At 36.9% G+C, this 71,611-nt stretch overlaps 1 protein-coding gene, 1 long non-coding RNA gene and 2 pseudogenes across 4 annotated transcripts; 1 reads left to right on the top strand and 3 right to left on the bottom strand.

The window, feature by feature from the left end:
- The first annotated feature begins 10,770 nt into the window (after positions 1 to 10,770).
- On the top strand, positions 10,771 to 12,007 carry LOC148847848 (uncharacterized). 2 transcript variants are annotated; one of them, XR_016101466.1, is made up of 3 exons: positions 11,057 to 11,258; positions 11,482 to 11,676; positions 11,772 to 12,007. It is a non-coding gene; the product is annotated as an uncharacterized LOC148847848 (long non-coding RNA). The 2 variants fall into 2 exon arrangements; XR_016101465.1 differs by having other exon boundaries at positions 10,771 to 11,676.
- Positions 12,008 to 31,932: 19,925 nt separating this feature from the next.
- On the bottom strand, positions 31,933 to 42,845 carry LOC148847847 (anthranilate synthase alpha subunit 1, chloroplastic-like; annotated as a pseudogene). The gene is made up of 11 exons (XR_016100283.1): positions 42,502 to 42,845; positions 42,190 to 42,371; positions 41,919 to 42,108; positions 38,343 to 38,494; positions 37,993 to 38,108; positions 37,646 to 37,892; positions 37,478 to 37,534; positions 36,488 to 36,640; positions 35,510 to 35,590; positions 33,846 to 33,932; positions 31,933 to 32,651 (listed from the first exon to the last, which is right to left on the bottom strand). The product of XR_016100283.1 is annotated as an anthranilate synthase alpha subunit 1, chloroplastic-like (transcript).
- A 6,961-nt stretch (positions 42,846 to 49,806) lies between these two features.
- On the bottom strand, positions 49,807 to 50,512 carry LOC148847846 (serine/threonine-protein kinase WAG2 pseudogene; annotated as a pseudogene).
- Positions 50,513 to 54,499: 3,987 nt separating this feature from the next.
- LOC148847845 (subtilisin-like protease SBT5.6) lies at positions 54,500 to 59,630 on the bottom strand. The gene is made up of 9 exons (XM_088951141.1): positions 59,059 to 59,630; positions 58,765 to 58,960; positions 58,493 to 58,666; positions 58,285 to 58,396; positions 56,483 to 57,047; positions 56,294 to 56,391; positions 55,835 to 56,192; positions 55,531 to 55,744; positions 54,500 to 55,154 (listed from the first exon to the last, which is right to left on the bottom strand). The coding sequence occupies exons 1-9, from the start codon at positions 59,128 to 59,130 to the stop codon at positions 54,622 to 54,624; spliced, it is 2,322 nt and encodes a 773-aa protein (XP_088807267.1). The 5' UTR covers positions 59,131 to 59,630; the 3' UTR covers positions 54,500 to 54,621.
- Between the last annotated feature and the right edge of the window lie 11,981 nt (positions 59,631 to 71,611).

Below are 71,611 nucleotides of genomic sequence, written 5' to 3'. Positions count from 1 at the left end.
TGGTTCTTTGGTATAGTATTAGAGGCAATATATATTTGATCAAATGGTCTAATGTTTAATCCTTGTTGCCTCCATTATAATTAATTAAATTTAAGAACAATGTATGATTGAGGCTGTATTTATCCACTTTTGAAGCGTGGTGAGCTTTTACATGAGGGGACATTTTATAGAATAACAAAAAAAATGTATTAAGAGACCTCAACTAACAACTTATATTTTTAGGTTGAATAGTTCCTTGAGAACCACAAAGTACAAGGCTTATTGGAACTTTTGTGGCTAGTGTACATTATATTCTTTTTATTCTATTACAAAACTTATAAATGACTGACACTTATTAGAGAATAAAACTTATTCAACAACTTCACTTTACAACTTAAGCTTTTAGGTTGAATGGTTGTTTGAGATAGTATCAAAGCCACTTTGACCAAATGGTCTAGTGTTTGATTCTTCTCATCCCATTATAATTAATTAAGTTTCAGCACAAGGTTTGAGTGGGCCTGTGCTGTCCATGCTTCAAGCCCAATGGGCTTTTGTGTGAGGGGGCATGTCAGAGAATAAAATCTATTCAAGGACTTCATTTAATTTCTTAAACTTCTAGGTTGAATGGTTTTTTGAGAACACTTCATACTAATTAATCTGGAGAACCATTCAATGAAATATTTTGTTTGAGTTTAGTTTTGTGTAGCATTAAAAACAATCCAATACTAGCTTGATGGTTTTATTTCTGGGCGTATTTTAAGAAAAGTTGAATACTGAATGCAAAGGAAATTAAAACACAATGAAATCGTTTCATTTGATCTGCCAGATGGGCTTTAAGATTTAGCTTGAAATGAATTCAAAGTTTCGATCCATTCCATATTTACATTTGAAATTGTTTAATAATCCTGGCTGCCAGCTACGGGGTCTTAATGATCCTGGGCTTCTTTGCTAACATAAATGTGGTAGTGGTATTACATGGATTCTAGCTGATACTTGAGAGCTTTGTGAAACAATGAAAGCATATACTTTTCATATCATCCCCCTTCCACCTAAAAAGGTAAATAAAAAAAATGACTTGTTCTTAGGATATAACAAAATATTTCATTATTTACCATTGTCATTGTTATTTAATTTAACCAAGTGCAGCTCTCTATAATCAACCTCTCATTTGATTAGTCACTCGATTCTTTTGATAGTTTATTAAACTATTTCTGATATCAAATAAGTAAATTTTATCAAATGTCCAGAAAGTTGTTAAGAATTTTAAACTAAACAGAGCGTAAGACACTACATAAGATAGCAAAGAAACTGTATTGCCCAGCATAGGTTATTAAGAATTTAGGCTGGCGCTGTGCTTGACCCAGCTATCAGTCTTGAACTACAAGGCCTGCCTAGCTAGCCATAACTTTGGGTTAGATTTGGAAGTTTTCATCACTGGCATATCCAAAAGTTTTCATGATGGTATTTTTCTTCACCACCCAACTGAACTCCTCAAAAAGAAGGCCCAACACATGGCCCACATTAAGTAGGTACGTAAGATAAGGTGGTGGCCCACGTAATCTACAATTAAATCCAAATCAAATCTCCCAATTAAGAAGGCCCAACACTTACCATGCGAGAGAGAGAGAGATCCTACTAACAAGGGTGTTGCACTTGTTAATGGTATCGACGCAGGCACCTAGACAGACTTCTTTAATTTGAAAGCCCGTTCCCTTTCATGGTGTTGATGATAGCTTCCACATCAACCTTTGCCAATCTTACCAGCTTGCCCCCATGGTGACTGTGAAGTTGAATGCAAGCAACTGTCTAGTGTCTACCATAGAAAGAGTGGAGTGCATCATATCTATCCCTTATTAATTGAGAGCGCTCAGCTAGCTAGCTTGTAGCTACATCAATCCTAAAGCCAAAACCTCTAGCTAGTGACTATATGATGGAATCAATGGAAACTTGATCAGGATAGTCTGTGGAAGAGTTTAAGCCTCTTCTTCTTGGCCTCCTCTTATAGCTTAATTCGACTTTAGACATGGTTTGATCTGCAACTTGGGTCACTTGACTACCTATTAATCGAGTTAGGCTTATCTAGGCTTTTTTCCACTAGCTTGGCCTCCGACGTATAAACCATGCATGACCCGAACATGTAAGTTGGCCAAGTTATTAATTAAAGGTAGCCTTCTCCTTGGAGGACAACTTCTAGGCCGTACGTTCAGTTTGAAATCAGAATTGGAATGACCTATTCCCTTCACTTGTTTGGTTCAGTTTGAAATCAGAATCAGAATGGATGGAATGGATTTTCATTCCTAGGGGAGGGGGAGGAAATGGCCATTTCCTCATATGGGGAATGTCATTCCACTAGGAATGAAAATAGGGTTTCAATTCCACCCAACCAAACAGTTACAATCGGATTCCGATTCTAAACCCCTATTCCTGCAACCAAACAGATCCTAAAATTGAAAGGAATTTTGTGGAGATGACCTATAGAAACAATACATACCAAGTATCTAAAAGAGTTTAAGACTAATTGGACTGAGAGTACCCTATGGGCTATGGAAAGACAATAGCCAAACCACCGAATCATCTAGAGGGAACTTGAAGCTGGTCATGAGGTTATCCTCGTAAATGCAGAGCTTACTTACACTTTGAGAGTCTAAGTATGTGTTTGGTAGAGCTTTTGTTTACTAACTAAACATTTGTACTTGATTTGTCTTCAGGTACAATAAACGCCACATCAACAGAACAATGAATAAATGCTTAACTGTTGGGGGAAATGTTAAAATGAATATTCCCCCAATGATACACGTGCATATAAATCAAGGCAAGCTTTTGTGAGTATCTATGCGTACAGATCACCATGATGATTAAATGTTGATTTGGTGATGACATTACAATGTTTTGATAAGCATCTATCTCGAAACAACCAAGGAACAAAACACACACTACTCTAATTGAGCATGTCACATATATCTCATGGATTATGAGCATGTCTCAAGGAGCATTGATTGGTTCTTTTCTTACTTGAGCCAAATGTAAGGCAACCCTATGATAAGAGGAAGGACCTTGAGCCCAGACCTTGGTTTCCTGAAAGCTTAACCTCTACAACGTCAACTTCATCTACCTTGAGCTTGTTGACTTAGGCTGTGTTTGGTGCATCTTTTCGAGCAGTTTTTTGGCTGTTTACAAGTCGGGAAGACCGATTTTCGATCCATTTCTGTTTGGCACGCGGAAGATCTAGCCGCCAAAAGACAAAACGCCAAAATTTTGGGCTGATTTTGGAAAGCTCCAAATGAAGCTTCTTGCGTCTTTTTTATTTTATTCTCATGCAGAAAGACACACGAAAAGACGTGCATCTGCCAAACGTGTTTTGGGCTGTTTAGATCTTCATGCAAAAGCTCAATGTGTCTTTTGACTGTTAGAACTACTAGAAGATCTTCCCAAAAAGATGCGTCAAACGGGCTCTTAAACAAGCGCTTGTCATCTCGATAGTTGAACCAAGTTAGTAGTCACCTCATTCTCCGAAGTGAGTTCAAGAGATGCAGCCTTAATCTGCATCCCAATAAGGAGTGGACACATGGCTGAGTTGAGGAGTAGACGTGTGATCGATGGGCTTCAACCCAGGAAACTACATGTGGTCAACTAACCAACCATATGGAAGTGATATGTGTAGACGAGGAAACACATGACTTGAGTCGACGTAACGGCTTGGGCTCTCTACCCCTTAGCTCTGGAACATATGGATCCTTTTGGATCAAATGGTCTATTCCATGATGTCCAAATAATAAAAATTAAAAAAAGATAAAATGCAAAAAAATACTGAGAATAAATTAAGAAATTTTGTAGAAAACTTAGGGCACATTTTTAGTATTATATATTCATCATATTAGAAAAGAATGATAAATTATAAATATATTAATTAATGATGGAATTGGAAATACAATTTAAAACCAACAAAAAATGAAACCACTATCCTATTCTCTCTCGTTAAGTTCCATTTAACTCTCATTATCTCATTAAATCCTATATTTAAGGTATGTTTGCTTCTCATCATTAAATTATATTAATTAATTTTTCAGCCTTAGTTCTAATAATACAAAAATTAATATTTTGAAAAGTTACTTGAAAATAAAACCATTTTAATTTCTTCTCTCATAGTGGTGGATAAACAATTCAACCATTTGGATCAAATGGGACAATCAATGATATTATAATTAAATAAAAATTTTAAAAATAAATAAAATATAAAAATCTAGAAAATAAAAAGAATTGGACATATCTCTAATATTATACATTCATCATACTCATTGAAAATAACTATGATATATAAGAAGTACTTTTATTAATGAGGGAATAGGGAATATATAATCCCAATACTAGAGTTCATTTTTGACACAAACTTTAATATCAATTTTGATTGTAAACATACCTTGAAATTTGTGTTTGATGTCATTTTCAATGCATAAATGCATTTTTATGGAACACTTGCAAAACTGAACCAAAGTAGATATATGATGTAGAATGCAGTGAAGGAGCATTCCCACTATTCCCAAACAGAGCCTCACAAACACAGCTATCGTCAAACAAACAAAACCAAGTCAAAACTGAAACAATAATAAACCAGAACTTACGGTCAGCCCATTTGCACTCCCATGCATTTACAGCAATGTAAATTTCATTTTGCTACAACCAAACAAGCCCAAGACAACCTTCCTCCTAGTTTCATCTTCTCTGATATTGAATGAATTGAAACCACATATCATTCAATTTTCCAAGCTTACAGTTGGGGAAGATGGGGTCACTGTAACTTTGGAGGAGAAGCTCTGAGGCGCGTCTAAAGACACTATCTTTAGAAAGTTATTTGCCCCCACTCAGTTTTACTAATTTTGCTGTTGAGTTACAGGCAAATACGTTCTCAGGATACAACAGAGCCTTGGGCGAGAATCTGCAACCAGCAAAGTTGAAGAGTCTCCAAAGAAACCTTCTGTGAGACTGTAGCAGACCGGACAGAGAGAGAGAGAGATAATGAATTTCGAAATTGTGTGTTTTGGAGTCTGATTCATGCTCCTTAAATAATTTGTGAAGAGGTATAAGGAAAAGGTAGGTGCTGGTTTAGAGAAGGCACCTTGAACAGTCACAATTTCAACGATTGTGACTGTTTAAAAAGTTGTTAACAGTTGGTGACTGTTAACTTTGAATTGTGCATCTCGATCACACCCGATCGAATCGTGACCATTGATCTCATCAACGGTGATCAACGGTGATCAACGCACCAAAATCAGAGCCACCCATCTCGAGCCACGCGAAGTGCAAGCAAAGTGCACCTCATTGCGCCACACACACGCGTGCGCACGCGTTGCGCGGTATCGAATCCCCATACTCTCCTCTACTAATTCCAAGGAGTGTAAATCAGCTCCTATTGAAATACTGAAAACAAACATTGTAATTATCCAATGTGGGACAAGTTCAAAATTGGGTTTTTTTTTTTTATAAGAGAAAAACTGATTTTCCAACCAAGTGTGTTGGTGCAATTTCTCATGTAATTGACCAATCAAACCCATTGGATTTAATCTCTTATGAGATTAAAATCCAACAATCCCCCACATTGATTGATCAATTACATAGTTCTCTCTCAATCAAAATTACTATGACACAGTTATGCATACAAAAGGTGTTTATCAACTTAAACCTCTTGTTAGTATAGTTATCTCAGAGCTTTGTCAAAGTTATTGGTGGTAAGACCTTAAACCAACTACTCTCAAGACAGACCGGATACACCTATACACATAAAAATGTTCAGTCTCTGCAAGAGTTTCAAATTTTTCTTAGCACTGTTATGGCCATGTGCTTCTTTCCTGGTTTCATGAACAATCCTGAGAGCAAACCCAAACCCTCATGAGAAGCGGCACCACTTCTATGTTCACATAGGTGAAGTTCCATTATGTGCTCCGTTATTTGACACATTTCAGAACTTCATTAAGAGTTTATCTCAACCTCTCATCATAATGGACAACCTCTCAATGTCAATGCTAACAGTCACATTGTTGTAACTTGTTGTTACCCATTAAATCCAATACTGATGGCTTTTCAGTTCAGGTTGGGTTACCATTACAGGTGACTAAGTAAATGATTTTAATCCCATCTCTTTGATTGTCATTCTTACCAATTCTCTGGATAAACCCTTGGCAAGAGGATCAGTCAAGTTTTTACTTGACCTCACATAGGTTATAGTGATGACTCCATCTTGAATCGGTTGCCTAACAAATTCATGCCTCAGACTTATATGTCTGGACTTACCATTGTAAGTACCACTATAGGCCCTTGACAGAGTTGCCTCACTATCACAGTAAATGGAAATTGGAGGCACAGGACTAGGCCAAAGTTTTATATCCAATAATAAATTCCTAATCCATTCAGTTTCTTTTCTAGCAGCCGCTAAGGATATGAATCCGGATTCCATGGTCGAGTGAGATATACAAGTTTGTCTCTTGGATGTCCAAGAGATCGCACCCCCACCAAGGACAAAAATCCATCCAGATGGGGACTTGTTATCTCCATTACCGGTAATCCAACTTGCATCAGTGTACCCTTCTAGTACAACTGGATAATCACAATAAAACAAGCCAAGTTCCAAGGTTCTCTTGAGATACCCAAGAACTTTCGCAATTGCCTTCCAGTGCTCTGCACCGGGATTACTTGTAAACCAACTGAGTTTATTTACTGCAAATGCAATATCAGGTCTGGTACAAAGCATAGCATACATCAAGCTCCCTACTGCACTAGCATACTCAAGTCGTGCAATTGCTCTACCAGTGTTTTCTACTAGCTTTATACTAGAATCATATGGCGTGCTATATTCTTTAAAACCTAAATGCTTAAATTTCTTAAGTATTTTCTCAATATAATGTGATTGGCTTAGTGCATAGCCCCTACTATGCGTTTTAACTTTTATTCTCAAGATGGTATCTACTTCTCATAAATCTTTCATATTGAAAATAGAGGATAAGTAGTTTTTAGTTTCATTTATGCCAACCATATTTGTACCCACAATAAGCATATCAACCACATAAAGATACAATTACTCCATAATTTTCGGTGAACTTTGAGTAGATGCATCTATCAGCACTATTATATTTAAAACCAAAAGCTAGAATGCAAGAATCAAATTTCTCATGCCACTGTTTAGGTGCTTGTTTTAATCCATATATTGATTTAACCAGTTTATAAACTTTTTTCTTATTTCTAGGAAGAACAAATCCTTTTAGTTGTTCCATGTAAACCTCTTCATTTAAATCACCATTTAAGAAAACAGTTTTAACATTCATTTGGTGAACAAATAAGTGATAAATGGATGCTAATGCTATAAGTGTTCTAATAGAAGTTGTTCTAGCCACTGGTGCATAGGTGTCAAAGTAATCAATCCCTTCATTTTGACTAAATCCTTTGGCTACCAATCTAGTCTTAAAAGTTTGCACAGTTCCATCAGTATTGTATTTTCATCTAAACACTCATTTACATTTTATTGGTTTTGATCCTGGAGGCAGATCTACTAGTACCATGTGTTATTTGACATTATTGATTCCATTTCATCATTTATAGTTTTTTTTTTCCAAAAGGTAGCATCTCTAGAGGTCATGGCCTCACTATAGGTTTTTGGATCATTTTCAATGTTTAGGACAATGGGTATTTTATTTAAAATCTTCTCTTTATCAGCCTCAACCAAAAATACAATTGATTGAGTAGAAATAAAATCTGAACCTAAGTGTTTCTCTGTTCTTTGTCTTTGACTTCTTCTAAGTCCTATTGTAGGTGTTATAGTTGTATCATTTCTTCTTTCAGTCTTATTATTATCAACATGTATTGAGATCTGAGTTTCTTTGTCATTTTCTATGGATTCATTTTCTGCAGGTTCAGAACAATTTATTTTCAAAGAATTCAACATCTCTAGTTTCAATTATTATGTTGGACTCTATGTCTAGAAGCTTATAGGCATTGCTATGTTCTGCATATCCAACAAACATAATTTTCTTAGCTTTGAGTCCTAATTTGGTTTTTTTAGGATCTGGAAATCTACAATATGCTAAGCACCCCCACACTTTTAGATATGCTAAATTAGGTTTTCTTCATGTCCATAATTCATATGGGCATTTGTTATTAACTCTAGAAACAATTCTGTTATGTAAATGGCAGGCTGTTAGGAGTGCTTCCCCCCACAAGTTTTAGGGTGCATTAGCTTTTAACAACATGAAGTTTATCATTTTTATAAGTGTTCTATTTTCCTTAAAGTATTCAGCACCCCTATCACTTCTACGGATTTTATTTTTTTTTTCTAGTTGATTTTCAACTTCAGTCTTATATAGTTTAAACATGTCAAATGCTTCATCCTTAGTTCTCATAAGATAGACATAGGTGTACATAAAAAAGTCATCTATAAATGTTATGAAGTATCTCTTGCCTCCTCTAGTTAATACACCATTGAGTTCACAGATGTCAGAATGGATTAGTTCTAGAAGTTGAGAATTTCTCTCAACACAAGGGAAATGTTTCTTAGCCATTTTAGATTTTACACATATTTCACATTTTTAGTTGATTCATTACTGTAAGCAATTATACATAGTTTGCTCATGTTCTTTATGGATTTAAAATTCAAGTGTGCTATTCTATCATGCCATAAAGAGAAAGAATCAACAATATAAGCATTAACTTTTCCTTCATTAATACTTAATTTGAACATACCATTACAATTATATCCCTTTCCAACAAACATCCCATTCTTGGATATGATTAGTTTGTCGGATTCAAAGACAACTTTGAATCCCCTCTTACAAACAAGATTTACTGAGACCAAGATCTTTCTAATGTCAGGAACATGGTGAACATTTAGGAGAGTCAGTGTCTTTCCAGAGGTGAAGTTCAACTCTACGCTGCCTCTTCCAACAACTTTGGCACATGTTTCGTTTCCCATCTGTACCTCCTGACCATCAGTCACTTCTTCATATGTCTTGAATAAGGACTTGTCCTTACAAACATGGACTGTGGCGTTTGAATCAAACCACCATCCAGAAGATGATTCTGCCATGTTAACTTCAGTAATCATGGCCATGAGATTGTCTTCTACCATGTTTGCAGACTTGGTTCCGCCTTTCCGATGTCAGTAGACTCGGGCATAATGCCCTTCTTTCCACAAACATAGCAGGATCCTTTCTTATTGTTGCTCTTTTTGAAGTTCTCATCCTATTCTTTAGTTGTAATGCAGGGTTAGTCTTCTTCGATCCGTTTTTCACAAAATTTACCTTAGAGTTCAGCATACCGGTCAGGGTCTTATCCCAACTGTCTCTAATTCGAGACTCTTCTTCAATATGAAGGTGTTGCTGAATTTGCTCCAAGGTAGGTTCTTCAGCCTTGTGCAGAAGCTTCTTCCTATAATCCTTCCAAGAGGGTGGAAGTTTGGCAATGATTGCTCCCACTCAGAAAGATTCAGGAATGATGATGTTAAGGGATCGAATTTTATTGACTATCACCTGTAGTTAATGAACTTACTCCAGTATAGGTTTATGGTCGTTCATGGTGAAGTCAAAGTATTCTGCAATAAGATACTTATTCGTATCTGCTTCTTGCACATTGTATTTAAATTCCAGGGCCTTCTAGATTTCTTTTGGAGATGTAAGTTCCTTGTAGAAGTTGTAGAGCTGGTCTGATAAGGCATTCAGTATGTGTCCTTGGCACAGAAGTGAGCCATCTTCCCGTTTTGCTCTTTCCTTCTTTAGTTTCTCAGAGTCTTTGTTAGTGGGTTTAGGAAGTGATTGCAGATTCGGATTCAACAAATAGTATAGTTTCAGTATGGTCAGAAAGAAGATCATTTTGTCTTGCCATCGGCTGAAATTTGCTCCATCGAACTGGTCTAGTCGAACAAGATCTTGGTTCATCATCTTGATCGAAGTCATGCTTGCTTCTACCTCCATTGCATAATAACGTTCTAAAATTGTTGGGAAAGATGAAGTCACTGGAGAAGCTCTGAGGCGCGTCTGAAGACACTATCTTTAGTACGTTATTTGTCCCCACTCAGTTTTACTGAGTTTGCCGTTGGGTTACAGGAAAATTCGTTCCCAAGATACAATAGAGCCTTGGGCGAGAATCTGCAACCAGTTGGTGACTGTTAACTTTGAATTGTGCCTCTTGATCACACCCGATCGAATCGCGACCGTTGATCTCATCAATGGTTATCAACGATCATCAACGCACCAAAATCAAAGCTGCTCATCGCGAGCCACGCGAAGTGCGAGCAAAGTGCGCCTCTAAAGCGCCTCATTGCGCCACACACATGCGTGCGCGCATGTTGCGCAATATCGAATCCCCATACTCCTCTCTACTAATTCTAAGGAGTATAAATAAGCTCCTATTGAAATACTAAAAACAAACAATGTAATTATCCAATGTGGGACAAGTTCAAAATTGGATTTTTTTTTTTTGTAAGAGAAAAATTGATTTTCCAACCAAGTGTACATGTGCAATTTCTCATGTAATTGACCAAATAAACCCATTAAATTTAATCTCTTTTATGAGATTAAAATCCAACACTTACTCCCAATCAAGCAAAACCAAGGCAGGTCTTAAATTGCATATATAATCCAGGCACTACTTTCGGGTTTGAGTTAATTATGAGAAGTTCAGCATTGCGTTACCCAGGTCTCCAAATTCAAGCTGGGTTTATAATCCATATATATATGTATATATATATATATATATTACAATTAAAACTTCCGAACCGGACGGAATGCAATGCCCAATCAAGGGTGCCCCTTCAAAATCTCAGACAATTAATTTCAATGTACGTATTAGTATATTTTGAACCAGAGATGGTGGTAAGCGAGAGAAAGAGATAGATTGAAAAAATGGGAATTTTCCTTTTTAAATTGGGATTTTTTTCCATCTGGCCGGCGTCATGATTCGATGAACCCTGTCAATCGAAGTATGGAGTTTCGAACTTGTTTCAAATCACGACCCTTGAGGGTCCTGCCTTTGCCGGTGCAAACAGAGAAGGCCATCTTCCCTTCAAGTCTCCGAGCTACCAACAAGTGGGGCGGCACCATCTCGCCATTGCCGTCTTCATCGGAATCTTGAAAATGTAACCAAGAACGACCGGTGGCCGTAGTCTCCGGTATAGTGACCGGAACGGAGCTGCTCGTTTTCATCACCTTCTTCCTCCATGGTTGCCTGGAATGATCAGAACTGTCTTCGTAATCGTGGTCGATGGAGCTCTGAGCATCGTCTCCTCGGCGGTGGTGGTGGTGGTCGGACCAGAACACTTCGGACTCCTGGAATTCTTCTTCCATTTTCTTGTAGGCTTGTTAGGTTGGACGGAGGATAGGAAGTTGGAAGTCGGGGAGGAGGGGTTGGTGGGGTTTTTATAGTGGGGAGAGAGCAGCTTTTTCTGTTGATTGATTGAACGACTTGGGTTGTGTATCGTGGAATCTTAATATATCGTACTGAGTAATTTTCATTGTTTGTTGTCAGATGGCGTCACCATGAAAGGCGTTGAGTGCGGTTCTCGGCTCTTTCTTCTTCTCTCTCTCTCCATGAACATCTTCCTCCATTTCTTGAAACTCACGGCTTTCCATGAGATATAAATTACGGCAGATTGGTGGCCCCAGTTTGACATTTTCCTGGGATAGGACCCATGTGGGGATCTAGTGAGAGTCGGCAATTGTGGTATATTGGTCCTCGGATCAAATGCTTTGTTTGGACACTGTAAGTGCATGTCTGTAACATAATGGAGGGGAGTTCTGACGTTTGCTTTTTTACAGGGTTTGAAGTTTCATCTTCACTTTCGTTGCCAATTCTTTCAGTGAGAAAAAGATGAACAAAAAGCGAATAAAAAAGCAGAACAGAGACCCCTTTTATATTATTTGTTCTGTTGTTGCGGCCCGGGGCCCCGGTAACCTGACATCCGTTGACTACTTTTTAAGTCATTTCCACACTTTCAGTTGTTGCATTCTCCGATTTAAACATTTACAATCTAAATATGAAACCATAATTATTATTATTATTGTTGTCGTCATTATCGTTATTGTTTTTAATGAAAAATAGAAGGCAAAAGAATAGTTCACTCTGAACTCTGCATGAAATCTTAATCATCTTTCTACTGTATTTATCACATTCTGAAGCAACTATTTTATTTCCCCTTTTTTTTGGATCTTCTTTTGTTCCTCAATTTTCAAGTGAGTGATCAGTAAATTAATACAATGGGTTTTGTTGAAATCAAACCAAAGCTTCTTCACAAAAGGGGCCTTTACCCCCTTTCGCAAAGCTCTAGCCTAAGAGCAGCTACTTATGGGACAAAAAATGCCATAGTTTAATTGTAAGGTCCAGATCCAACCCACTCTTCACCCTAACAAGACCCTAAATGTCCGGAACAAAAATTGGATAATGGCCCTTTTGACTTCTTGGAAATTTTAACTCTACTGTGGTGCCTAAATATAGCAAGGAATAAAAGATCTGAATAAGGTTTCAATAATTTGGAATGTCTAACTAATTTGGTCGAATAAAACAGGGAGAATTTTCGGTTAGTACCTTATTTAGTATCACTTTGGTCCCCAGATTTTAAAATACGACAATTCAATATCTGAACTTTTAAATGTAACAATCCAGTACCTGACATTCAGCAACAGTTAACCTATCGTTAAGTGACATTTTAAAATGACACAAATGCCCTTCAAGTGTCATCTAATTTTCTTTATCAACTATCCAAATATTGACAAAAAATTAATAGCCCCAAATCCTTGCTTCTTCTATTCAAGAAAGTTGGGGTTACACTTGATTGGGCATTCTGATGACTCCAACTTTATTGAATAGAAGAAGCAAGGATTTGGGACTATTAATGTTTTTGTTAATGTTTGGATAATTGATAAAAAAAAATTAGATGGTACTCAAATGGCATTTGTGTCTTTTTAAAATGTCACTTAACGATTGATTAACAACTAGTTAACGGCAAGTATTGGATTATCACGTTTTAAAAGTTTGGATACTGAATTGTCACATCTTAAAGTTTGGAGATCAAAGTGACACTAGACCCAAAATATAGGGTACTAATCGGGAATTTTCCCAAAACATAATAAGTGTGCTATTTTTTTTCATTTTACTTCATGGTGCTACACAACAGGGATATTCGAATAACTCGTCCCTATACTTATAACCCCCCGACCCAGATGAAGGCGATCGAGAATCGATCCAAATTTTCACTAGAATCACCTAAAAGCCTTACCAACTGAGCTTAGCAGTAGCACCTTCATAACTTCATAATAGTGCTATTCATGTATGTAGGTTAAGCTACTCTCAAGTGTGCTCAATAATTTGCTCAAGTGTGCCATACAATGCAACTAATTTACCATAGAATTTTCTTAACAATTAATGGTCTCTTTTCTTTTGTCATGGGACATTAATTAATTAAATAAAGCAATAAATATATCATAATTAATCAACTATCTATTGTACTGGAAGTCTCATATAAAAACTACATTTTCAAATTAAATCATGCAAGTCATCATCGATCTTCTGTAACAAGAGTTCTCATGTGAAATGACACGGTTCTTTTCAGTCAGACGTATATGCCAAGTGGGTCAGATTAAGGTCTTAATGAAAGGAAAAACCCAAATTAAAGAATATATACTTTAAAGAAAATGCAATTTGGAGTATATAGTTAAAGATAACCTTACTGTCTTATCAAAGAAGTTTCAAATGTCCATTTAATTATGAAGATATAAACCCTAATCAAGGCACAGTGAAAGGAGAGCAATAAAGAAAAAAAAAAGTTTGAGTCCACCTCTTGATTTATCAAGGCACAGTGAAGGGGCAGCTCTTAATTGATTGATGCAGTTGAATCAAGAGTTTCCTCATCAATCAGTAAAAATAAGTAAGGAATTAAATGACCCCTTTATATTCATTTTCTTTCTATCACAAGTTGTCTCTAGAAATCCTACAAAAAAAAGTTTCTAAAAAAATTAATTCATACTTAGTAAACAAGCACATATATATATATATATATATATATATATATATATATATATATATATATATATATATATATATATATATATATATATATATATATATATATATATATAGAATTAATGACAACAAATTCCTTGATGAATAGCTTATTTCTGACTAATTAATACAAAAGGAATTGATTAAACTAAGTGCAAACCCTAGATCAATGTAGAGAATATAATTAAACTTGAGTTTTATCAAAATCGAAAGCTGTCTTACTTTTCCTTTAGATTTTCACAAGATGGTCTATTCCTCCATATGCCTAATCAAATTTGAAGTTTAGGTGCAGGAAGTTAACTCTTAATTGCAGGAAGTTAACTCTTAATCAAATTTCACAAGATGGTCTATCACTACATGTCTAACTATAAGCAGATCTCATCATCACAAGTAAAAAAATTCATCGATGGTCAAGTGAGCTTAATTAGGTGGGGCACATATTGGCTGTTTTGTGGCCAAATGGAATCCAAGGTGCATGGAAAAGGCTCTGCCTAACTAGTCCAGAGCAAAAGCTCCCCTCCTCCTAAGCCCTAACTCTTCTTTTACTCTCCGAACCTCCTCTTTCACGGTTGAACTGTAAATTAATCAGGCACCATTGACCCGCGGAACCGGGAAAGCATCAGCAAAGTTGAATTGCTTTTCCGGGAGGCCCGGAACTAGCCCTTCCAATCCTTAATAAGATAGGAGCAAGCGAGCTAAACGGACAAAACCTAAAAAGCCGAGACGTTGAATTGCTTACGAGAAGCAAGAAGAAATTAAAGCTGCCAAGCATGCATATCAAAGCTGTGTCTCCAGTACTATTTCTATCCTACAGGCTACATCTCATCATGCTCCGCGTCAACTGTGTCCTCTCTCATCAAATAAACCAAGGAGCCAACAAGCAACAATGCCCATTACATCAAGGTTGTTCTGGTTTTGTATTCCCGTAAATATTAAGGCCCCTTTTGGTGTGTCTTTTTCACTGTTTGTAAATTGGGTACATCACGCCGTGGTCTTTTATCGTTTAGTTTATAATAGATCTAGCTGCCAAAAGTTGGTACATAGAAAAAATGCGAGAAATTTATTGTAGGGTGATTTCGGGAAACTCAAATGGAGTTTTCTTGTCTTTTTGGCTTTATTTGTATGCACAAAAATGCACAGAAAGCCAAATTAACTTCGGACCGTTAAGATCTTCATACAAAAACTCAATACATCTTTTGACTGTCATGACTATCACTAGATCTGCCCAAAAAAAACTTGCCAAATGGCCCCTAACTATCTTAAGCAAAAAGCTTTCAAAACGAAATGAAATATGTCACATGCATGTAAGGCTCCATTTGGGATGGTTTTTGCCTTAAGGTTGATCAGGTTGAGCACCCATGCATGTTTCAGATGATTAATAAGCTACCTTGGAATAACTTCATATATTATATACAACAGTAGGGGTGTCCACGGTTTGGTTAACCAAACCATGGCACCTTTTTATAAATCGAACTGGTGGTACCGGTTAATCGGCCTGCTGGTTTCGGTTTTTGACCGGTTTGGTTCTTTGGTTTTTTGGTTTTTATATTTATAATATATATTATATAAATATAGGTATAATATTATATTATAAATAATAAATGATATATAATATATTATAAATATTTGAAAAATATATAATATATATAATATATTTATAAATAAATCATTATAATTATATATTTTATATATAATGAATATATATTTATATATAATACATAGAAAATATGTGACATATATTAAAAATATATATAAAATATACATAAAAATATATATACCGATCAGTTCAGTTAACCGTCAGTTTTTCTTTTTGTAAATTAACCAAAAATTGAAACCGAACCTATCAATTCTATTAACTGCATTTTACGAATCGATTTTCTCAATTCAGTTCAGTTTTTTCGATTTTTCATGAACATCCCTATACAGCAGCGTTTTTCACATTTGGAATGCCAATAAAGATTGGCGGCTAAATTTCTAGGTTTTCACCAAACACAGCTTAATTCTACAATTGGAATATCAGAAGCCGCGTCCTGAAAGAAGTCCATGTCAACCGGCCAATATAAGAAACTTGCATGCGTCCCCCCTTTTGAAGTGGTACTCTCTCTGCGTTGATTGTTGGGTCCTGGATCCACCACCAATCTGTGGTTTGATGAGTCCGCATGATTTCTCTATTGTATTTATCGCTTCTTTCCTTTTTTTTTTTCTATTTTTATTATATATACTTTACCTCTTTCCGGAAGGGGACTAGTTTCGAATAAAATGAGTGAGACAGTCTTAAGATATGTGCCTGCAGTGAGACATTATATTTTTACTTTTAACCTTTAATTTTTTAACTCAAGATAAAATTCCAAATAATTTTCTCGAGCAGAAATCTATACTACTATAAAAAGTACGAATAGGGTTTAAGATTTCTGGAATTTTTTAGACTTAAATACCCATTTTTGAAATAGGTCCCTATTTATTATGAGGACAGAAAAAGTAATGTAAATACTATTATTCATTGCATTCAATTCCCTCTCATAAAATTTCATTTAAGTATTAACTTCCATTCACCCTCATTTAACCATACATTTAAGGCATTTTTATTTCTTTTAATTACTAAGGGTTTGCTTGATTTGTAGGAATAGGGGTCTGGAATCAGAATTGGAATGGGCTATTCCGATTTCAACTGTTTGGTTGGGCGGAATCGGAATCCCATTCCCATTCCTGCTTGAATGCTGATGTAACCATTTTCGGCCACGTACGAATGTTTTGTGATGTAAAATCTTTTGGCTAAGTACCTCGTTATTTGACCCGGTGGTGACGTGCCTTAGTGATGAGCTACTTGGTGGTGAACTGCCTGGTGGCGAACTGCTTGTGGAGAACTGCCTAGGGGCGAACTGCCTGGTGGCGAATTGCCTGGTGGCGAGCTGCTCGATGGCGAACTGCCTGGCGGAGAGCTACCTGGTGGCGAACTCCCTACTAGGCAGCCGATGACTTAGAGAATGGTGGAGCTCCTTGGTGCAGCGCAATCCGGCTGCCCTCAGCATGAGGTGGTCTTCTTTCCTTTGTAGGCAGTGGGAGCTGAGGGACCTACGAGAACTCCATATTTTCCTCCTTTTTGTAGGTGGCGGGAGCTGAGGGACTTGTGAGAACTCCATCTTTTCCTCCTCTTTGTAGGCGGTGGGAGCTGAGGGACCTGCGAGAACTGAATTAGAGGTCCCGAGGGTATTTTCTCGGCGGGGGCTCTCCGACACTTAAGTTAGCACTCTGATTGTAGAGAGCTTTGAAGATAATATTGGAGAAACAAGAGAGCTAGAGAGTGGGGATTACTTCCCTTTTTTCATCCCCCTCCCCTTTGGGGGGTGAGGTCTTTATATACCGGAGTCCTCGTGGGTTAGGTGGGTGAAAAGCCTCCAAACGGTAAGACTCGTCACATCCCGTCAAAACCGGGGTACGATGGTGAACTCCTCGAGGTCGTTAGGCTGGCGCTTGTGTCAGGCGGCCAGGTCAGCGCCTGGGTCGGGTTGTCAGGGTGGCGCATGCGTCAGTCGGCGGGTTGGTGTCTGGGCCAGGTTGTTAGGTCGGCGCCTGTGTCAGTCGGCGGGTCAGTGTCTAGGCCAAGTCGTTAGGTCGGCGGGTCAGTGTCTAGGCCAGGTCGTCAGGTAGGAGATCTTCCTGCGATACACCAAACTACTCATGTACCGAACTTCTCTACAAGTGGCGATATGTCTGGTGGCAAATTGCTTGGGGGCGAACTCCCTATGGCGAGCTGCTTGTGGCGAGCTCTGCCGAACTGCTTGTGGCGAGCTTTGCCGAGCTGCCTGGCTCTTTGGCGAGCTCCCTGGTGAGCTACCGAGCTCGTGGGTTATGTATGCTGCCGAGTTTATCGGTGGGCGTCTTATGGGTGGCTTGGACGGATCATGTGCTAGGCTGATCCAGGTCGGCTAGGTTGCGCAGGTCGCGCACAGGTCGCGCCAGGCCGGCTAGACCGGTGCCCGGGTGGGTCACCAACTTCGTAAGTTGTTGGCTGGGTGTTTGCCTAGTTGTCATGAGGTGCCACGTGTCACAAATCCTCTAAAGGGCCAAATCTGCCCTCATCAATAGCCCCCCACACCCGAGCTGAGAGTAACTCAACGAAGGGAGTAGATTTCTTTTGGCCCGTAAGTCGACGAGCTAGTAAGTGCTGATCCAATTCCTAGTGTGGCCCGTAGGATATGGGAGTGACTCGTAGTCTACTCTTCTTTGACTTTTGCCCATGCCGGAGAGGCGACCGGGTCTTAAGCAGTAATGTGGCCCGTAGGCTTTGGGAGTTACTCGTAGTCTACTCTTTTTTGACTTTGCCCGTGCTGGAGAGGCGACCGGGTCTCAAGTAGTAATGTGGCCCGTAGGCTTTGGGAGTGACTCGTAGTCTAGACTTTTTTGACTTTTCCCGTGCCGGAGAGGCGACCGGGTCTCAAGTAGTAATGTGGCCCATAGGCTTGGCCTGTGAGGTGTCAAGCTTCATAATGCCAGTCACCCACTCCTACAAGAAGCTGCTAGGAGCTCGACCTTCAGGGGCAGCACTACTAACTTTAGGTTGCGAGCTCACACGGGAGCCTTGGAAGGCTCGACTGGTAAGGGCGCCTATGTAGTCTGTTGGTCGCCAACTCCTGCGGAAGCCACGAAGAGCTCATCTTTGTAGGGGGGACCTTGCAGAGAGGACTGATGTGGCATTATCTGAATCGAAAGTAAGGTTGGTAGAGCTACTTAGTCCGTTAGCTCCCTGCATAGTCTTTGAGTTCATAAAAAATGTAAACTATAAAGCGATAGCTTCAATTTCTAAAAAGCGAGGACTTAGCTTTGGTAAGATGAGAACTTAACTTTTGTAGGATGAGAACTTAGCTTTTGTAGGATGAGAATTAGCTTTTTGTAGCGTTATCCCACAGACGACGCCAATTGATGTAATTGTTTTCGGCCACGTACCAATGTTTTGTGATGTAAAATTTTTTGGCTAAGTACCTCGTTATTTGACCCGGTGGTGACGTGCCTTAGTGATGAGCTACTTGGTGGTGAACTGCCTGGTGGCGAATTGCTTGGTGGAGAACTGCCTAGGGGCGAACTGTCTGGTGGCGAACTACTTGGTGGCGAGCTCCCTGGTGGCGAACTGTTTGGTGGCGAGCTCCTTGGTGGCAAACTGCCTGGTGGCGAACTGCTCGGTGGCGAACTGCCTGGCGGAGAGCTACTTGGTGGCGAACTCCCTACTAGGCGGCCGATGACTTAGAGAATGGTGGAGCTCCCTGGTGCAGCGCAATCTGGCTGCCCTTAGCATGAGGTGGTATTCTTTCCTTTGTAGGCAATGGGAGCTGAGGGACCTGCGAGAACTCTATCTTTTCCTCCTCTTTGTAGGTGGCGGGAGCTGAGGGACCTGTGAGAATTCCATCTTTTCCTCCTCTTTGTAGGCGGTGGGAGCTGAGGGATCTGTGAGAACTGAATCAGAGTTCCCGGGGGTATTTTCCCGGCGGGGGCTCTCCTACGCTTAAGTTAGCACTCTGATTGTAGAGAGCTTTGAAGATAATATTGGAGAAACGAGAGAGCTAGAGAGCAGGGATTACTTCCCTTTTTACATCCCCCTCCCCTTTGGGGGGTGAGGTCTTTATATACCGGAGTCCTCGCGGGTTAGGTGGGTGAAAAACCTCCAAACGGTAAGACTTGTCACATCCCGTCAGAACCGGGGTACGGTGGTGAACTCCTCGAGGTCGTCAGGCTGGCGCTTGTGTCAGGCGGCCAGGTCGGCGCCTGGGCCGGGTTGTCAAGGCGGCGCCTGCGTCAGTCGGCGGGTCGGTGTCTGGGCCAGGTTGTTAGGTCAGCGCCTGTGCCAGTCGACGGGTCAGTGTCTAGGCCAGGTCATCAGGTCGACGCCTGTGTTAGTCGGCGGGTCAGTGTCTAGGCCAGGTCGTCAGGCAGGAGATCTTCCTGAGATATGCCAAACTACTCCTATACCGAACTTCTCTACAAGTGGTGAGCTGCCTATAGCGAGTTGTCTTGTGGCGAACTGCTTGGGGGCGAACTCCCTGTGGCGAGCTGCTTGTGGCGAGCTGCTTATGGCGAGCTGGCTGTGGCGAGCTCTGCCGAACTGCTTGTGGCGATCTCTGCCGAGCTGCCTGGCTCTTTGGCGAGCTCCCTGGTGAGCTACCGAGCTTGTGGGTCACCAACTTCGTAAGTTGTTGGCTGGGTGTTTGCCTAGTTGTCACGAGGTGCCACGTGTCACAATTCCACTGGAGGGCCAAATCTGCCCTCATCAAATGCCATTCTCCCATTTGAGGGAATCGCCATTCCATGCCCCTCCCTTGGGAATGGAATCCCATTCTTTCTGATTTTAATTCCCATTGACATTCTTGTCTGAACCAAATGGATTATGGGAATGGACCATTCCGATTCTGATTCCAATTACGAACCAAATAGACCCTAAATTTCCCTAGCTAAATCCATACATACATATTTCTAATAACATAAAAACTTGTACTTTTAAAATTGACTTGGAAAAGCAATATTTTTATGTGGTGTTAAGAAATTAAACAATTGTGGGTCAAATAGGCCAACCCATGTTGCCTTTTTGCCATAATTAAATAAAAAAAATTAAAACTTGATCAAATGCAAAAAATATAGAGATTAAAGAAAAATTTGGGGACATCTTTAATATCACATATTCGTCATATTAGACAAGAATAAGTATGATAGATAAGGAATAGTTTAATTAGTGATGGAAATGGAATATAAAATTTAAAACCCAATGGAAATAAAATTATTTTCCTATTCTCTATCTAAGGTATATATTTAAGATATATTTTTCTCATCATTAAATTCTATTAATTAAATCCAGAACATTGATTTTAATAATATAAAAATAAAAATTTTGAAAAATAATTTAAAAATAAAACCATTGTCTTCTCTCCCAATGGTGGGTAAGCAATTCAACCATTTGGGTCAAATGGGTTAACCAATAATGTCATAATCAAATAATAAAAATCAAAATAAATAATATATAAAAATACAAAAAAAATGAATTGAGCATATCTGTAATATTATATATTCATTATACTAAATAAAATAAAGTATTAAATGTAAGAATTATTTTTATTAACGATGAATAATAAATATTTAAAAAAGATAGAACACAAAAAACGAAAACTATACAATTTTGTCGAAAACATTGAGGGACATTTTTAATGTTATATATTAACCATATTAAATACAAAATTGTTAAACTAAAAATTATTTTTATTTATGACAAAAGTGGAATAAAAAATGAATAATAATAGTAGCAGTGGTAGTAGTAGTAATGGTGATTATAATAATTGTCATTGTAATTTAAAATTCCAACGTACTTTAAAGCACGCCCACATTTACTAGTGTTCTTTAAAATAGTGAATTTATCATTATTTTCGAACATAAATAAAATTAAAAAATATTATTTAATTTCCAATAACTTAGACACTTGTGACTAATCGTAGTGATTGGATCAACTTAAAACATGGTCCAATATTTCTTAAAACTGAACCAGGGCTGAATTGGAAGTGCTGTTAATTAAAGACTTTAATCATCTTTAACAATATTGTTAAAGCGTTGATGTTCTTCATAAATATTGCACCTCAATTAGATACTTAAGTTGATGACTAAGATGGCATAATGTGCACATATTTAATCATCATCTGAACTATGAAAAGTGTAATGTAATTTTTTTTTTTTCTAGTTGCCTTTAATCTTAGTAAATAATTAGCTCTACTGGCTCAAAAATTTCTGATAACAAGAAAGAAAATAGTCAAAGTGACATCATCATATATTTAGGTGGACAGTGATGACCGTCCTCCTTACGCTAAAGTTAATTAAAAGAAACTACTATGATCATATGATGAGAACCCAGCAGCTACCATGTTTATCGCTCATCATAAGTTCGATACTAGGGGAAACAACTTCAAAATTCCTTAGCTTTCCTTTCTGATTTAGAGGCAATAGGCGATAACGGGCAAGATAGATTATTCAACAAAGTCTTCTTATTATTAAATAATTAGTATTCAACAAAGTATATGGTATTTTTACAATCTTATATTTGTGTTCTTTTCAAATTTTTGCAATCGGAATCATAATAATCTATTTGGTAATGAGATTCCATTCACAAGAGCTATATAAGGGGGAGGGAGTGGCCATTCGCTCATACCAGGGAATAACATTCCACCAGAAACGAAAATAGGATTCCAATTTCATCCAAACAAATAGTTAAAATCGAAATAGTCCATTTTGATTCAAATTCCAGTGAACCAAACGGGCCTCTTTTGCAAACTTATATGAGCCAATTTTTTTTGACACAAATGCCACTGTCAGTGACAAGCACGTAAGTTTGTGTCTGTGCGTGTGTTACATTTTGAGATAAAAACACTGATAATATAATATTAACCGAAGAATTCCAAAAGACAGGAATACTTTGTTTAAAGATGAATGATTGACATGCATGGTAAGTGCGCACAAATTGCTTGATGGTGATGCCTTCATCTTTTTAAACGACAAAGGAATTTCTCTGTTAGTGGATTGGTATCGAATTTTAGGTGAATGATGGTTTGATGGAAAGACTTATAAGTTTGAGAAAACAAGAAACAAGGGATGTCAGTGGGTTGGTTTAAGTAGTACACCACACCGAGTAGAACTGTAAATGGGTCGGGTCTGCTTTTGAACAGGGTGGATGAATACTGAACCGATTATTAATTGGTTTTATAGACGGACCCGGAGCTGAATCCATTATCAATTAAGATAATCAGGTCTGATCTGGTTCCATCCGATTATAATTGACATTTATAATTATTTATGATAATATATAAAAACTTAATAAATTTATGATAATATAATCTTAATGAAAATGACAGTAAAATAGTAAAATAATTATATATCGCTAAAACATGTATTTTTAACCAAAATTATCTTATATATTGTACGCCTACGAAATTCACTCTTCAAATCTATATATATGACAACATGGTCTATATCAGCATGCCTCTCCTTGCTCCATTACCCCCACCCTGCATTTTCCTTGACAATCTCTCTTCTCCCCTTCTCACCACTCCCATTAAGCCATATCACCATTCCCAACCCAATTATCTAAAAATATTCCTAGGATTTCTCTCCTAAGGTATTTCCTTTAAGCCATTAGGAATGTATCATGTTACTCCATTCCCCAATCAATTCATGATCACTTTGTGGTTTTCTGGCAAAAGCAATTCATGGTTAGTTCCATTCGCAGTTCTCCGGTGAATGCCGTTTTGGAAAGCAGTTATAACATCTGGTATCGGTTGTAATGTTTGGGGCTCTATCCTCTTCTACGGATCTACCCCAACCATATTATTACTGGCTCTTTGCAATCACTTTTGGGAACCTCTCCTGCCTTTTCTCTCACCTTTTGTGGTGGATTGGAGTTGTGCTTTTCTACTTCTGTTGGTGATTTTTCACATTTGTTGGATTGCATAAGTTCATTTGTTCTCCTATATCCATTTATATATTTTGTTCTTCTTGAGAAATTGTATTTGGGTTTTGATTGGCCTTGTTGGCAATTCTATGTACTTGTATCAATTTCTTGAATGAATGAAATATGATTTTAGCCTTCCAAAAAAAAATCTCTCCCCAATCTATATCCACTCTCACATTTAAAACATTCATATTAATTAATAAACAGTTAAATACGATTAATATTTAATCCAACCCATATTCAATGAGTATTAAATAGTGTTATTACCAAAAATTAAATATTCTTATTAGTACATTTAGTAAATTATCAAAAATTAATAAGTATTGTTTAACTCATCATTACTTTTTAAAGTATTTTGGACAAATACTGTTATATTCATGTTAATTAACAACATTTTATCGAAATTGAAAATTCTTTAATTAATTTATATAAAATTGAGAATTGTATTTAACAATTATCAAAAAGTATAAAATTTTAGTTATTGCTATTATTATAGTTAATAATCAAATGCAGATGGGGGGGTTAAAATATTATAATATTGGAAAATAAAAGATAAATTAGTGTACCTTTGTTAGTAAACTTCCTAATAAAAACCAATATTTAATAATAATTTAAAATAATTTTCTATAAATCTCCATAATTACACAAATGTAATAAAATTTTTCAAAAGTTTACATAAAACTACATTTTTCGTAAAATAACATTTCATAAATTAAAAGATATAAAATTTTTGAAAGCTTACTTAAAATGTGTTAAATAATTATAGAAAATTATTGGAATGCTTTGAAAAATTTATTACATTTGATATATTTTGGAAAAGTATTGAAAAATTACGTAATTTTTATTGTAAATTGTTGAAGATTATAAAAGATAAATGAGTATGAGAAAGGGAAAATTGTAATTTGAACCAATAATTACACAAATTATTAAGATAAATTAATATAATATTGGAAAAAAGGAAATTATTGATTAGTTTATATTAGAAAATATAAGATAAATTAGTGTAATTTTGTAAGTAAGCCATTTTAAAAGAAAATAAATTATTTAGTAACAATTAAAAATAAATTTGAATAAATTTTCAAAATTAAACAAATGTAATAAATTTTCCAAATTACACAAATGTAATAAATTTTTGAAAATTTTCATAAAATTGCATTTTTGAAAATTAACGAAAAGTTAGTGTACTTTTAGAAATTTACAATGTGCTTGGTATTCAGTATATCCTTTTGATCAATTTTGTCATCAAATTGAATATTAGGTTGATGGGGAGTGGGTGCCTTGCATTAAAGCCGCCCAACACTAGGGATGGGGTAGGAAAAATTTGAGGATTCCCCATCCTTGATAAGGAGTGTGTGCGTTGCCCTGAATTCACCCGACATTGAGGACGAGGTGGAGAAATTTGAGGATTCCCTGTCACTAATAGGGAGTGGGTGTCTTGCCTTGAACCCGCTTGACATTGGGGACGGGGCGAGGATGGGGTATAGTGTCTTGACTATAGGGTGGGGTGTCCCGCCCTGTTACCATTCCTATATAATTGTTAATTGTTAGTGAAATTAATAAAAATGTTAGCTTTTGTGTTTATTTTTATTTATTTAAAGTCAAACGAAATTTCATTTAAAAATAATGAAAATAATAACAGTTATTAAAATTACTACAAATGATTAATAAATTAAATTTATTAAAAAAATATTTGTTCATATTAAATTAAAAATAATTATTTTTTGTAAATCAACATTAAATGAAAATACAATTATTAAAATTTTAAATATGGGAAAATTCTCAATCAATACCCTATACTTTGGCTTAAGTGACAATTTGGTCCCCAAACTTTAAAATGCGACAATCTGGTACCCAAACTTTCATAATGTGACAATCCAGTACCTAGTCTTTTAAAATGTGATAATCCAATACCTGTCGTAGCCAGTCCGTTAATCATCCATTAAGTGACATTTGAAAAGTCAAAAAATGCCCTTCAAAGGCCATCTAATTCTCTTTATCAACCATCCAAACATTGATAATAAAATGAACACTCCCAAATTCTAGATTCTTTATTCAAAAAAGTTGGTGATCGTTTAGAAGAATTTAAAATTTGGGATTGATCATTTTATTGTCAATGTTTGGATGGTTGATAAAGGGAATTAGATGGCATTCTTAGGGCATTTTTGACTTTTCAAATGTCACTTAACGGCTGATTAACATACTAGTTAACGACAAGTATTGGATTGTCACATTTTGAAAGTTCGGGTACTGGATTGTCACATTTTGCAAGTTCGAGTACTAAATTGTTGAATTTTAAAGTTTGGGGACCAAATTGTCACTAGAGCCAAAATACAGGTACTGACTGATCCAAAAATTTCCCTTTAAATATTAACAATAACTTTGAATACTTTTAGTTAATTAAAAGTAAATTTTGGTTATTAACTTATCGATTCATTAATAATAAATAAAATTATTCAATATTTGAGATTTTCCACGGTCCCCACTAGTGCAAAAGTGTTCAAGAAAACGAAGAGATACTTCTATATAAGAGGTGGTTCGACCAATTATTAATTAGGACGCAAAACACAACCAAACAGAACTGACTATCAATTCGGTTCAGATAGGCTGACGCATTAATTAATAGCTCTATGCACCGACCCGGCCCTATTGGGATCTGGGGCTGGGATAATCGATGGTCCATGCGGAACCCAACCTGTCGAATGATTTTACAGCATTGAAATCTTGGTACGTAAATAAAAGATTTCAATGCTACTGGGTCGGCTTTGGTTCGACAATCCTTGTATTTTTTAGTCGGGTTGAAGTTGAATCAGTTCGGACCCAGGGTGGGCCATGCCCGACCTGTTGATATCCGAATTCCTCCTTGCGTGGAAAACGAATTAATGCAGTCTTGTGAAGAGAACAGACATGGTCAATCGTTTGCTTGGATTAGTCATCATCTAGCCCATTGGAATTCTATTTCTATCCACTGGAACGCTTCTTCAAGCCATATATAGCGTGATTTGAGGTGTTGGCAAAGTCAAAAGACCAACCCCCCAACAAGACAAAGTTGCTCAAGCGGTTAGCGGCCCATCTGATCAACAATTTAAAGCAAAAAAAAAAAAACCTTGATTGCGTGCTTTCAGTCTCTCAAGTCCAGTTGGAGATTATTGACGTTGGCGCTTTCTTCTTCTTCTTCTTCTATATTCAACACTCAACAAGCTGTTAGAGTTGATTCTTTCTCTGGGTCTAAAACCCATAACTGTAAAATTTAGTTATATAACATGCATCTATCGCTTTCTGGAGTTGTTTTGTGTTCATGCACCACAAAGAACAAACATTAATGGAAACTCTTGTGGCTAGTCTTTTGTTAGTTGTTTTTATTCTATTATAAAACTTATGTGGTCTTACATCACTTGACAAGCACTTTACTCTAATCTGGAGAATTAAGATTGCGTCAATGGTCTGCAACTCCCTCCCAGATGTTATTCAATGAAATCTTTCATTTTTTGTTTTGTGTAGCATTCCAAGCAACCCAATCCTATCGAAGAAAAAATAATTTAAAATCCAAAAGTGATCTCATTCCAATATTTTTCTAACTGGGGATGGCTCCTGTTCATATATAGATATGCAAAGGAAATTAAAATACAACGAAATGTTTCATTTGATATGCCAGATATATATAGGCTGTAAGATTCAACGTGACTTTCTTTAATTTCTTTTCTTTTTTTGCTAAAGATCCAACTTTGAAGTCCAAGTATCCACTCCATGTTTGCATTTGAAACGGGGTTTAATTCATTGCCACTCAGCTTTGCATTTAGTGCAATATCTATCGAGAGATAAAATATTGTTTCTTGTATATGGGGAATGGCTTAATTAGAAAGGGAGTCGATGTTCCTGACAGCTAGTTATGACATATGAGGGCCTAATCCAGGGTTTCTTTGCCATATCAATGTGGTATTACATGGATTAGCTGATACTTCAGAGATTTGTGAAGGTTAAGTTGTTATTAAATATAACAAAATATTTCATTTTTTTGTCATTTCCATTGTTATTTGACCAAATACAGCTCTTTATATATAAAAACCATCTTTAGGAATGATGGTGATCATGGGTCAGGTTATATATACATATGGTCAGGTCAGGCCTGCAACCTGGTGTGGGCTTATGCTCATGTATGTTAAGAGTAATTTTGTCATAAAAAATATTTAATAAGATTGATTGACCATTGGTAATATAAGGTCAAGGGGAAACTAGAACCTTGGAAGAACAACACCCCATACTTGGGGAGAAAACTAACTCTCTTTAAGTCGTTAATTGATAATATAGCCCAATACAATATTAGCATGTTCGATATCCCAAAGGAGCAAACAAAAGAAAGGGATAAATTACAGAGAAAATTTTTATGGGGTACGAAAAAGGAACAACAAATGGGAGAATGTGTATATGGACATGAATCAATGAGGCCTTGGAGTTAGAAATTTAACACTAGCTAATAGAGCGAACCTAATGAAACTTGGTTGGAAAATTATGAATGAATCAGAAAATTTGTGGGTCCATGTAGTGACCAAGAAATAGCTAAAACAATCTGACCTCTTAGAACATTCTGCCCTATAGAGCAGTTCTTGAGAATGGAAAAAAAAATCATGAAAGAAAAGGAAAACATCAGCAGGAGAGTCAGATGGACAATAGGCAATGGAGCCCACTGTAATAACCTCTGGAGAGACAATTGGGTAGGGGATACACCCCTTAAAACCGTAGTGAATGACAGAGACTGGATCAGGAAAATCTCGCCCTCAAGGTGAAGGAAGTCATCGACGTGGATACAAGAAGGTGGGATCTTGGCAAACTCAATAACCTTGTCCCCACCCACCTAATAGAAAAAAATTAAAGTCATTTATCTTCCCACCAGAGAAGAAGATAAGAGAGTGTGGGGTCATGGCACAGGTGTGGAAATTAATGGTTAAATCTGGCATATATTTATCTAAGGGGGGCGTTCTTTTTTTTTTTCGATTTTGAGAAGGAAAGAGTTGATTATCCCATTAATCAAGAAATCTATGTTTTTTTTTTTTTTTTCAGATTTATGTAGGGACTAGGGAGAGTTTATTTTTTTGGGTATCACTTACTTAGGTAATTGATACCCATATCATAAGTGGGTAAATAAATTTTCCACCTGAGGGGAAAGTTGACAATACTTGAATGGAACAAAAATGCCTCTTTTAATGATATATTTTTATGGTTAAAATGGTCATTATCTTATTTACGTAGGAAATAAAAAAACATGAATAAATGCACTTACCCAGATAAGCCTTTCTTGAAAAGCACTTACCTAGATAAATGCATTTATCCATGTAAATAACTTACCGAAAAGCAAATGGGCCTTAAGGATAAACGTCAGTTTCGACACTGAAATCCTAAGGGCCATAAAAATTTCCAGGAAAGTTCACTGCCCAGTAAAATTAAAAATTTTCTTATGGCTTCTGTTCACTGAATAAATTACCTTTCAGGAAATATCTATGTGAAAGAGGTTTGAACATTGGGTCGGGTTGCCCATATCGTGGGGAAACAGAAGACATAGATCATATTGCTCCTAAGACGCCATTTCGCCAAGCAAATTTGGAATTTGGTTGATACTCGAAACTGGCTAGGCTTGATTGACTCGCATGAGAGTGTACTTGAATGGTGGGTACATTTAGAGAACAGAGAAATCCACAAAAGAAATTCTTGGGTCAGAGAAAGAGTTGCGAATTTATTCTGGTATATATAGAAAGCAAGAAATGAAAAGATCCAAAACAATAAAGAATCATCTCTCTAAGAAGTTGTTTCAAGAGCTTGGAACTATGTAAAAGAATATTTTGAAGCAAACCCGATTTACTATCAAGCCTCAGGATTGGTAAGTAGGATCATATGGGTAATATGGAATCCAGCGGAAATGAACACCATAAAAATCAATTTTGATGCTTCAACCTTGCAAAATGAGACTGTGTCAAGAAACCACCTGGGTGGCTACTAGGTGAAGTGTTTAGTACCAAGATGGGCAAAATTGGAGGAACCACAGTCTCTGTAGCTGAATTGTAGGCCGCTTTGGAGGCCCATGCGCGAAGCAGGCACGTTCGAGATAGGCTCTCCCCTCAATATTAACCGTGTGACTGCAAGTTACTTATTTTTGTGGACACCGCCGGCTGGCTCATAATCTCCATCCTTGTTTTTCGTTTTTGTTTTTCCTTTTCCAGTTGTATTAAAAAAAGAGAGTCGTGGTTAGTTTAAGAGAAATGCCAAAAAAGTGAAGATGAGTTTTAGACAATATCCCTTTTATTAAATGTCTAAAATCATTTTAATTTAAAGAATGGTAGGTGCAGACTAGAGAAAAGAAAGGAAACCGTTTTCTTAAAGCCCATCGGCTTATAAGAGGTTTTTACATTATAAATATAGTACTAAAGAGTAAAGATATACAATAATAAAACTATAACAAATTGTTGAATCTAACAGAGTTCTTTTACTGAGGTTATTAATTAGGGCCCCATTTGGTGCGTTTTTTCATGCGGTCTTTCGGCTGTTTACAAGCCGGGCAGATTGTGCTGTAGTCTTTTTCTGTTTGATTCATAACAGATTTAGCCACCAACAGCCAATATGCCAAAAAGACGTGAAAAGCTCATTTGGGGCTGATTTTGAGAAGTTCCAAATGAAGTTTTTCACATCTTTCTCTTTATTCTCATGCAGAAATATACAGAAAGATGCATGAAAAGACGTGCAATAGCCAAACTAGTTTTGGGTTACTCAGATCTTTATGCAAAAGCATAATGTATCTTTTGACTATCAGAGCTACCTGAAGATATTCTCAAAAAGACTTGCCAAACGGCTCCAAAGTAAAAATATATGACAGAGAAAGCTGTGCTTTGATCTAATATAATAAGTGGGCTGTGATTAATTTAACCGGCCTAGTTACAGTAGTTTTAAACCAGTTTCAAGAGTTAGGTTGGAACAGGCTATGGATGTCACTGTTGAAACCCCAAACTAGCTCCAACCCGACCCGACTAAAGTGGGTGGGGGGGTGATTTGAACCAACTCAATCCAGTCTGTGCCTTGATCTGCCTGGTCTAGCCGAGACATCAGGCGGATCAGACTAGGTAGACTATTTTTTCCACCACCCCAGACAATAGATAGATGTGGTAAATTCCCAGAGGGCTCCCTCATCTAATGATTTTTTAGAAATTCAGATCTACCATTAGCCCATTGAATTTCTTTTTTGGAGATTCTTGAATTCAAAGCATTGAGCACATCCTCACGATAATAACTTGTAGCACCTAAGCAAAGATTCATCACAATCAGTTGGCATTTGCGGTTTCGTCAATCATCCATATATTGTGCTGAATGACTGAAAAGCCATGGAACAATGTTTTTGATCCAAACAACTAAAGAAACAAGATTCTGTCAATAAGTTGAGAAACTGGTTTGTTCATTAGCCTAGCTCACATTAGCTGAGTCAAAGCCAAATTTTCAAACCTATGATGTCAAGGAGGTTGTGAGCTCCTTAATGGCTAAATATTGTTCCAGGTGGCCAACTGGTTGGTAGTTGGTATATCTGTAGCTTCGCGGCAGTGGAGACGCAGATCTATTCCCATTGCCACAGGCACAGGGGGGTTGGGAGATGGGTTACCCCATCCCCAATTCTCCATGGTGGAAGGTTGGCCAAAGGGAGTCAAAAAATAGATGCCCCATATTGAATGTATCGTATTCTTATCCAAGGCCATGGAAAACCATGTATACACCAATACAGAAGGGATATAGGGGTTTCCGAAGTTTGGGAAGGCTACCCTTTATCCCTCACAGTCTGTTGAAATAAAAAAAAAATAAAAAAAAAAAACAAAAGAAAAAGTTGACCCAACGTTGCCCCAGATCCAGGCACAAAGCACCCTCGCCACCTCAAACCCAATCCAAAGAAATGAAAACATTACAAAAGATTTTGTAATAAGAACCAAACACGAGCAGCAGCAGCAGCCGCCGCCACTAAACAAACAAACCAAACAAGAGGAATTAGCCAATACACAAAGAAGGAAAACCCATGTTAGTCTTCCCACAATAAATTGGAAAGGTTACTACATAATCTTGATTTATTTATTTATTTATTTTTTGGTATTACATTATACACATTAGAGTCAAGTCTAGGACAGAGCACTGTGAGGATCAAATCCGAATTCTCATTTGAGAGGTGGAATCAAACCCATGGATATACAGACTCTCTGTGGTATCTGCTCTGCCCCATCTGGTTCTTTTTTACGACACAAAAGGGTAAGGACAGAGCAGGGTGCATATGAGATCAACTGGACAAATGGAGAGGTTGCAGCTCTGCCGGTTTGATTATGAAAAGTAGAAAGAGGGCCTTTCCATAATGGCTTCAATTCAATCTGGGCTTATAACCTACATATTACACTTTAAACTTCCAAAATTGAATATATGCAATGCCCAATCAAGAGTGTTCCTTCAATCTCAGACAATCTCAATGTTCAATTTATTAGTATATTTTGAAATTTTTAATAATCATGATACAATTTGTTCTATTGTGTTCTCTGTAACTTCCTATTATAGATTTTAAACAATGGAATGCATATACAGTATTAAGCATAGCTTCTTCAATAAAGTTATAAAACTCAAAACACCCCGCATAGATGTAAAATCATTTTTGAAGTGTGTGAATCTTGATATGTCCATATATTTGTACCCATTGGCATCCTATATTTGAACAAGTTCCCATATCCCAAACTTGTTGGGTGAGACAGATTCCAACTCCAAGAGAAATGACACGTACCCGCAGTTGAACCCAGGTAACATAAGAAAGCAACTCCACATGCATATAAAAATATGGTGCCAATTATTTCTCAATGAATGTTGACTCTGCAAGATCAATTGCACGGGCAAGAGCAGCAGCTTTGTTCTCGCGTTCCCTTTGCTCATCACCTGGGTCACTGTCAGCCACAATTCCTGCTCCAGCTTGAAGGTGAGCCACCCATTCTCGTCGTTTGTTGACATCCTTATATGAGTATATGGTGTCATAACGAGTCCCAGTGGGGAAAACCATGGTTCTAAGTGCCAAGGCTATGTCCATATCACCATAAAAAGAAATGCACCCAAACCCGCCACTATATGGCCCCCGCCTTGTGACCTCTAGTTGATCAATCAACTCCATTGCTTTAACCTGTTTTACATGAGATCATACAATGAGAACACACATAACAGAAGACCATAATATAGTAACAGAAACAATTTATAACGTTCCAGCTTCAGCTTAGGTACTGGATTTTAGGTATCAAAGAGAATTAAGTAGAGGAATATTTACTACCACAGTAGACATAGCCAACTAGCAGAATCAATAAAAATTCTCACACAACATGCTTTAGAACAACCATACAACAAACCACATACACAAGAATTGGGGCTCGACCTTTACTTGAGGTAAAGGAATTCATATTTCCATGATGAGCATAACTGATTAGAATGGTCAATAAAGAATTAGTATTTATACAATCACCAATTACTGGTTTTCCGAGGGCAATGCTGAAATTACAACTGGAGGCACCCACAAGCAGCAAAGAACACAATCTTCTATAGAAACATAATATAAAATAATCAAATAAAATCTTTTCTGGAAAAGCTTCATAACTCTTTATCTGAGAGTGGAAAAAACATCAAAAGAATATAACAGATCAAGTAAAAAGCAGAAAGATGATATGATCATTGGATTATATCGTTTTATTCTTTTCATCAAATTTTCTGGTTGGTATCATTTTGATTGAGACTGAACAAATAGGGGCTTCAACATCCCCTACAAGTTGGCAAAGGTAACAGACAAGCATGAAAAATTCACCTTCTATCTAGTTTTAATTGTATTAATTGTTCTTTTATCAAAGCAAGCACATGCGAGACTGGCCAAACCCTATAGACTTGGGGCCTGTTTGGGAGGGCTTCAGATTTGATTGAGCTGCTTTCACTAAGCTGCTTTGAAGAAGCTAGTAAAACAAGTTTCACCAGAAAGCCATATTTTGGATGAATGATATATTTGGGCTTTGCAGGTTTTTCACCAATCATTGCTTTAGACTGTCCGTGTGGGTCCCATCTCACAAAAGCCAAAAGCTGGTACTCGAAAGATCTCCCAAACAAGCACTTAGTTTCTGTTTGTTAATGGCTGAAGTGGCTGAACAAAATGATCTATTGCTTTTTTCTAGTGTGCTAAATTGTTAAATAAAATAACCACAAAATAAGGAGGTTAAATAAAATAACCACAAATCAATCCAACTTTATCTTCAGCCATTAAAGAGATCACAGTTGTTGATTAGAACCAAAAAACTTGGATAAACATTAGTAACCACAAAATAAGGAGGTTACTGAAAACCTTTGGTGCACCACTAACTGTTCCAACAGGCAATGCAGCACGCAAAGCATCCCGGCAAGTAAGATCATTGAGTAGTTCGCCTGTAACCTACAAAGGACCAAGGGATTTCCATTAAATTCTAAAACAGATCTTTACTTACAAAGAAGCTCCTATGGAATTCAACTCTTTGAAGAGAATAGGTTGTCTAAATTCTAAAAGCAAGGGAACCAATGTCATCCATAACATGTATGTCATGTATTATATCCATGAGCAAATACCATCAGAGATTGATCCAAAAAATAATGCAAATACCATCAGAGATGAGATTTTTAAAAGCAAAAGAACCAATATAAGTCCATAGATTTCCAAACAATTGAGACACAAGGTGGGGTGCAGCTTTTCAGAAATGATAAATAAAGAATTTGATATATAAGAATATGCAAATATAGATTCTGTATCACAAGGAAAACATTTAAACCTACATAATGGCATAATGCAACAATCCATGACCACATTTCACAGAAACAAAAAGGCATTGATAAATCAGTATCTTTAAAGCACCATAACTTACATACATGCAAGACAGACAAGTCCATGAAGGTATAAATAAGTTTGAAATCAAAGTTTAAAGTTTCAAAATAACCACAAAATAAATCATAGAGAGGGAGGAGGATCAATAGGGGGTGAAACCACTGCTTTAGGCAAGAAAGAAGGGGAAGAGAGAGGAGGAAAGGCCGAAACCTTTGTTTCAGACTTTCAGTGAACACCTATTCAAGTGAAGAAAGAAAAAAAGGAAGTTATATATACCTCAAGCCCATAAAATTTTCTATGTATTTGTTTGTCTCCTAATTGCATAACTCAAAATAGCTAATGTGATGTTAGATCTTTAGCATTCCTAATCCTAGAAGGTTGGGCTTCAAGTATTCAATAGGTTTTTCTTTTTAATGTTTCTTTTAAAAGTTCATAGATCATTACTACTGCACAAGCAACAATAAATGGTTATACCGAAGTTAATACTCTCATACTGGTGCAAAACACATAAGAATATACAAAAAAGAAGCAAATATTGCTAGAGAATAAAAACCTATTCAGGGACCTCACCTAACAGCTTAAGCTTTTAGGTTGAACAGTTTCTTGAGATGGAATCAAAGCCTGTTTGACTAAGTGGTCTGGTGTTCAATCCTCACATCCCATTATAATTAACTAAATTTCAGCACTACAGGTGGGCCTGTGCTTGTCCACAATTCAGTCCCAACAGGATTTCATATGAAGGGGCATGTTAGAGAATAAAAAACTATTCAGGGACCTCACCTAACAGCTTTTAGGTTGAATAGTTCATTGAGATGGTATCAGAAACTGTCCAATCTAAAAGCTTAAGCTGTTAGGTGAAGTCCTTGAATAGGTTTTCGTTCTCTAACAAATATAAAGGCATGCACCTAGGTTGCCTGCCTCAATCCATGTACTTGCCTTTAAAAAGTGGCATACCTTGAGTTCAAGCTAGGCGCATGCCCTAAAATGCATCCTACCTGTGTGCCTAGGTGTGCCTTTAAACCACTAGATGAGACAAAAAATAAAAAATAAAAAAGTAGCTTGCACATCAAGTTTTTTTATGGTATGTTTGGCTAGTCTTTTTCTGTTCAAGTTATAAACTCCACCCAAATCCAGAACTGCAAGAAGATTCTTACCGTAGAGCTGATATGCATTACATGAGAGTATCTTTCTATATTCATAAGCTTCTCTACCTTCACAGAGCCAGATTTGGAGACCTGCAGCAATAGTATCTTATACATTAAAGTGTGTCTTAATAATATACAACTCATGGTCAAAAGGCATGCAAATTTTGAGAATTAAAAGTGGAAGGAACATGGCGCTTGCATAATTCCTGACATGGCCAAAACACCAGAAATAAATATGCCTCAAAGAATTGAATCCGTAAAAAATAAATGTAACATGTAAAAATTTCAACTCACGATGAAAGGATCCAGCATATTAGATGCAAATATTAAGTTGTGAGATCCATGTTAGTAATAGAATACAAGTTCCCGGTGCTTGCATTGCTGCTGCCAAAACCTAGTCCATAACCTTAAGTTACTTAGACCTATTTCCTTCACACACCTCATTTTCCTATTACACTTACTCGTGTGCTAGGTTGATGGTAAGAACATAACCATGCCAATCATATTTCGTCAGTGGTTTACTGATTTTGTCTGTTCATAGACTTTCCTTTAAGTGATCATACTTTAAACAGGATTTATACAGCCAATCCCACAAAGTTGGATTAAGGCCTGGATGATGATGATGATGATGATGATGATAATATATATATATATATATGAAAGCAGATTTTTCACAATCTAACCCTTAATTGGATTGGAGACTGGGAAGTGACTCCTTACAAATTTAAAAAATGGACAAGAAAAAAGAATAGAAAGTCTAGGTTGAAAGGACCCAATTTTTTGAAGCAATCTTCCTCAATCACAAAACCAAGGGCACACTACTAGGTGAGAATCAACAGGTCTCAAAATAAGGCCCAAAGTCTACCCACATAAAATCACAAGGAAATGCATCTAATGTTTGGAATGAAAGAATTATATAGAAAGTTGAACATCTAACACTGTACAAATAAATTTTCAGGTAGATGATAAACATTAGAAAAAAGAAACCTTTCCAACATCATTTCGTCCTAAATCAACTAACATAATGTGCTCTGCACATTGCTTTTCATCATTCAGAAGCTGCTTTTCTAACATGTCATCCTCCTTGTCTATTTTTCCTCTTCTAATAGTCCCAGCAAGTGGTCTGTTAATAATCTTCCCCTGACAATATGAGCAAAATAGAGTAACTAGTTGGTAAAACATGAGGAAGAGCTCAACACTTTAAACATGGAAAGCCTATACACAAAATATTATCATTCTAAACAAGATCAAAAGAGGAACATGTATATGAACATCATGACATCTAAAACCAATGTTAGATGTCAAAATCTTGGGCGCTGTTTGGATACACTTCCACTTTTGTACTTTCAAAAATATCAAAGTATAAAGTACATTAAATACTTTTACTTTGGTATTTTTGCTTTGAAAACCGTTTGGGTAAAAAATTTTGAAAAGTATGCTTTTCAAAACAAAGTACCATTTCTGTTTGGCAAAAGCATGTCTTTTTGTACTTCCAGTGACGGTTTCCAGTGGTTTCAGGGTCTAAGACCGGTGATGGTAGTCCAAGTCTAGCAGTGGCGAGCAGAGGTAGGGTCGAGAGTTTTATCAAAGGGTGGTCACGTGTGACCACCTGTTCGCACAAAAACGGAAGCGCCAAAAGCACGAAGTATAAAAAGCTAACTTCGTGCTTTTGGGGTTTTTCATACTTTCAAAAGTATGAAAACAAAAAGTATAAAGTACACAATACAAATGCTATGTCATGTTTTCCGTACTTTTATACTTTCAAAAGTACGAAAGTACTTTATAGAAGTCTATCCAAACAGGGCCTTATTTTAACAAAATGTCAAAAATATGATTTAACTTCCAAGAGAATAAATCACTTCTATAGAACTAAATGTAAATAATAAATTTTAAAAATCTGTAAATAATGTAATCATTTATAAGGAGAAAACTTCTAAGCTATTCAGGTAATGACTCAGCCAAGCCATATCAGTTTACCTTCTTCACAAGGGTGAGAATTTCAGGGCTTGAAGCGACCAGAATGCATCCTCTAGCCTAAGTTTGATAGCAATGTAAAAACAAAATCAGTTACAAATGTAATAGGACAGCTCATATAAACCAACTTTAAGTGAAATTATGTAAAGCTACAAAGAAGAATAGATGCACCTGTAAATAAGTCATATACGGACTTGGATTCACAATTCCCAATGCTCTGTATATTTCAAATGGGTCTGCAAATGTTCGGCGTTCAAACCGTTGACTTAAAACAATCTGAAATATATTGCCTGCTAGGATATGTTCTTTAGCCTTCATTACTGCATTCTTTTATGCTTCACGTGTCATGTTTGATTTTTTCAATGAAGAACCAAAGTGCCGAGTATATAATTTTACAGACCCTGCTGATAGCCTTGGGCTAATAATACATAACGAGAAATAGGAAGAATAATACATAACAAGTAAGAGCTAGTAAGGAGTATAACAAGGAGGCAAGATAAAACGGAAACTTTACTCACAGAACAATATTGTGCACTTTAGACACTAAAACTTCCAAGCGGTTCTTTCCATCAGCATAAGCCTCATCAATTGAAGAATACTGATCCAGCCGAACCCAGTGAATCACATAAGCTCTCTGAGGGCAAAAGAAACACCCAAGAAACCCTCAATGCTCAATCAAGTTAGTAGTTAGAAACCTCCAAATAACTCAAAATGAAATCTACAACTAAAACATTAATAATGTATGAAGAACATTATGGATGATCATAAATTTAATTGGCATAGTTAACAACGGAAGCATGGAAAATGACAAACTTAAACTTTGTTCTTGTTCAAAAGAGGGAATTGATTGTTGTTATAGAAAAAGTGCCTTCTCTACATGATAAAAAACTATGACATCATCATAGAGGCCTAGATGAACATCTGCTAGGTTTCTGTCATCCTCAGGAGCACTTGAAAAAGGAAGTTTTTTCTTCTCAACATACCTTACAGTATCATATGAGAAGTAACCAACCCAACCACCTGTTCATATGGCATAAGCTATAATTATGTTTTTTCTTTATAATTATAATTCAACTGAAATGAGTAAAGAAACAGAATTGCTTTCAATCAATCGGTAATCCAACTATTACCAAAAAAACTGCTATTACGACATGGAAAACTTTTTCATGATACTATAACATTAAAAATAGTCATTTCTAAATCAGTAGAATACTTCAGATGATAAACAATTCCTGTAAACTTGACTGTTGTTTAGTGGCTCCAGTGAATAAACTACATAAATAAAATAAGATGACCTTTATAATCCTGAACCCATAGTTTTCAAGGTTCTAGGCGATTCTGGGCGACATTGGGGCGCCTAGTCGCTTAGGTGGGTGCCTAGGCAATAAGAATTTTATAATATAACGAACTAACTTTTGGCTAATTCCCTAGTTTTATATACCATTCAGCAAGCATATTAATTGAAAAATAGCAATTTTCTTCATTAAGAATCTCAAAGAACCATTCAATTTGAAATCTTAAGTTGTTAATAGAGGTCCTTGAATAGGTTGATATTCTCTAACACGCCCCCTCACACGAAAGCCCATTGGCCTTGAAGTGTGAACAAGCACAGGCCCACCCATACCTTGTGCTGAAACTTAATTAATTATAATGGGGGTAATGAGGATCGAACACTAGACCACTTGGTCAAAGTAGCTCTGATACCATTTCAAAGAACCATTCAACCTAAAAGCTTTAGTTGTTAGGTGAGGTCCTTGAATAGGTTGATATTCTCTAACAAAGAACATTAAATTTCCTCTAAAAATGTGTCGAATCATCACATCTAAAAGAAAAAAATCTTTTACATATAGTGATTTCATTATTTTAGAAAATAATACAACTATAATAAGTATTTAATAGAGCAATTTCATATCAATTAGCAGATAAAGATGGTTATTAACTTTATATGATAAATATTCAAGATGGATAGTAAAATAGTAAAAAAAACAAGGATGGAATTTCTGTTTTATTTAATTGAAGAGAGAGTGTGTAGAAAAAAATACTCACTATACTTCTAAAACATTAAAACCCTTTAATCTTTTAAATTTCAATAGTAAAATATTAAAGCGAAGTAATATGATATATATAATATAAAATAAAATGTATTTAAGACACATATAATAAGATACACCAATATAAATGATATTATATAAGGCACTTTCCTTGTCATTTTTGTCACCTAGGTGGGTGCCTAGTTGCTATAAGTCGAGGCGTTTGGGTGAGGTGCCCTTGGCAACTATGCATGAATCATTCCAGAAAGCTGTTAGACAGTGTATGTTCTCAACTCCAACAAGAGTAATGTAAACTAATACCCCTTAAAGTTGGACATTTATGAGACTTATGTTAGCTTAAAATGTTCTCAACCAATTGATAAACTTGGGGAGTTTATCATACCAAGGTTGACACTCTTGTGTTGCCAAATTCATGGAACAATATATCTCAATTACTTGGGTTGGACCTGAGGTACAGTGAGTGGGTGTTTAAGAAACATTAAACAAGACCATTTCCAATCTAACCCTAGACCGTGGAGACAGGTGGGTAAAACTGGGTGTTGGACTGGTCTGCTTCTAATATGACAACCAATGAGATCCTTTTGGGGTCAAATAATTGGGTATGTTGGAGTATACTACAAAGATACTTCAGTGAGTGATCATTGTGATAGGATTAGCCACTTTGTTAGACAAAGAGAATATCTAGGTTACACTTTCTATGGTGGAAACCTAAAGTTGTCGGTAGTGGATTTCAACATGTTTCGAAATTGCTTTGCAAAATGTACTTATATTTATAAATAGTTTATTTTGATAAAGAGTTTGCTAATGGTTTTAATCATAGGATTAATTATGAGTAGAGGGTGTGGCACTGCATTTGACAGTTAGGGAAAGGGTCCATCTATATCTGCAATGTTATGATATTATTGGCTGCGAGATTTTATGCAAATGTCTTCTTAGGCCTTAAATACTTGGTGGACATTAACTCAGCCCAAATTAATGGTCTTGGGATCATAGGATGGATAAGACCCAGTTTTAAATATAAGAATTAATGAGCCAATTGTTGGGCCCAACACACTTTGGCGAATTCACTTGTATAGACAAACTGAATTTGGTCCATATGTTAAGTGAAGTGTGGATCACTCTTTTAGAATTAATTTAGCTAAGATCTTGTGGGTCCCATGCCACATGGAACCTTTTCTCACCGATCCTTATCCCTAATAAGATTTAGATGTAACCTAATGTTGGTCAAACTCTACTTAGAAAGAGTTCTAGTTGGAGTCATAACTAACTAGTTTGACTAGTCTAAGTCCTAGCAGAATTAGAAACTCCAATTGGATTGGGACTTTCCTAATCAGAAAGAGATGATTTGGCCAGATCATGCATCTTCTTGCATACTATTCTTTTGAAAGAGTTTGTAAGAAAATAATTCAGCAATAGTGAGAGAGAAAATTGAAGATCGCCATTAGGATTTTGACTCCCAATCTTGGACAACATTCAAACCTGTTCTTGGAGAAGATCAAGGCAACAGTTGACCATCTTCCAGAGTTATTTCAGAGGCAAAACATTGCTAGTTCATCAGAGATCAAGGAGCAATCTTGGAGGTACGCCATCTTCATCTCCAACATTGTATCTGTGAGACTATAATAAGGTGATCTGACATGAACTACCACTTAGATGATCTGCACTTGTCGACTGTCAAAATTTCAGGTATGAGAGTTTTGAATCTCTTCTTTTGGTCTGAGAAATCTTGGTGAAAATCTTGAAGGTCAACTCAACAATATTGGGTGAATTTAGGTTTGAAAACCCTAAACCAATTTGTTGATTATGAATTCGGAACATCACAAAAGTTTTGAACTGTAATTCCCCCTCTTCGTGCCAGTGTTAAAAAAATTTGAGTTTTGATTTAACTATGCCTCAATTACGTCTGTCTAAACTCCACACCAATGTGGTCTACTAGGTTCTCTTTTAGAAAACTAAATATTAGCTACAGAGACTAAAAGAATTGATCTGAATTGTTAACTGATCAGCAACAGTACCATTTCAGTTTTATCCAAGATCTCCAACCTAAGACCATTGCCAACTTAATGCAATAAAAATGATGTATGTGGTTCAAGATTTGAAGTGTCAAAAGAAAATAAAAATACATATAACTATAAAGAAATAAAATTTAAGTATTTGGGCTCTAAGATTGATTGGCATTTGTAAAAAAAGAGGTAAGCTCATGTATGTTATAAACAACTCCATAGATTTATAAATTAACTCTTTTAGTCATGTAATGTTCTACCTAAATAGATTTTCCAAGGGGGGATTTATGTCATTCACGTTCCATGAAATTACAGAGCAAAGTTGAGATTGATTCATAATAAGTATGGTGTTTTCATAAAATATGCAAGTAATTGATTCCTTGTACTTACCACAAAATACATCTGGAAGTTCATCAATGCGTTGAGGCTTCCAATTCTTCATAATTCTCCAAGGAATTACCATCGGATCATCAACATATTCCTCAGTTCTACTCCCTTCCTCATGGTCCATAATTGTAACAAAATTATCCTTCGCCACAACTTCCATTGTTGGCTGAGCTCCGATTACACTATAGCGTCCCTGGGGAATGAATTCAGAACAGAATACATGACAACGAAATAGGAATTCTTTCAAGAAAAGAAAGAAACAATGGGAGCTTACCACATTATTTGCTCGGAAACCCTGCTTTACTGATTCAAACAAAAAACTTGGAGCTTCTCGATCATCTTCTTTAACTAGGCATCAGTAAGCAAGCACCGGAGTCAGGTGGTCTGAGAAAATGCAGCGGTATAGCGGAATTAAGTTTCCGTTCTTGGAAGCTTCTGCAAACTTCGCATCCTCAGCTAAATCAATAAAACCAGAAATCAAAATCAAGTTCAAGATATTGTAAGAGAAATCATTCTTAATTGTATCTAAAATCAATTCTAGAGACAAGTTAGGAAAAGGAAGCCCTCGTAGAGAAGAAAGAGATACCTAACGAAGAATAAGAGAAAGCCGAACAGTTCAAAGTAAGCTGACGAAACTGGGTGCGAGAGTGGGAGACGGGGAAACTAAGGGAACCTGTTGATCTTCTGCTGCAAATGGAGACAATTGAAACCTTTGGAGATAAACGTCTACGCGACGGAAGAAAATGGGGTGAAACCACTAAAGTTTCCATCTTCAGAGCGTCCATTGAATTTGGAGCGACAAGTTGAGCAGAGACAAGTTTCAATACGAATTGTGTTTCATGCTTGATGGGCCTTCTTTCAAGCAACCAAAAAACTTGCGGGTATCACTGGTCATGCAGTTGATTCAAACAGCCATTGGATGAAGAAACCAAGTTGAAGCGTATTGTAGTGGACTTTCGAGTGGGAATAATGAAGCAGAATAACCTGATCTGATTGTTTAACGAAGGAGAGATGTGAGGTTCCAAGGACAAGGAGCGTCTTTTAATGGATCAAACCATTGATTTTCTGACTCTTAATGGACTGGTTTAATGGCGGCGGCGAGATGATCTAGTAGCGCTGGTTTGGCCGTGCTAACTGCGGCAGCAGTTCCTGGAGACCAGAGGTAACAGGCAACCGGTAAATCATGATGATCTAGTAGCGCCGGTAAATCATGACGATTCTGGTTTAAGTTAACGGATCGAATTTCGGATATTGGATGACCCGATTCAATGTGACCCAATCCGATCCATTAATCCGATCGAATCAGATCGAATTTCGAATTTGGGATATTGGATTCGGATCAATCGGATTTTTTAACGGATCGGATCGGATATGCCCTTACCGAATCCGATCCGATCCGTTTGGAGCCCTATAGGACTGGGTTGGAAAGAACATAGGGGTCTTTAATGGTTGAAAATAGATTTGGATGTAAATTGGTAAGAGAGATGCGATAAATAGAGCGAGAATAATGTATTCATTAAGGTTCTCTAGCTGTCCTAAAACAAGAATTCACATGACAAAGCAATCAACAAACAAAGCTTTTGTGAAGATATCTACATGTTGATCTTTCATGGAAATGTGAGATGTTGTAATGATGTTTTCTCGAACGAAATGATAGTCTATATCTATATGTTTTGTTTGTTCGTGAAACATTGGATTAGCTACAATATCTAAGGTAGCTTGGTTGTCACAATACAATTCCATAGGAGAAATGATGGGCATGTTGAGGTCACTGAGAACACACTTCAACCATAGCAATTCAATAGTGATGAAAGCCAGAGCGTGGTATTCAGCTTCTACAGATGACCTAGATAGTATGCTCTATTTCTTTGTTTTCCAAGAAATGGTTGAATTATTGAGGAATACAACACATCTAGAAGTCAATCATCGTGTGAGAGGGCAATTGGCCTAGTCAGAATCACAATACGCCTTAATGGAGAGATCAACATTGGCATCTAAGGATAGACCATGATCTTTAGTGGAGTGGAGATACCACAAGATACGCATAACAACAATCATATGATCTTCTGTGGGTTTTCATGTATTGACTAAGAGCATGAGCAGAAAAACTGAGTTCAAGCCGAGTGATTGTCAAGTAAACTAGTCGACCAACAAGACATCCATAGAAACTTGGATCAAACATCATCCCGAAAGTTATTTTGGTGTTACTAATGTGACAGTTTGTCATGCCTACTTCTTTAAGTATATCCATAAGTTATTTGTATTGTGAAAGAAAAATGCCAGCAATAGAGGAACAATGAACCTATATGCCAAGGAAATAGGTTAGAGGGCCTAGGTCTTTGATGTGGAAGCAAGTAGGATTTGAAATCAGCAATGAGATCAAAATTATCACCAATGATGATTAGGTTGTCTACATGGATGAGAGTTGCCATATAAGTACCATGATGTCGATAATAAAACAAAGAGCAATCAACAAGAGATTGAACAAAATCATACGCCTTAACTGTTGTTGTGAACTTCTCAAACCATTGTCGAGAGGCCTGTTGGAGTCCATAAAGAGACTTGTTAAGCTTACATACCTGATTGTCTCCTGGAGAGGAAAAACTTTGAGGGATGGTTATGTATACATCCTCATGGAGATCTCCATGCAAGAAGGCATTATTAATGTTGGGTTGATGTAACAACCAATTCCAAGTGGTAGCAATTGCCAAGAGGCATCGAACTGTAATGAATTTGGCCACTGGTGCATATGTATGACGAAAGTCTTCTCCTTCAATTTGATTGTAGCCATTAGCAACGAGGCGTTCTTTATAGCGTTCAAAAGAACCATCTGCATAGAGCTTGACCTTGTATACCCATCATGAACCGATTCGGCGCTTACCTGGAGGGAGATCAATGGGTGTCCAAATATTGTTTTGTTTTTAAGGCTGCAATCTCTTCTTCCATGGCCTTTGTCCAATTAGGATAAAGAATGGTATGAGAGAAATTTGATGGTTCTGTTGGAATGGAAATAGTATTCATGGAAGGTGAAGGAAAATCACAAATGTAATCTTGTAGTTTGATGGGAGGACGACGAGCATGAGATGGTCGAGTTGAGTGATTATGGCTATCAACAACTGGTTCAAGTATATATTGATGTGAGATAGACTATTGGAGTGAAGATGGGTTTGATTGGGTCAAGAAATCTAATGGTGGTGGGCTTGTGGTAGAATTGGGCGACTCACTGATAAGTTTTGGGTTTGTAAGTTGAGGTAAGTTCATAATTGGTGGATTTGCATTGTTTTGTTGTGGCAAAAGGTGTTGTTCTGATTCAACGTCTGGCTGTGGTAGAGGTATAACTGGATACAAAGGCTGGGTTGTATCATGGCCTTGAAACGAGAAGTTTGTCTGATAGAAGATAACTTCTCGAGAAGTGAAAATTTTGCAGGACTCAATGTCAAATATGTGATATCCTTTTTGTCTATGAGGATATACCACAAAGATGCCTTTAGTGGTTTTGGATGATAACTTGTCCCGTTGCTTGGGGTGGTTATGTGCATAACAAAGGCACTCGAAGACACACAAGTGAGAGTAAGTTGGTGGCTTCCCAAATATGGCTTTAAATGGCGTTTTTTCCATAAAGAACTAGAGTTGGTATGTAATTAATTAAGTTGTTGTCATAATGCATTCACCCCAAAATTCTAGAAGAAACGATGCCTAGAAATGTAATGCATGGGCAACGTCGAGCAAACAGCAGTGTTTCCATTCAGTGATTCCATTTTACTGTGGTGTATCAACACAAGAGTGTTGATGTAAAATCCCTTCATTTGAAAAAAAAAATTCCATCATTGGTTGATAAAAGAATTCTATGCCATTGTTTGAATGCACCTGTTTAACAAAACTCTAAAATTGTGTTTGAACCATTTTACAGAAGGAAATCAAGTATTGTGATGCTTGTGCCTTATTCTGTAGGAGGTACACCCAAGTACTACGGGTATAATCATCTACTATTATGAGGAAAAATCTAGCACCACTGTGTGATGGAGTGTGTATCAACACAAGAGTGTTGATGTAAAACCCCTTCATTTGAAAAAATTCCTTCATTGGTTGAGAAAAAAATTCTATGCCATTGTCAGAATGCACCTGTTTAGCATAACTCTGAAACTGTATTTGAATCATTTTACAGAAGGAAATCAAGTATTGTAATGTTTGTGCCTTATTCTGTAGGAGGTACACCCAAGTACTATGAGTACAATCATTTATTATTATGAGGAAATATCTAGCACCATTGTGTGATGGAGTGTGATATGCACCCCATAAATCAACATGAATAAAATGAAATGGTACTGCAACTCTAGAGGTATTGACAAAAAACGGGGTCCGTGTCTATTTGGCACAATGGCAAATGTCATAGGGATGGCCAATATCTGAAGAAGAAACATCAAATAAATGTGATAGGTTGCAATACGGTGCATGACCTAAGCGGTGATGCCATATGGAGGGAGAAACTTCACTACGAGCTGGAATAATAGTTGCAGCAAGCTAGGAACTAGAGCAGTGAAGTAGTATATTCCTTACCTAAATTTACACCTGCCAATCTCTTTCTTTGACACTCGGTCCTGTAAAATGCAACAAGTGGGAAAGAAAACATCAGTTATGGATGTTTGATTTGTTAGTTTGTTGATAGAAATCAGATTATAGTTGAATCCAGGTATATACAGAACATCAGTTATGGAGAATGCCATAGTGAGTTGGACACTACCAAAATGTGTGGTTGCTATTGTGTCAGCATTTAGTAATTGAACCATCTTTGGTTCAGCTAAGGGAATGGGATCATCAATCAAGGAAATGTCAGAGACCATGTGGTCTAAGGCCTTGCTATCCAAGACCCAACATGTTTTATTAGACGAAGGAGAGACTTTACTAGAGAGGTTTGTAGTAGAATTTTCATATACATTGAGTTAGAGTAAAGCCATAAGCTGGTTATATTGATCAAGAGTAAGTCTAGTCATCGGTGACATTACAAGAGTAAATTCTTGTGTGGAAGTCACAACAAGTGAAGCTTGTCACCGTGGTTCCTTAATCTTTTCCCAATTAAGTGGATAGCCATGCAGTTCAAAGCATCTATCTTGAGTGTGTACGGTCCATTTACAGTGGTCACACTTAAATTTTGGTTTTCTGCCTAGATTGCCATTTGGTTTAGTATTGCTAGATTGAGTATTTGCTGATGTGTACATTGTTGCTACCTCCGGATTTGTGCTATGATGACTTATCATCATTAAATGTTTTTCTTCTTGAGTAGTCAAAGCAAAAACATGATTTATGCTCGGTAATGGATCAATATGTTTGATTTGATAGTGTTGTAGCTATTATTCAATCTCATTAAGAATTGATGGATCTTGTCCTCCTCACATTTTGCGATGACATCCTTTGCTCTGCCATAGGTGCACTTTGGAGCTGGAATTAAGACAACAATGTTCGTCCCACAGAACTTTCATTCTAGTGAAGTAGGTGGGTGTAGAAAGATTTCCATGCTGGTTAAGCAATTAATGCAAGGCTTTGTTTCAATTGAGGAATTTGGGAACATTCTTTTGTGAAAACCGCTTTTCAAGATCGCACCATATTTCCCTGGCTGTATCAGAATAAACTACACTACTATGGAGATATTTAATCAAAGAGTTGAAAATCCAAGAAATCACCATGGAATTGCATTTTATCCATGTGTGTTCCACTGGCAATTTTGGTTCTGGTTGTGAGAGAGATCTGTCAACAAACACAAATTTGTTCTTTGCTTGAAGTGCATTTTTCATCGCCTTTTGCCATGTTGAGGAGTTGTGAGGACAGGATACAAGGAGTGCCCTTGAATTGTTAGAAGCACTCAAAAGTATGGAGAGGTTGGATCAAGTTCCATGTTTAAGAAGAAAACAATCAGTAAAAATGAAGAACAACAAGTAAGGTAGAAAGAAAGATTAAAGTCTAGCTCTGATACCATGTAAATTGGTACAATGAGATGTGAAAAGCAGAGTGAGTGATAAAGTATTCATTAAAGCTATTTAAAGATAAGTTATAGTGTTCTCCAGCTATCCAAAAACAAGAATTCACATGTGCTTGAATGTATAGGTGTTCGCTAGTTGTCCTAAACCGAGGCATGCAATTTGTCGAGTTTGTTGCAGTGGTTATGACTGTTTTCTGTTATTTGTTGTTCTAATAGATTCTGCCAATCAAAGTTCCTAGGAATCAGAATTGGAATCATTTACTCTTGTTTGATTCAGTTGGGCATAGAATATATGATTTTGATTATTGCTATTATGTTCATTTTGCAATGGTAAATTACATGGACCTCGTACTATGGGGTTTGTGACAAAGACCCCCCGTATTTTGGTCGTTAGATAAAGAGCCCATCCATTAGCATTCCGTCAGGAGTCTGCATCTACTAGTCCCTTGAACCAGCATCTTGTTAGTCCAAACCAATAAAAAACGTCTGTAGAGAACACTGATGTGGACCCCACTGCTATGGTCCCCACTATGTTCTTATGGCAGCATATTTTTGTTAGTTATGTGTTAATTGGTAGTTATTTCAGTGTGTTATTGCATTTTGTTATTTCAGCTTTATTATTAGTTTATTTGCCATGTAAGCAATAAGAGCAATTCAGTCATTTTATAATTAGTTAACATATATAAATATATTAAGAATGGGTCAGCAGATCAACTGATCAACCCTCTCTTCTTCTCTTCTAAATTTCATCTTTCTTTTCTTTTGAATTCAAGACTGATTATAGTCTTGATCGACTAATCTCCCCGCAGCCTAAGCCCTTTTAATTGAAAACCTTATGGGAGTCTAGACTAATGACCGTTTTAGACTCCAAATGACATGTCTCTTTCTTCCTTAAACCAATTAGATTTTGAAGAGGAAGTTGGATGGTGGCGGACTGTGAATCCTTTTACCCTCCCTAAATTGTGAACCATGAACTACGGCACTAGACGGCGGTGACCATTTGAATAGAATAGTTTGGACAGCGACAATAACACCGACGACAATAACTCGGATGACAACCCCTATGAACTTTTCATAATATTTGTTAATGGTTAAGCATGAACTCTATATTGGTCTATTAGTCAAAGTTAATCTAAATCCATGTGATTGAAAGCTTTTCTAGTTTTCGGTAAAGATGATCTTATCGCCGAAGTTAACAATTCAGGGAGGGTAAAAGGGTTTTAGAGGCTGGAGTTCACAATTCATTTTGGAGTCCAAGACTGTCGTTAGTTTTTCAATTAAAGGGGTTGGGCTTCGTGGAGGTTTTTTATTGGTTTGGACTAGCAAAATGCTGGTCCAGGGGATTAGTAGATGCAGAATCTTCCATCAAGTATATTCAAGAAATATTTCATTTTCACAGTTACCATACTTTATAATCTCTAAATTGCCCTTATGATAATTTTTTGGACAATTTTACCCACTTTCTTCTCCATCGTGTTGAAGCGATCAGATCGTTGATAAAAAAAACACAATTGCTTCCACCTTCGGTCAGTATTGGTATTCACTTAAGCTATAAAAGAATAATTTTTCTGGCATTCGACTTTGCACTTCCAAATATAATAAGAGTGGAAAGCAGATGCTCTATTTTTCTTGCTCTCTCTCTCTCTCTCGGTCTCATTTACACTTCCATTCATTATTAACTATTTTTCTCCCCTTAATAGTGACTAGATCATTTGGGGCATAATTCCATAATAGATGGGAAGATGCAATACTTGTTCGATCGTACCCTTCTTTTTGGAATGGTTTCTCGATGGCATAAAATGGCAGAGGTGTCATAGTTTGTGGCGTACTTACACCATATACACCAGTTTCTGATTAAATTTAATTCCCAGAAAAGGATGGAAAATCTTTTCTTTTCTTCATTTTTTTTTTCTAGACTTAGATCCATTGGTGGCCTCCATTTTTGGTTGACAAACTAAATTGATGGAGGTTCTTCCATGACCATCGTGCTCGGCTTCTCCTCGAACTTAAACTAACTTTGTTCATGTGCCTCACGTCTGTTACCTTCTTCTTTACCAGCCCATGCACCTCTTCTAGCAGTCTGTAGCTCCATATCAATGGCCACTTTATCCCCTCAAAGAACGGGTGTTGTTTTATCTCCGTCGCACCCTTGGTGCACCCTAGCCCCTTCCTCGGGTCCTTCACCAATAATCTCTGTATCGGGTCTCTAGCATTCGATATTCCCTCCTCTTCTTCCTCCGCTATACCATAGTCCCAAAACCTAAATGACTTGGTTGACATTATGTTGCATAGTGTGGCTTCTTTACTTCCTCCCATAAACGGCGTTTGACCGTATAACAACTGAACACCCCAAACACCCATTAGTCCACTCTGTTACCATGTTCGTTGCCACTCAACAACTTCAGTGCCAAAATACTCGTGTGTGCCGATGCAATATTTCGAGAAACGCTGTCATCGACTATACCACCTTCGTCATTTTACATCGTTGGGAAACCATTCCAAAATAGGTAGACTATTTTTTGGTTGACCCCACCCCTGCTGGATGAAAGTGGCGTTTGTTGAGGGTAGGGAACACATCAGCTTTGAAACACGAGCTTGAGTTGGATGAGGTGCAGTGACCCATTGAAGGAGAGGTTGGTGGCAGCTTTAATTGCCGCCCAATGGGGGTTGGGTTTCCAATGGGGCCGTCATGGAGGAAGAAAGGTGGGACTCGAAGCTGATGCTGAGACTGTTGCGAGCACTAGAAGAGGTGAAGGTGCGATACGTGGAGGTATTGGAAATGCAACTAGTGAAGTTGAAGTTGAGATCAGTGTTCGAAGGGAAAATGATGCCTTCGTCCATGGCTTCAGACAGAGATTAGTCAAGGATCTTGTAGAGGCCATTGTTGGTTATATAGGATCAAGAGTTCGAGACTTGAGATAGAAATGGAGTATTAGTTTACTGTTTAGTTGACCCATCTCATGTCTCTGCCATTAAAACATTTCTTTTTCCGAAAAGGAGGTGATGTTGGGAGCTATCAACTCTGAGCCCTCCATGGCTTTGAGCCTCTGAAGTAAAAGAAACTGAAAAGATGATAAAACATAACATAAGAGTTATTGTGCATGATCGTATCCATGCCAAAGGTTATTCACAGATAGCTAAAGGCGCCACCGGCGGCTAGAATTTGAATAGAGAATTCGATATAACACAAGAAAGAAAATGGTTTTTTTTAAGAGAAAAGGGCAATGAAAAGAAAATATAGAAAGTTCTAATGGGTATTTTAGTAATTTAATGCATTCTATTATCTGACTTAACGGCTATGGGGTCTTTGTCTAATGGCCAAAGTACAGGAGGGTCTTTGTTGCAAAAAATAGTATATAGGGGGTCTGTGTAATATACCCATTTTTTTATTTTGCATTAGTATATATATTATTTTATTAATATTTTATGAATATATAATTCTTATTTTATTAGTATTTAATAATTAATATTTTAGTATTTATCATTAATTTATGAATATTTTATTAATATAGTATTATTTTATAATTACTTTAATAATAATATTATATTTTAATATTAATTATTATTTTAATTATTAATGTATTTTTATTTGATTATTATTATATTTAATAATTAACATCTTTGTTTTTTATTATTAATATGCTAAGGTTTTATTGTAATGCTATTATTTTATTACTAATTTACTAATATCTTGTGTAATTTATTAATATTTTATTATTTTATTAATATTAGGATTTTAGATTTTTAGTCACGAGTTCTTTACTTCTTAATAAATGGGAATCCCATTCCCTAACCCTAAAGGGGAGAGCTTGGAATGGTCATTCCCCCGTATGAGAGAATCTGATCTTGCCAAGAATGGGAATTTAAATCCCATTCCAACCAAACAAACAGTTGGAATTAGAATGTGCCATTCCAATTTAGATTCCAAGCATCTATTCTAGGAAATCAAACGGATCTTAAATCGAGTTTTCTTTCATGAGGTTTGTGTCGATGCTAGGCTTAGTAGCAGGCATCAATGCAATGTATGGAAAAATCCAATGTCCAATTTGGTGGTAAAAGGAATCAAAAGGAAATTTAAACTTGTATTATAAACGAGCCTATGAGAGATCTTGACTTGAGCTCTTGCTGAATGGCAAAAGGTCTCTATACTTGTATATGATGTCTACAAGGCAATCGACATCTATGTCGGGGCTAATTGGTAACATTAATTTACTAATTTTGTTTTAACAGTAAGTTACAGTATTATTGGAAATTAATAATTAAAATACAACGAATCAGATTACTAAAAATTAATAAAAATCAATTTGGTTACACTATTTTTTTGTTACAATAACTTACTGAAAATTACAGTAATTAAATTATTGAAAATCAATAGTTAAAGTACAATGAATTAAATTACAGAAAATGACTGAAAATCAATAGCTTTGGTTACACTAATTGTTGGTTACAATAAGTTAGTAATTTTGGTAGCAACTAATTATTGGTTACACTAAATTAATATTGAAATTATTAATATGAAATTACAGGAAAGCAATAATAATGTAATAATTTGTTTTAATTAACAGTAAATTACAACAGTTGAAGTATTGAAAATCAATAATTAAAAATAACCTCATGTACACAACATTTTACATTTTTAGTTTATCCCTGTGCACATTACCTTTTCTTAAAAACTTCTATTTTTATGTATTTTCTGGTTTTTCTTTTATGGTTGCATGTTGCAACCCATTGTTTCCACCATTTACTATTTTTGCTTTCTTTTTGAATATTTTTAGCTATTACACACTTTTTCTTTCTTCTTAATTGCCACGTGTTACTACATGAGGCATCCAAAAAGGGCAACCTCTTTCTATTTACACCCTCTTACTAAAAACTTGGAACCCCATTTTGCGTAAGTTCTTTACCACTCACTGTGTTCAGTGACAAAGAGGGGCAATGACTTGATTTTTGAAGATGCCAATTATATATCTTTTTGAGGAGTGCTATCATATAATGTCGTCCATTTGGAAAGTGTGTAATGACTTGATTGATCTTTTTAAGTGGTTAAAATCTCACCCTACCTCTATCATGAACCGAGCTCATGTTTTATTAAAAGTTATAATACAAGCTTTCAATTCAGAATTAATTGAGAACAACACTTCACAGTTACTTTTACATAAGAGCAGAATGATGTGAATTATATCTTTAATTTTGAGGAGTGTCACCATAATGTGGACAGCGCGTAATGACTTTATTTTTAAGGGGTTAAAATTTCATCCTCCCTCTATCATTAACCAGGCTCATGTTTTATCAGAAGTTATAATACAAGCTTTCAATTCAGACTCGATTGAGAACAACACTCCACAATACGTTATTATTGGATGCTGATGTTGATAGATGGTTAAACCCATGCATGGTTTTCGAATCACCGTTGATTTGGACAGTTGGATCATTTGGTTTGGGGATTATTCAGGCAATCGGTTCTGTTTTACTTCAAACTCGGTTTTTGGCCAAAAACTGTTGAAAAAAATCAACTATTTTATTGATCCGGACAGTCAAATCACCAACCTATTGACCTGTTCAACAGTTTTTAGCTGTTTTTTATTTTTAATTATTATTATTTTTTAATTTTTATTAAAACAGGCCATCCATTTGAACCAAATGATCAGACCGTTGACCTAAAAACCAGTGGTCAGAACAGTTTCATTCCGGGGTCTTTTTTTAAAATCATGGTTAAAACCTCCGATGGCTTAATGTTGATGGTGTTGGCAATGCTATCTCTGGCGTTGGGATTGTCCTTTGTAACAGTTCCGGTGAACTACTCTTTGCAAGAGCAATTCCATTCCAAAAAAAAGCCCGTTGGTCAATGAAGCACTTGTACTACGTGAGGGTTTGAAGATGGCATTAGAGGGTAATTAACCATAGTAAAAATAGTTACTTAAATAATCTAGTAAGTTATTTAAATAAAATAAAAATGTTATTAGTTCTTATTATTGATTTTAAATATAGTTTATTTAATTTAAAATCAATTTAAATTCCATTTAGAAAAGGGAAAATTGTAAAAATCTCCTTGGGTTTTCTAATAATCCTATGAAATTCTCCTATATTTTGATCTTAACAAAACCCTCTATTTTTTCTTGAAAAAAGGTGTAAATACATTAATTTTTTAATTAGCACATTTACCATTAACCAACTTCATTCACATGTAAATTTACTAAATACCTTGCAAAAAAGATTTGCTTCATTTTACTTAACTTTAGTATTTTTACCTTACTTCGTCCAAGAAAGGTAAGGGGAATTACTCTTTGAAAGTTGGTTGGCAAAATAAAGTTGAAACTTTAAATTGTGTACCATAATGTCTTAACAATAGTAAGGTTGTTTGGTAATGTCTTTGTTACTAAAAAGCCAAGGGAAATGAGGTATCTACACATTTTTCTCAAAACTATATATAGGAAAGGCCTTTGTTAGGGAAGGTGGTTTGTAGAGAATTGTTAAGAGGAGATTTTTCTTTTTTCTTTTTCTGTAATTTCACCTAAAAATAATATGAAAATAATAACTAACCCAGAAAAAATAATAAAAAATTATCATTAAGATACATAAAACAACACAAATTTATCTAGAGCATAGGAAATTGACCACTCCCAATAAAGCACAGTTATATATATAATCCTCCTTTCTTCTGTAATCTGTCAACCATCAATCTATAACTTATTTGGAAACAATTCAAAGAAAAAAAAAATTTAAGAAAGGAAATTATGCTAGAGATATTGCCATGGGGCTTCTGACATGATGGATCCCATCACTCCATATGTACCAACCGAAAACATATTCATCTTTTATGTGTACTTGGCTATCTTTTGCATTGACAGTGATTGTGAAGCTCTTCTTCTCGCCAACTCTGCTAAAGCTTAGAACTCTGGGAGAAATCTTCACGGAAACTCCCAAGGGTGGTATAATACTCGCAAAGTACACGCTCTTGCCACCACCAACGTTGGTTACAGTCCTGTTCACTGTCATGGTGCCATTCAGCTTGGAGATTGCCAGGGATGGATAATTGAGGTTGCTCGCTGAAGGTGAGACCTTTGGACACTTGAATTCAGGGTCGAGGCCCTTTAGTCCACTGCTACCACATAGGAAGAGGAGGTAGTCGGTGTACGAGGCATCGTAGACAAGACCAGGATCTGCTGCCTTTGTTGGGTCAAGGTGGCCTGATCCATAGTTGAAAGGGTTAGCTCTGGTTCCAGCTGCATTAGTTAATGGCTTACCCATATTGTTTCTTGTTGTTGCTGCAACAAAAACGGAGAAGAATAGGTAAAATATTAGCAAATTAATCCTGTCCAAATAACCTTTTCAAGCTTGTTTAATTAAGGGCCTCTTTGGTTCGTGGGAATAGGGTTTTGGAATCGGCCATTCCAATTCCATTTCGATTCCAACTGTTTGGTTGGGCGAGTCAAAACCCAATTCCCATTTCTAGTGGAATAGCATTTCCCCATTCGAGGGAATAGCCATTCCCTCCCCCTTGGGAATGAAATCCCATTCCTGTCGATTATAATTCCCTTTTTATCTGAACCAAACAGACTGTAGAAATAAATCATTCCCATTTTGAAGGATTTCGATTCTATTTCTGACTGCTAACCAAGCAGACCCTAAATTAATATTTACCTGTGGTCATGATGGCTGATCTTATGGCAGCACTGCTCCAACTTGGGTGGATGGCTTTGAGAAGGGCTGCTGTGGCTGCCACATGAGGGCATGACATGGAAGTTCCAGAATCAAAATTGTATTTGACGCTCCGGTGATCTGCCAGCAGCTTTGTAGGGGATGATTTATCGCTCCATGTCGCCAGGATGTTTACTCCCGGCGCGGTAATGTCCGGCTGAGCAGAGGATAGAAGCAGTTTAAATTGTTCAGAAGCTAGCTATTAGTCATTTGTGGGTTTGATAGAAACAGTGCAAATAAAAATTACCTTGATAATATTGGGTTCAATAACATTTGGACCGGTTGAAGAGAATCCAGCCATGTATGGAGCAGGTTTAGCATTCAAAACACTCTTCCCTGGAACTATTTTGGCCATTGGTTTCTTGGTGGAATTTATGTAATCAAGAATCCTTTTTGCATCGTCAAATCCTACTGCTGTTCCTGGAAGAAGATAACTGTCCATGGTTAGTTCGTTTCCATTCAATCCACTGTTGCCCAGAATGATTGCAGCACCCCCAGCTCTTTTCACCTCTAAGCCCTTCCCGACTCTCGTCCCGTTTCCTCTCAGGCACAACACAATCTTCCCTTTAACCTTCTCAGACGACAGGGAATCAGGGAGACATTGCCTGTAAAATTCAAATTCAAAGCAACAGATCATTAAATCTTCCTGGGTGCACGTAATTCCTGAGCTAGCTAGACCTGAGACGAAGAACTAATTACAAATTACCCGACGATGTTCTTAGGTACACCAGGGACTACTGCATCTCCGGCGTAGACCAGTGGGTACATTTTGTCCTCCAGCTTGTATGGAGCTACTGATTGGCCCTGAAATCGAATCCAGCAACTGTGATGAAAAAATAAGACTAAACTCCGTTCTGCTAATTTTGTTGCACCAATCAAGCAAGCCAAAGGGTACCTGGATTCCGACGCCATTACCCAATACAACAGGTGAGGGGAAGGCGCGATCGATGCTGCTTGCGCCCACAGTGATGATCCAGGGCGCGACGTTGGATAAGGTGCCGGGGCCGGGGCCGTTGTTCCCGGCGCTACATGCCACCACGATGTCCCGTTTGACAGCGTGCAGTGCACCGATCGCAATGCCATCGCCGGTGTAATTGACAGGCGAAAACGATCCAATGGAGATACTGAGGACGTCTACCCCATCCCCAGTGGCGTCATCCATGGCAGCGAGCATGTCGACATCGATGCAGATGTTGCCTTCTGAAGGGTCTTTGTTTGGCAGAGGCCAGCAGACCTTGTACATGGCAAGACGTGCGAGTGGGGCTCCTCCAGACACGGTGCCTCCGGCAAAACCTCCCAGAGCCGAGACTCCGTGGACAAGTCGACCACCGGCAATGGAGGATGTGTGGGAGCCGTGGCCATCATGGTCACGAGGAGACCGAAAGTCCATGGAGGTGTTGAGAGGAGTGCCGTAGTAGGCCTCATAGCCTTTGAGGTAGTACCGAGCTCCGATGAGCTTCCTGTGAGCCAAAGTGTTATCAGACCAAAGAAAAAACAAAAGAAACTGCTGATTGCCTTATACAACTGCAGTAGTGATGGACAGAGATGGACTACATTGCCTAGGTTTACGTACTCGATCAGCAATTACTGTGAAATGATCACAACGAATTGGCCAGAGTGGTCACAGACACTCAAGCTGGTCACGAGTGATCCCAGACTCAGACCTGATCATGCAATCAGATCAGCTAGGCCTAGAAATTAACCTACGTTCAATTTCCAAATCTTCCCTCTCCGACTGGCCTGACACATGAAAGCTTTTGCATTGGGAGAGAAAAGGGTCACAGTTAGTTAATTAAAACAATTGAACGGTTAGGATCGTTCGGTTCCAGTGGGACCCACGTTGGTATTGGACCCATGATTGAAGAGTATGTGCTGTCCAATTTTGATTGTTTCTCAAGAAGCCAAAAACAATTAATTTTACCTCAAGTCAAGCCATTTCCATGTCTGATTGAAATCGACAAGGGCCTTCACAAGGGTTCATCAACTCTCACGGGAAGCATGCTGACGATGTACACACTGAAACACAACAATATGGGAATGGGACACACAAATTAGGCCCCGGGAATACTTTCTCATCACTGAGACGGTCGTTGGGTCGGTATTCTTGAGTTTATGCGATAACACATCTACATCAAATATCAGTAACCAGACAAAAGCTCTGCGTATAGAGCTGTACGAACATGTGAGTGAGGTCCCTACAAACCCTTCCAAGCTGGAACTTGATGAAATGACTGAGAAGAAAAATATGGAATTTCACTCCCTCAAATGAGATACCCTTTCAAACTTGCAAAGAGTAAAAATTAAAAGGTTCATTGAGCTGAAAGAAGTTGATGCAGACTGCCCATTTAATGGTGATCAAATCATTTTTATAGACTAGCTTATTACATAAAATAAAGATTGCTCAGAATATTGGATGGTTACTCCTACCCAATTAATCTAAGCAGTTATATTGCGTGTCAACTTTGTAGAAATCAACATCACCCCAACTCCTTGAGCTGAATGTGGTGCACACATTCAACCATGACATGCCCAATAATCTAACTATTGGATCAGGTGTCATTTCACAAGAGGATAGAGAAACGCCCTTTTTGGTTTCTAGCAACATTAGAAGGTCCTACCTCAAAAGGACCACCACAATTAGATCTGGGTATCTTTGACCCTTTAAAGATCAAAAGAAAAACAAACAGAAAAACTTACCTATTACAGTGAGAGGAGTTGAAAGCATCTCCAACTTGACAGATTCCCTTCCATGATTTGGGTACTGGCCCCATTCCTTCATCACTGAAACTCTTTGATTCCGGCCATATTCCTGGTCATCATCAGTAACACAATACATGCATTAGTTAACACATAAACAATGCTCTTCAGGGTTCCTTTCTACCTTTTCTATTGCTTTCTTGTTTACCTGAATCCAAAAGCCCAACGATAACATCTTGCCCATATCTGGCTTTGTGCATTAAACCTTCTCTCTTGCTCTTATCAATCCTATCTTTTACGCCCAGAAATTCCCAAGACCTTGTAGTCTGGAGAGACCATTTCTTTGCTTGGCTCGGAAATACAGACACCACTTCATCTATCTCTATTGGAAATAAACCAATTAAGATCAGAAGATAAGCTAAAGATAGCTAGAGAACAACAAGAACGGCAAGAACCCAATTAGAAGTTCTCGATCCATACCAGATAATTTGGTGGCTTCATCTGGGGTTAGCAATGCAGCGAAGCCATTGATGCTGTTCTTGTAACTATAGATAAGAGAGCCTCGAGCATCCTCCTCAGTTTTCTTTACACAAGAGAGAAACGAGTGATGGGTATCCTCAATTTCTTGCGGTGTTTTCTCTCCGCTGTGTTCTCCAAAATATACTACATAAGGTTGCTGCAAGATAAAGAATTTTGGTGAGAACATTAGCCAAAAAAAAAATACAGAGAATCACATAGAATAGAATATCAACCGAAAGAAATGAAGAACAAAACCTGGCGCTCAGAGTAGGCACTCAGAGGGAGGAGAAGGAGAAGAAGCAGAGAAAGAAGAGAAAGGTTTGCCATCTTTGGATGATTGAGATTCTGGACTACAGTAATGTGTTTTTATAAGCGTTACAGATTGAGAAGAGATTTGACACGTGGAGGCTGTTTTGATAGGACTCCCATTTACGAGAGAAGTGATAGAATTACTTACTAAAAAGTAAAAACCAGTAAAGTCTATCTACCAGTATTTGTCAAAGAATTAATCCATACAAATAATAATGCAAAAAAATTGCTTCTGTAACTTATAATCCTGGAAATTCAGAACTAAAATCCTGTGAACAAGGAACCCTGAGTCCCTGATCAGGGCTTAGGATTCAATTTATCATTTCAGAACAAAAGTTAAATAAATGTGAGATATCAAGCAATTAATTAAGGGCAAAACAAAGCAGAACAGAAAAAAGAATCCCTCCTTAGGATTTGGACTGATGAGAGTGCTGACTACTCAGCAATTTTTGGACGTGAACGTCATAGAGGGAATATAATATATTTTCAGATATACGGCTGCAGGGACTTTAGATCCTGTGGAAAAATTATTGTCCCAGATGAAGTAACAAATTTAGGGTTATGATTCAACGGGAGCGATCACGCTGAGTTAAATGGTGTGATCTCTACAATGTTCATCAGTCGTTGGCATTTTTGCCATTCGGCACAAAAGTTTAAAAGGCTAATACATTCTTTAAGCGCCTCCACGAACGAGATAGGGTTGGCACTGTTTTTCCAGCGGGACCGCTCCCGCTTGATCAAACACGTGACCAGAGATTGGGACCAGGCCCTTACCTAGAGACGGTTTTATAACGGCTGAAATTGCTCAACAGAAAATCTTATTGCTTTGTCTTTTTAATGAATAAATAAAAGTATTAAAGAATAAATATCAAAGGTCTAGTAATCATACACAACTTGATTTTCACTTTTCAGCTATTAAGAAGCCAACGACCTCTTTAGAAAACGTAATTCACTCAAAGACAAAGCAATAAATTTTTCAGTTTTTCAGACTTCAACTATAATCTAACGGCCCCTAATTACCAAATAATAATTCAACCTCCCTTCATATATCTTACAATTTGGTTTAAGGCCTGGACTCAATCTAGTACAAAACAATGCAAACGAGCTTGAACCGAAAAACTTATTGCTTTGCCTTTAATAAAAATATTAAATAATATAAGACATTATTTAAAAGAAAATTCTACTTTATTACCCTAAACTTTGGGGGTATTGTTAATTTAGTATTCAAACTTTCAAACATACCACTGCAGTACCTAAACTTCCAAAAAGTGTCAAGTTGGTATATGCCATTAACCGATCATCAGTTATCTGTTGAGTATATCAAAACCACCATTCAAAAGAAGACACTGTTTATTGTCTTATACCTTGAGACTGAACCAGTTATCTTTAAAGAAAGAAAAAAAAATGAAATATGATAGAGGGAAACAATAACTTAAAGCAAACAAATAACTAGACAAGAATGTGTTTCAGATCTAAAGGTAGAAGACAATGACTTCATTAGTCTAGAATCTCAAACACCTTAACCAGTTTAGTCTCAAGGTAGAAGACAATGAATAGTGTCTTCTTTTGAAGGGTAGTTTTGACATTTTCAACAGATAACTGACGGTCAGTTAACAACAGGGACCAACTTGACACTTTTTGAAAATTTAGGTATTATAATGACACATTTGAAAGTTCAGGTACTAACTTGACACTACCCCCAAGTTCAAGTACTAAAGTGGAATTTTTCTAATCTAAAATTCATCATGCCTTTTTCATATTTCTCTTAAATTTACTATGACATTTCAAAACCTCCAAAGATCCCCTTGTTATTCATGTAAGCATTTAAGTATTTTACATGACCAAACTACCCAAAAAATGGATGGTCAACCTTATTAAATATTTTTATGATAAAATTACCCTTGAAATGGTCAGTCAACCATATTAAATATTTCAGATCTGGGCCTGGTTTGAAGTTTAGGCCGAAGTTTGACTCTAAAACTTTGTAGGCCTAGTGTGGGCTTGGGCCTAGTTAGGGGTAATTTTGTCATAAAAACATTTAATAAGGTTGAACGGCCATTTTAGGGGTAGTTTGGCCATGTAAAACACTTAAATGCTTACATGGACAACTTCTATTAATGGTCACTAATGGTGTTATAACAAAAGTCATAGTCTTAACAAAATATGAATTTTGGACAATAAAACTCAGTGACATGGGGTTCTTTGGAGGTTTTGAAAAGTCATGGTGAGTTTAAGAGAAATGTGAAAAATTCATGGTAAATTTTAGATGATATCCCATAATAAAATAATGGGAAAATTCTGAATCAATACCTTGTATTTTGGCTCAAGTGACAATTTGGTCCATGAATTTTAAAATGCCACAATCCAGTACCTTTACTTTCAAAACGCAACAATCTGGTACTTGTCATTAACGGACTGTTAATAGTACATAAAATGACATAATTATTCATCATTGTTATAAATGATTCATCTATTTTTTTTTTTTTTAATTCAAAAACTAGAGATGAGACCACATGAAGGCAAACTAGGTGAACACTTGTTGCTGGTGATGACTGAAGAGAAAAGGTGTGGCGATGCAATGCGAAGCTTCACGCTTCAGGCTGCTCAATGAAACCACATGAGACCCAACAACAAGCCACATTTTGGACAATCTCAATGGTTGTTGCTGGTGCCGAAGAAGATGAATACTTGTTTCTAGTGCTAGAGAAGGCAAACCAGAAATCCAAGCTCAACGGTTGAGCTCGCCAAGCGACTAATCGATCGAGATGATTGCCTCTCAATCACTGTCCTGTGTATGGAGCCACTATCTTCTTCCGGTATTGATCCTTATGTTGTATTGCTTGCTGCCTCCACACCCTGACATCCGTTTCATTACTCTACCTCAGGTCGACCCACCGTCACCGAAAGTTTATATAAGTTCTGAAGGGTTCACATCTCTCGTCATTGAAATTCACAAACCACACATTAGGCACACTCTCACCCAACTTATGTCATCCAGTTCTGGTGTTGGCACGGTTTGAGTCGCTAGGTTGGTGATCGATTTCTTTTGCACCTCCATGATCGATGTAGTTAGGATGCCCGGGAGGCACCAATTGCTGTAGTCTTGAATACTTGAGGAAGGACCCTTCCCTAGCTTTCTTCCATATACAGATGGAAGAAAATATATCCTGTATTTTGACAAACTAGTTACATTCAAGAGAGCTACGAGAGTCTTCATTTGCCTTATAACCTCTTCTACAATTATATTCTTTTTTGGGTAGTTGGTCTATTCTTGAAATATTGTTGAGGGGTTGAGTAGCTTCCTTACAGTGCCCCCTGGAATTTCATTGACCTTTCCATGTTCAGTAAATTCATTTTACCAAGCAACTAAAACAAACTAAAACACAAGACAAGAAAACTAACAGTTTTGTTTTCATAAAGCAGTGAGCTAACCTGAAATGGGAATGTGCTGAACTTTGAAATAAACTTGGGTCTTGTGTGGATTTATATGCCTATCAACCCATGATGCCCAGGTCATTAGAGCTCTTCTTAAATCAACAGAGACATCCGGATGGAGATAAACTTGTTACCCTCCTAGTAGTAGTTCACCCAGTTAATTGAAGTTTCATTATAGCATTCTTTGATAATTGACTAGATTCTTCAAACGGAAAGAGAGTAGGAATTAATAAATGAATGCTCAAATACAAAACAATAACAAAATTAGAATTTGCAACAAAAAAAAAGAATGAAATTAGAATAAATACTTGGCGAGATATAAGGGTGACGACTAGCGCCAACATGGAGAATGGAGACTTGAAGAACAAATCTAGCTATTGGGAGGTATTTGGGACGATGCCGTAGAAACAATTGGAGTTGAGGTGGAAAAGAGCCAGATCTATTAAGAGGCTAAGCTGGGGTGGGAGATACCCAGCAATGTCAGTGTGGTTGAAATTGATAACAGAGACTCGAAGATTGCAACGTCGTGGAGATCGGAGAAGCTCTGGGAATTTTTCTCCCAGTATGGTGAGCTCGAAGACTAAAACGTCGTCGTTGATAAAGCTCGTGGAAAATTGAAGGGCTATGGTTAATCCCCTCTACGCGCTCAGCAATGGAGATCGGATATCCTCCGTCCGTCTTCCAACCCAAGATTGAAGATAACCTTTTTTTTCCTTCTTTTATTTGTTTAAAGAGAAAAGGTAAAATGGTCCAAAAATTATAAATAAGGGCAATTTTGACATTTTGTAATTATTTAATCCGCATATGGTGTCATGGTTGATAGTCCCTTAACGGCAGGTATGCATTTACAAGTTCAAATACTGGATTATCACATTTTAATGTTTGGGATTTTCTCTAGTATAGTACCCGGGGGGGGGGTTCCAACCCTTGTGCAGGTGGTATTCGACCCCAAGTCTCCGCTACAATCACTAGGAGACCTTACCCAAGTTTCATCTTTAAAAAATTAAAACTTATTTACTAAAAGATAAAGCAATAAATTTTTCAGTTCAGCCATTTCAGGTGTTATCAAACAGCCCCTAGTTACCTGAGTAATAATCCAACCTGTCTTCTGCTGTCTTGCAAATTGGGCTAGAGCCTAGACTAGTCTAGACCAAAACAATGCTGGTGACAACAACGGGAATGTTCAATATGAGCCCGGAGCTTTTGAAAGCAAAAACTTTGAAAACATGAACATAAAAGCACATCAACAATATCTCCCATTTTTGCAGAGTGTTTGCCTTTAAGATATCCTGTCACTAGGGTTGGATTCTAGCCGAGCTGAGCTGAATACTTGGCTATCGAGTTTGGCTCACTGAAATAGTCTTAGGCTCAAGCTCAAGCTTGAGCTTGGCTCAGTTCAAAGCTTGCAAGTTCGAGCTCGGCTCGGCTCAAGCTTGAGTACAAGCCAATTTTTTTTTTAAATAAAAGTTATACATATAAAAATATTTTTTATTTTATATACAACAAAATAAGAATTATAAAAATTATTTATTATTATACATATAAAAAAGTGTTTTTATTTTACATACAAAAAAATAAGAATTATAAAAATTGTTTACTATTATACATAAAAAATAAAAACATTATATAAAAATATATTATTATATATAATAAAAATGATTTGTATTATATATTTATATATTTATATGTATATGTATGTATGTATGTATGCATGTATGTATATAATAAAAAATTATTTATTTATTATACTAGGCTCGCGAGCCTCATAAGCCAAGCTTCACTAGGATCGAGCTTGGCTCAATTAACAAACGAGCCTATGTATCAGGCTCAAACTTGATTCGAAGCTTTGTTTAAACCGAGCTGAGCCAAGTTTTTCACGAACCGAGCTCGAATAACTTGTGAAAAGCTCAACTTGTGGCCACCCCTACCTACCACATTTGGAATAGCTTCTTTGTGTTTCCATTCGGGGTCCACATGAAGGTTAATGTTGAATGTGATGGGCTGACATGGCCCAATTTTTTGTGCCATCCACATTGTAGTGGGTTGTGCCGGGGCTCGGGCCTACATGGTTACTGTAGTGGGATATGCTGGCACGACAAGCATGTGAAGGCTTGGGGTGGGACCCAGCACCAGCCCAGGCCCGTGTCCCATAGACCTTGGGCTGGGTCAGGCTTGACCACAATATTTAATTTTTTTTGTTTTCACTAAGAAAAAAATCATAAAATTATAAAAAAAAGTAATGACACATTGAAGGAAAAATTACAAATTGAACGAATGCAAGAATAAATTGAAAAAAAATCTTTAAATTTTATTCCACATAAATAATCAATTTATATAATAAAATGATTAAATGAAATTGAAAAAAAATTATAAATAAGTCACAAGTAACAAATAAAATTGAAAATTTCAAAATTTACAATAACCTCAAAAATTTCTTCAATTTCAAATTCTACTTTTATCATTGGGTGATGTGTTATAAACCCTCGCCCAACCCAGCCTTGGGGTCGTGTTGAGCCTATATCATATAAGCGTTTATTGGATGGCTGTTTATGGTGGAAGTTGAAATACAATATAGGGTAGGGTTAATGCAAATATGCCTATTTGAGGAAGCCAAAATTTTTGGCTTTTTCAGATAGGCCATGCATTCAATAAGGGGAAATCTATGCTGCCGAAAAGACATTATACAAGAAAAGTTTTGACCAACCAAAACCCCTATTATTTTGGCATAAAAACAAACCTATGATTTAGATAAATATCACCTGATTGGTTACCACTGGTTGTGGTTACAAAATTTTTTAGTATAATGTCTTTTCAGTATCATAGTCAAACCCTTTAATTGAGAAGATATGTGACACCATGAAAGTGAGGTTTAAATCAAATTGTACTTTTGATTGGGGTGCAAATTGGGCCGGGTTTATGGTCGACACAGGTCTGGCCCTAAAATTTGGACAAGGCACCAAGGCCCGAGCCCGAGGTCAAGCCCGATTTTTCCAACCAGAGCCCCTAGCCTGTACTATAATTTGATGCATTGAGTTGGTCAATGAATCCACTCTAAAATTATACATATATGAATGTATTTATGCAAATATACATATATATATATATATATATATATATATATATATATATATGTATGTATGTAAATATGTATACAAATGTTATATTCAAATATGTATGCAACATTTACATAGATGTATGTATAAATGCATATAGTTGGGCCAGGCTCGGGGCGGGTTTGGACTACCTAAGGGCTAGGCTTGAGCTTGACCTGAAAAATAAAAAAGCCTGACTTTTTAGGCCCGAGTCCAATCCGAATATCAAAAATCCAAACCCAACCCATATAAAATTTTGGGATAAACCCACTCAAGTTGCACCCCTAACTTTTGAAATGTCGCAGATGAAGTTTAGGGGGAAACAATGTAGTCGGTGACTTTTACTACCGAACAGGTTTACGGTTGAATGTAAACACAACAGTAAGATGTTGCGTTTCCAAGGGCTTTGGTTGCTTTACCATTCATGGTTACTAGGCAGCAGGGCAAGGCACTAACAGGGTTTAAATTAATTTAGGGAGTCCAGATCTGCTCTTCACAGGAGGTTCCTCACACCAACCTCACAACTCATCTCAGCCACACATCAGGAACGTCTCTGGGAGATGTTCCCAATGCATGGTGAGATGTAGTATGAAGAGCAAATCCTGATTCAAGCCTAAATTGAATTTAATGCCAATCTGAGGAGGCCTTTGGGCTTTGGGCTTTGACATTCAAAAGGTCTTAAAGCAATTTTTGGTGAAAATCGGGAGAGACCAAACTGACTAATTTAATTAATGTAGCCCCTGACATGGTTATTTGTTTTTTTTTTCAAAAAAAAAAAAGAAGCAGCTTCATATAATACTTGATAGTTAATACTTGTACAGTAACAGACTCCCTAAATTAATTTAGGGAGTCCAGATCTGCTCTTCACAGGAGGTTCCTCACACCAACCTCACAACTCATCTCAGCCACACATCAGGAACGTCTCTGGGAGATGTTCCCAATGCATGGTGAGATGTAGTATGAAGAGCAAATCCTGATTCAAGCCTAAATTGAATTTAATGCCAATCTGAGGAGGCCTTTGGGCTTTGGGCTTTGACATTCAAAAGGTCTTAAAGCAATTTTTGGTGAAAATCGGGAGAGACCAAACTGACTAATTTAATTAATGTAGCCCCTGACATGGTTATTTGTTTTTTTTTTCAAAAAAAAAAAAGAAGCAGCTTCATATAATACTTGATAGTTAATACTTGTACAGTAACAGACTCCCTAAATTAATTTAGGGAGTCCAGATCTGCTCTTCACAGGAGGTTCCTCACACCAACCTCACAACTCATCTCAGCCACACATCAGGAACGTCTCTGGGAGATGTTCCCAATGCATGGTGAGATGTAGTATGAAGAGCAAATCCTGATTCAAGCCTAAATTGAATTTAATGCCAATCTGAGGAGGCCTTTGGGCTTTGGGCTTTGACATTCAAAAGGTCTTAAAGCAATTTTTGGTGAAAATCGGGAGAGACCAAACTGACTAATTTAATTAATGTAGCCCCTGACATGGTTATTTGTTTTTTTTTTCAAAAAAAAAAAAGAAGCAGCTTCATATAATACTTGATAGTTAATACTTGTACAGTAACAGACTGTCTACGATTGTAGTTTATGATAATTTGGCCTTTACAAGCAGAATAAGCAAATGCGTGAGCAGCCCCTGACATGGTTATTTGTTGAAGCTTAGGGCTGTCAATGGGGCAAATAGATCAGACAGACCTGAACCGAATCAACCCAATTATACAGGGTTTGGGTTTGCATTATATGTTACAATTATAGATACTAGTGTAAGAGCAAATATTATGCAAATATACAATTAAGCATTAATCATATATGATATATATTATTTGGATTTAATTTTTATAACCTGTTTGAAACCCAATATATTTAGGACTGGGTCTACCCGAACTGGATTCAACCTTGACGAGTTCAAATCAGCCTCCTACAACGTCCCACAGCACATCCCCGCCATGTATTAGAAATATCTCCTGATGATGAGGTATTGTGCGAGATTAGGAGGGGGAAGGGGCAATCTTATGGGGGGCTGATTTGAACTCAACCTTGACTAATTGACAGCACATTGAAACTTCTTTTTTAGTGGAATCTTTAAAGAGAGAGAGAGAGAGAGAGAGAGAGAGAGAGAGATGATTCATTTCATTCACTTGGCAAAAACTTTGTTTTTTTGCTACATCTAATTTTGTTCCGGTATAAATGGCAAGGAGAGAAAACATTTTTCATTGTGAAGGGGAGAAAATATAGCTCAAATATTTCAGCCTAAAATTTCCATGCATTCAATACTTTACATTGAAACAGGTGCATCCAAAATAACCATAAATTTTAAATGATACATTGTTTTGTATTTTACATGATTACTAAGTAAGAGAGATAAATTAATGTGAAATATTAATAATAGGATTAATATCCATTCAGATTCTATTATTTGTGTTCATCTGGTAAGAGAGATTCATATTTGATTGGTTTTGTATGATGTTTTTGGTCCAGACTTCACAAAACCCTAGCAGTGTTAGGTCTATGGAGCTTTGAAAGTTGAGAGATGATAAGTCAATGGCAATGTGGGTAGGGATAACTTTATTCTGTGGTTCGCTTTGAAAGAAAGGGAGAGGAAGGCAAATTAACCTCTTCCTTAATTGACTTAATTTCCCTTCAAACCAAACACAACCTTAATATGAGTTTTGGTCTGATTGTGTTCTATCTTTTACGAGACAACAACCGCTTTTATAGGATCTCCTTCCAACAAAAACTCTATCAACATGATTTTACACTGCACATTTCAACATGATTTTTCAATAAAAGTGGGAGTGGCCATTGGGGTGATTATGGGCCGGGTTGGGCCGGGCTTTGCACTTATGATAAGGGTTATAGCTTAGGCTCGGGCCCGGCCTGGCCCAGGGTTCCGGGCCTAAAACATAAGCCATAGTTCAGGTCTATACGAGCTCGTGTCAGGTCGGGCCTGATTCCGGGCCAATGTCACTCATATATAAAATATTAATATCTATAATATTTTATATTAAATGACAACATGCATATAAACTTATTTTATACATTATATAATATAATATACGTTATACATGTCATGTTATAATATTTATATATAAAATATATAATATAATGTAAAGTAACATGTACACATATGTATATATTATATACGGGCTGGGCCGGGCCTGAACTGGGCTTGAAGTATTAAGCCTAAGCCCGGCCCTAAAATTTACAGCCCTAGGCCCAAGCCTGAAATTTCTGGGTCGGGTTTATGCGGGCTGGGCCAGGCCAGGCTGAAATGATCACCCCTAACTGGCTATGTATGAGATGGGCGGTGTCAAATCGTAGTGACAAAACGTGTATCATTGGGAGATCAGGAGTAGCTTTCATATATATTACACCTTTCTCAAATCCGAAATCGGATTCAGTCTTCACATAACTGTGCTCATGCCCTCCTCACAGCCACTTGCATCCGAGGAGATATTCTCTGTTCACAGCTGCAATTTGCAAATGGCTGAGGATGGTGTGATCAGGGTCTTGTAAGGATTAATCTGAATTTCTCAAATCCCTTATAAGATAAGCATGTCTCACAATTTTATTGATTCCTATAACCAGTCTGAATCTATTCCTCACAGAGCTAGTGCTTTTGCACTCCGAAACATGTTTCAGTCGACCTCACAGCATGTTTCAGCTGTACATCCGAAACATGATGTGACTGTGAGGTCGATGTAGGGAGCAAAAGCCATCTCTCCTATGACATGGAAAATCAGCTTTGTCAGGTGAATCCTCAATTAGTTATGCCAACTCAGCATAAGTGGTTATGAAACACAGGGGTGCATGTCTTTCCCAGACACTGCATGTGCTCCTGAGTCCTGCATGCTGTATGCTATTCCCTACGGTTGTCATTTCTCACTGTACACGATCACTTATGTTTGCTTTGAAGGAAAGGGTGGGGAACCAAACCAATTAGGTTTCCTTATCTTTTCCTTCAAACCAAACACAGCTGGTGCTTTTGCAGTCCTTATCATAATTCCTGTTTTGCAAGTCTATCCGCTACACCCAAACAGATTAATAGAATCTGTTTGGGTGTGCATTTTGAGTCCTAATTATAAGAGTGTTGGAATGAACAAAAGCCAAACCAATTTATGTAAACGGTACCTTATAATGTTTTTATAAGAGTCATTTCAATGGGGATATATATTCTTTGATAAGAAAGGGCAAGGGAATTACCGGTTAAGGGTCAGTCGGTTATAATCAAGTCTTATTTGGTGACACCCATACACCTGATTAATAACAATGTTGGTTTTGGGTAGGATTGCAAATAGTAACCATTTGTCCAAATTTGAATTCGAATTAGATCCATTAAGATGATTTGAATTGGTTCCATTTATAATTGATCAAACATGGATGTACCCCCCAATATGATTTAATTTAATGTGATAAACAAGGTTAAAAGTATCGACATGTATCATGGGCCGATACATATTGTTCTAGGACTCTTTCAATACGCTCCTATAGTGGGTGTATTGGGGTCTGACCGGTTCAGGGGGTGGAGGAGCCATAAACCGCCCTCCCCCCCCCCCCCGAACTGGTTTCAGAAAAAAAAAAGCATAAAAATGTGTATCAATTCGCCCGATATGCCCCTACTGGTGTATTGGATGTATCGATATTTTGAACCTTGGTGATAAAACTTAAGTATTTACATTTATACTTGTATTTGCATAAAATTAATATGCAACTATGAGTAAAGTTAGTTTTTATATTGTATTTGTATGAAAGAATCATAGGTTCATGTCACTTTGTTCATGATATATAATATAAAATTCATTTTTAGTTTTCCTATTAATAACATATAACATTTATATCAATGTTAGTTTATTATTAATTGTATTCAACATCTAAAATCAAACAATCAATAGGACACTAAACAATATGGAATGGTGAAATAGAATTCATGTAGCTCATCCTTTAGAACAAGGCTTAGATGATGATGATTCAATATCCAAATCTGATGTCAATACAAATTTGTGAGAAATATGCATTATCATATCATATATGAGTGCTATTTCAACCAGAAAAATGGTATATGCGAAAAATATCAAATTTGACAATTTAAGTATAAATAGCAATTTGTATTGATCAACACAAAAAGATTTTAAAACATTTTAACTAGAAAAATATCTCTCACAAATTTGTATTGATCAGCCCAAAATGCAATGGCAACCCAATGCCATAGTACTAAATAGCCATCACAAGTGTGTTGAGGCTTATGATTTAACTTGAAGCTCTTGGGATTTCAGAACTTCCCTTCACCACCACTGTTTCTAGGTCTTTTGAATTGAAGATTCCCATTAGAAACTTATTAAACGTATTAAGACCACTGAATTCATATTATTTACTGGAAATCAGGCAATGTTGCAAAGGCTATATATATAGAAATTGAAGATTCCCATCAGGCAATGTTGCTAAGTGATTTCTCCTATTTAAGCCAGTTGGAGATATGAGGTTGCGAAATTGAACTATCATTCAGCTTAATTGTATGGCCCATCACAAATTGTTTTTTTTTTGCTGGAAGTTGTTGTGATGTCAAGATTTCACTAGAAAAATCCCATAGAAGAGGGTGTTGCTTTGTCATCTACAGGTCTTGAAACAGACATGGTTGCCTCTTTTGTCAAAGGCGTGTGCTGAAGCATAAACTCAAAAGAAAAGAAAGTTTCCCTCTTCTTATTGAATTGCTAATCCCCCCACTTTTTTTTTTCCTTCTTTCAAATTGAAAAGCTGCTTTTCTGTTTATGGTTAGGGAGTCCGGATCCTCTGACTAGAGGTTGAAGTGGCTTAAGGAAAAAGTAAACTAAGGGGGTGTTTGCCCTTAAGATTAAAATAATTTTTGACATACAACTATTAGTATTGTTGCTATTCCCACTTCAAATAATAATAATAATAATAATAATAATAATAATAATAATAATAATAATAATAATAATAATAAATAAATAA

This window comes from Nelumbo lutea, chromosome 6, assembly GCF_056320005.1.
Source record: "Nelumbo lutea isolate HS-2025 chromosome 6, American lotus-T2T, whole genome shotgun sequence".
Classification (NCBI taxonomy): Eukaryota; Viridiplantae; Streptophyta; class Magnoliopsida; order Proteales; family Nelumbonaceae; genus Nelumbo; species Nelumbo lutea.
This window is presented reverse-complemented; position numbering and strand designations above follow the sequence as displayed.

Bases quoted from the DNA above. Each gene is read 5' to 3' on its own strand.
- LOC148847845 (XM_088951141.1), bottom strand. From the start codon at position 59,130: ATGGCAAACCTTTCTCTTCTTTCTCTGCTTCTTCTCCTTCTCCTCCCT. The intron at 56,392-56,482 runs GTACCCTTTGGC...ATTCGATTTCAG, and splicing joins GTAATGGCGTCGGAATCCAG to GGCCAATCAGTAGCTCCATA. The intron at 55,155-55,530 runs GTAAATATTAAT...TTTTTGTTGCAG, and splicing joins ATCAGCCATCATGACCACAG to CAACAACAAGAAACAATATG.